The 71,816-nt window shown below is 33.9% G+C and overlaps 7 protein-coding genes across 8 annotated transcripts in view; 5 read left to right on the forward strand and 2 right to left on the reverse strand.

The window, feature by feature from the left end:
* Positions 1-505: 505 nt before the first annotated feature.
* On the reverse strand, positions 506-5,220 carry LOC142631273 (uncharacterized). Its single transcript, XM_075805401.1, has 2 exons — positions 4,693-5,220; positions 506-955 (listed from the first exon to the last, which is right to left on the reverse strand). Exon 1 carries the CDS (start codon positions 5,074-5,076, stop codon positions 4,693-4,695), a length of 384 nt encoding a protein of 127 aa, XP_075661516.1. The 5' UTR covers positions 5,077-5,220; the 3' UTR covers positions 506-955.
* A 5,437-nt stretch (positions 5,221-10,657) lies between these two features.
* On the forward strand, positions 10,658-16,029 carry LOC142630871 (nuclear transport factor 2). 2 transcript variants are annotated; one of them, XM_075804925.1, is made up of 9 exons: positions 10,658-10,876; positions 11,194-11,379; positions 12,467-12,770; positions 12,860-13,107; positions 13,201-13,369; positions 13,590-13,711; positions 13,799-13,861; positions 15,261-15,324; positions 15,437-16,029. In XM_075804925.1, the coding sequence occupies exons 2-9, from the start codon at positions 11,197-11,199 to the stop codon at positions 15,685-15,687; spliced, it is 1,404 nt and encodes a 467-aa protein (XP_075661040.1). In that variant the 5' UTR covers positions 10,658-10,876; positions 11,194-11,196; the 3' UTR covers positions 15,688-16,029. The 2 variants fall into 2 exon arrangements, with proteins under 2 accessions (XP_075661040.1, XP_075661041.1); XM_075804926.1 differs by having other exon boundaries at positions 10,708-10,876; positions 13,802-13,861.
* Positions 16,030-16,169: 140 nt separating this feature from the next.
* Positions 16,170-19,417, reverse strand: LOC142630872 (uncharacterized). Its single transcript, XM_075804927.1, has 2 exons — positions 19,102-19,417; positions 16,170-16,756 (listed from the first exon to the last, which is right to left on the reverse strand). Exons 1-2 carry the CDS (start codon positions 19,273-19,275, stop codon positions 16,331-16,333), a joined length of 600 nt encoding a protein of 199 aa, XP_075661042.1. The 5' UTR covers positions 19,276-19,417; the 3' UTR covers positions 16,170-16,330.
* A 2,483-nt stretch (positions 19,418-21,900) lies between these two features.
* Positions 21,901-24,976, forward strand: LOC142631519 (mitochondrial import receptor subunit TOM5 homolog). Its single transcript, XM_075805685.1, has 2 exons — positions 21,901-22,094; positions 24,600-24,976. The coding sequence occupies exons 1-2, from the start codon at positions 22,008-22,010 to the stop codon at positions 24,675-24,677; spliced, it is 165 nt and encodes a 54-aa protein (XP_075661800.1). The 5' UTR covers positions 21,901-22,007; the 3' UTR covers positions 24,678-24,976.
* Positions 24,977-31,887: 6,911 nt separating this feature from the next.
* LOC142632770 (uncharacterized) lies at positions 31,888-32,538 on the forward strand. The gene has a single exon (XM_075807114.1). The coding sequence runs from the start codon at positions 31,888-31,890 to the stop codon at positions 32,536-32,538; it is 651 nt and encodes a 216-aa protein (XP_075663229.1).
* A 25,205-nt stretch (positions 32,539-57,743) lies between these two features.
* On the forward strand, positions 57,744-63,053 carry LOC142630625 (ninja-family protein AFP3-like). Its single transcript, XM_075804650.1, has 3 exons — positions 57,744-57,864; positions 58,125-58,764; positions 62,440-63,053. Exons 2-3 carry the CDS (start codon positions 58,176-58,178, stop codon positions 62,853-62,855), a joined length of 1,005 nt encoding a protein of 334 aa, XP_075660765.1. The 5' UTR covers positions 57,744-57,864; positions 58,125-58,175; the 3' UTR covers positions 62,856-63,053.
* Positions 63,054-67,394: 4,341 nt separating this feature from the next.
* Positions 67,395-71,816, forward strand: part of LOC142632090 (glycerophosphodiester phosphodiesterase GDPD6) — a 9,392-nt gene continuing 4,970 nt past the window's right edge. The window contains exons 1-4 of the mRNA XM_075806508.1: positions 67,395-67,663; positions 69,240-69,418; positions 69,945-70,128; positions 70,375-70,449. Coding sequence (XP_075662623.1) covers positions 67,648-67,663; positions 69,240-69,418; positions 69,945-70,128; positions 70,375-70,449 — 454 coding nt within the window. The 5' untranslated portion in view covers positions 67,395-67,647. The remainder of the gene's footprint in view (positions 67,664-69,239; positions 69,419-69,944; positions 70,129-70,374; positions 70,450-71,816) is intronic.

A 71,816-nucleotide genomic window follows, 5' to 3' on the forward strand; every position in this document is an offset into this window, starting at 1 on the left:
CAATTGTGCACAAATGCACAATTTTACACCCACATTAATGGGTGTTTTTTTGCTCAAAATGTGTAAAATGAACAGCTTTTTCTATTTTGCAAGACTTTACACATACTGATACTAATGCTTTTAGAATTCAAAATTTCGGATCAATCAAACTTTTTCCCGTTGAGCCCTGTGTTTAGATGGAGTGAGATGGGGGTAGAAGAGATGGAAAGTGGTGGTTTAATAGATTGCACATGAACTACAATAATTAATATATTCTGGACACCCATTCCCCTCTAATCTCCCTCATCTACCTCCATTCCAAACATATACCCTAGGTAGTCAACGTTATGGTACATTGGTACCTCTTCCCAAATATATTCAAGAGATTTCCCTCCAGAATATCATAATGACCACCTGTTTCAAACATTGTCTTTTCCTATTACAAAATTTCTCAATCAGCGAAAAAATATGGATTTGCCATACCTACAGCAGAGTTTGCTATACCAACAAAACAAGAACAGCACCCTACACAAGAAAAGTTGATCATCTTGATTAGGGAGAGGCAAAAACAGAAAGAAAACAAGAAATATGAGACTTGCCCCCTGTCCTTTCCAAATTCTGGCAGGAAATGTTTATTTAGTTGCAGTCGTGAAAAGAAAATGACACTGAAGAGTCTCACTAGATGATCACATGTAAAACAAAACAAAACTAGAAGTTTGAGATTTCATAATCATCTAAGTCATCCAGCACTGAACCTGCAGTTATATTTGGATTTTGTACAAACATCTCAACGCAAGAAGAAAAAGGAAATAAAACCCAATTGCAGGCAAGGCAAACAAATTTATTAATTCAAAGACATATCCTCTTTAATGGACAGTCTATGCAAATCTCTAATCTGGAATAACCTCAGTCATGGAGCAAGACAGGGAGAAACAGACGGAAGACCGGAGCACAACCATTTCCCCACAATCCAAGCCTGTTGACATGCCAAAACATACTTAGAGTCATTCAAAGTGACTGCAGGAAAGAATACATAAAAGAACAGAAATAATTTATTCCCGTTGCAACAGGGAACAGATATAAATACATACTCTGAAAAACCCAGATGAGGCCCTTAAGAACAAGGCAAGAGTAAGGTCATAGGTTCAAGACCCATTGGATGTACATGCAACTTTCCAATAAAAAAGAAAATTTTAAATAAGACAAAAGAAAACAGACAAGATACCCAGATAGTATTCTTGTTATAAAATCTGGGTATCTCAGTCTGTATTCTTGTCATACAATTTGTGTATCTCAGATTGTATAACAAGAATACAAAACCTATGAAACAAACAAGGATGAAGGATAACAGAAAAGCATGGCACATCTGAATTTCCCAAGGAATTTGAACAGCCCCCTTTTGTTTTTAATAGGCTTTGAAGATGTAAATCCAGCCAGAACACAGCCAAACAGCCTTACAGATAATTGAAAGCCATCACCAGAACTGGTAACTGGTAATATAGGGTCAACTTAGGATGTTACTAAATATGGTCATAACTGAAGACCCCCACCCAACCAAATAAAAAACAAAAACAAAACTCAGAGGAACTTTACATCTAAAATACACACTGCAGATTATTTTACTCTCTGTATAACACAATTACAGTCACTGCAGAAAATCATTTTGGCAAAATTCATATCATCCATTGGACCATTGGAGGAAATCCAGATATAAAAGCAAGCTACCACACAGCTTTCCTCAGATTTCCCACCAAGTTTTTTCTCTTTATTGCTATGTTTTTTTACCTTAAATTGGTAGATATATCATTCGTGCTGTAAACCATAAAGATTAAAGTATACAAACTTAAAGAACTTATTGAGATGGAAGATATTTACACCTTAGCCTTGAGGTTATGCCCCACATCACAGGAGGGCAACATGCTCTGCTTCTGTCCCTTTCCTTTCCCAACAATGCTGTTATCTTTAGCCTTTAGAGGTGCTTTTTTAAGTTAAAATTTCATTGCTGAATGCTACACATTCTCTAGGTCCTTATAGAAGACCCAAAAATCTTCCTTCATACTAGGTGACCGTATTATGGCATGATATAAGGGCAATTTTGTCAAAATCGACCACTAATGCATGTTCACATTATCAACTTACATGGGTAAAAGGCAAATAAGCTACTGCTTTATATATATATATATATATATATGGTAAGTTGCACAAGCATCCAATAGGTTTTAGACCCAAGCCTCACCTTCCACCCATTCTTATAAGAGGAGGAAGTGCCATTTAAGCCATAGATTATTTGCCAATGAGCTCTAGCTCAACTGGCACCATCTATAGTTACTGACTTACTGCACAAATTAAGCTATCCAAAAGAGCACTTACTAGAAATTACAATCTAAAAATTAAAAGATAGAAAAAAAAAATTCAAATATGAAAATGATGGATTTTTCCAAAGGCAAACAATTGTTAGATTTAACAAGACAACGACACTTTTTTAAACATTTTTTCTAAAATTATATATACCTACATACATGCATGCATATATTTTTACAATGTGCTTATATAAGCAATTCTCCACTCAAGAGCCAAATTAATGATAGACACTGAATCATAACGTGATTAAATTGGAAGTCTAAAGCACATTGATATTACTAATTAAATACTCATGCACCTAAGGGGATTCGAACTCGTCCTCAACCAGCCCCCATACTTAAGGTGGGTAGAAATGCGATTGGGCCTAAAGTCCATTGGCAGCTTAATAGCAATGAAATAGATTCTGATATAGGAATGTCACAGGTTTTAAGACTTTACATGCATGATCTCTCTATCCAAACTGAAATGTCCACAACCACTTATTGATTACACTCACAGTTTCTCTTTTTATATAAATTTAGTATGACATGCTACATCACTTGCATCAAAACTACCCAAAACAATGCCAACTATTTGCTGTCAAACTCTTTCCCACTTCAGAGGAACAACTGACACAAAAACTAGAGCTACCCATAACATATAACATATAACACAGACATACATGAATTCTTAAAAGATACACTTGAATCTCAAAACACCAACATTACACTCTTCAACCATGAAAATCCCAAAACAGTATATATCCACTACTCTTACACTCAAAATACACATTTTCCCATCTACAACAACTAACCAATTATACATTATGACATCACCACTAACAAAAATAACTCACAAATCAAATACAAGCCTTCCCAAACCCCAAATCAAATACAAGCCCTCCCAACCCGCAAATCCACAACCCCAAACACATATAATCTCGAAACCCATTACTCTACGGCAACAAAACCTTAGTTCCAAAATTTTAAGGCCAGTTATGAAACTTCAACAAACTACCCAAGGTTGGCAACATGAATTCTTTTCTGCCATTCTATTCTATCCAAAGTCACTCTCTGATACTCCCATAATACTACTTCTAAATAATTATTTTTGGTCTTTCTCTAACTTTTTTTTTGTTCCCTCAACTTGAATCAACTCAATCTTTCTCATTAGTGCATAAATTGCTTTCTTTTGAACGTGATCAAACAACCTCAAGCAACTCTCCCTCATCTTTTCATCAATAGGGTTCACCCCTATTTTTAAGCGAAATTTCCTCATTCTAAATCCTATCTTTCCTTATATTTCCACTTATCCAATATAGCATTTTCATTTCAGTTATACTCAATTTATTAATATGCTTTTTTTTATAAGCAATAAGGATTTTACTGAAATCAAAACAGACCCAAGTACTCAGAAAATGTACTATGGGTGCAAAACAATTAAGATCCCATATTACAATGATCAATCAAAATAGGAAGAGAAGAAAAGGAATATGTTTGTAAAACTAAGCTCCACTCGAGCAAAGAATGAAAGAAAGAAAGACTTAATCTTGAGAATAGTGTTCACATACCTCAAAACTTCTAGCATTCCGTTTTCGACTGAATTTATGAATATGCTAGTTCTATCACCTAAATTCAATTCCATAGAGTATAACTGGCCTTATAGTAGTCTAATAAAATTTTCCCTTTTAACTTAAAAAGTTTTCTATGAGCACACAATAGTTACATCCCATACACTGTTTTAGTCCCACTTAACTGAAGGTCTTTATAGTCTAAAGCGTCTTGCCATGTTTTTAATTTGACATTAATTCCATGTTTAATTCCATCCTCTCATTTTTCTTCTCAACCAAAAAAATAAGTTTTCCATCTCTCCACTTTTCCATCCTCCAACCAAACATGAATAAGAGAAAACTAAATCTCTTCTATTCTCCCACTTTTCAATCTCTTCCACATTTTTAATCCTCCCACTTTTCCACATTTTTTATCCTCCCACTTTTCCACCCCTCCAACCAAATGGACGTTGATCAATTTAGTGAGCACATCCGTCACTAGTGCAAAGATATACAGACTAATCCTTGATGCAAACCTATACTGATAGTAGCTCCATTTGTTTTCACACACGCACACACACTAGTTACTACCCATTACTCTAAATCCCAAATACAAAACACCCAAATTACCAAATCCATCCACACCCTAACCCATCATCATATTCATATCAAATCATTCAAAACAATTCACATCCAAAAACGCCAAAACTCAAAAATCATGAAATACCCATTTCTCAAAACCCCAAATCACAAACAACCATGACCACCAAAACCCACAAAACAAAACAAAACAAAAAAGAAGATCACAAACAAAGAGCTCTGACCTATTTCTGGTATCCTCCACCATGAGTATCCAAGTCCTCCACCACCGCAGCAGCGAGATAGGGTCTGGGAAGGTCTTTGACATCGAAGGTGGTCTCCTTCATCAACTTCTCCACATCAGCTTTCTTGAGCACAGTCCGGCGAATCGGAGGGCGGTTGCGACGCTGGTCGCGAGTGTGGTACTTGATGTCGAAGACGGTCTCTGGGTTTGAAGTGGGGATCCATGGCTTGAGCTTGGTGGAGGCAGGGCTCTCCACACGGTACTGGGTGGCGGGGAGAATAGAGAGCCTGAATTCTGGGTGGGATTGTGGGCCAGTGAACTCCCATGGCTTCTTGATGTAGCGCTTCAGGGTGTCGAAGATGGATGAGGCTGGCTTCTTCGCCATTGGAGGAGAGAGAGAGAGAGAGAAAGCAAAGCAGTTGGCTTTGGTTTTGTTTTGTAGTGTCTTTCGGATCAGAAGGAACAGTAATGGAAAAATGGAAACAACACAGGTCGTCGATGTTGTTCTTTCAGTTTGGAATAACACATTTTCGTTGGTTTTTTTTTTTTTATAAATGTTATAAATATAATTAACATCAATTTTATTATATCAATATTACAAATAAATTCCCATCAAAAAATTATATTACAAATAAATTAATATAAAAAAATTTATTAATTGTCACATACATCCATAAGCATAGAGTCATAGACTAGTCTGGGTTTTCTTAAAAATTTATTAATTGTCACGTCTAGAGCCTTTTCTTTAAAAAAAATATTAAATTAAATGCTTGCAAAAAAAAAAAATTTTTTGAGCCTTTTACCTAAAGAAAAAAATTGGTAGTTGCTAAATTTTAAATTATCAGCAATCTAGAAAAAAGCTGTTGTACAATGCTGAATTTCAATACAAAATATATATGATTAAGTCAATCCAAATTCCTATAGACATAAAGCAATACTAGATAAACTGCAACCAATCATATTCATTGGATGCCATTAACTATTGCATATTTGCATCTACAAGTTATATAAACTACTTATTTGACTTCAAGAGCCTAGCTATTAATCTCTCTCATAAAAAAAAAATGTTAACTAAACTAGCCTTTGAGCAGGCGCGCTCTTTTATTTTTTTGGTAAGAGTTAATTTTAAAAGCATTTATTTTAATTTGAGATTACTATATTTTTCAATTACAAAAAAACTTAGGGATGTGATAAATAAGTCATTTCATCCAAAACGTAAAATACTCATCACACCTCTAAGTATTTTTGTGATTGAAAAATGTAGTAATCTCAAATTATAATAAATGTTCTTAAAATTAACCCTTACCAAAAAAATAGAAGAACGTGCCCACTCAAAGGCTAGTAAATACTAAATATAATTAACATCAATTTTATTATATCAATATTACAAATAAATTCACATCAAAAAAATATATTTAGTACCAATTTTATTATATCAATATATTTACTAAATAAAGGGGCCCAAATGGTATATTTAGTACCAATTTTCCATGGAAATTACACTAAAAATCTTAGCATGTGTTTCATAGGAAATTATTTACTTTTCCCACAATTAAAATACAGCAGAGGTAATTTCATTCAATTAGTAATATCTCATTCAAACCAAGTATGATTTTTGCCCATGACCAATCAAATTACACGGAATTTTATGGTTTTAATGTAACATCAAAATTAATATAATCACATGGTTAGATTTAAATTTAAGCTCAATCAAATTTAGTCAATTGCATAAAAATTGATAAAAATCAACAAAGAATGGGGGTTTAACCATTAAAACCATGAAATCCTTTAATTCAGGGCTAAAACTTCCATCAAAATTTAGAACGAGACAAAATACGGTATTGACAAATATCACCAAATGAAAATAGATCCTTCCCATGTAAATCCTCTAATTGGCTCCTGTCATTTATTTTATGAGGTTTAAATGGGTTTTTTTAGGACCATTAAATTATTTAAATATCACTGTCTTACATCTAAATTAAAAGGATTAAAATGGACATAATCAATTCCTGAAAATCCACAAAAAATACTAACCCTTATTTGTTTGGTTTAGAGGAAAGTGAGATGATAAAAAATATATAAAGGAGCAAAAAGTATAATGGATAGAAAACATTTCAATTTTCTCTCATGTGTATTTGGTAGAGAGGAAGATGGAGTGAAAGTTATATATATAAAAATGTGATTTTAATAAATTCACTATTATGCCCTTATCATGTCAAGAGAATATAGAAAGATTGTGATTACAATTAGTAAAATAATAAATTTCGTATAACAAACATTTTCTCCTCCAATTGGTGAGGATGGATTTTTGTGGGTGTGGAAGTAAAACTCCAACCACCCCTTTTTTTGTCCTCCATCATTTTTATCATGCCAAACAAACAAAAAAAACAAAAACTCTTCCTTCATGTATTTTTTGTCCTCTTACTCTTCCATTAAACCAAATCTCACCAAATGAAAGTAGCATATTAGTTATTCTCTAAAAACATTCCCATCTTTTGCTTCAAAAGCAAAAAAATAAAAAATAGGCGAAAAACTCATTTTAGTCCCTACATTTTCAAGCGATTCCCACTTTGGTCCCTAACTTTTTTTTTCCATTGATTTTAGTCCCTATTCTGGAAAACACGTCTTGTTTTTGTCCCTGACATTACATCAGAGACGGAAATTGCACAGCTGGCAAACAGAGTAAATTAAAAATATTAAAATAATACCCACAATCTCCATGTGGCTTTCCACGTCAGCAACAAAATTAAAAAAATTAATTTATTAATTTTAACTAAATAAAAAAAATTAAAAACAGAAATAAAAACCAAAAATCACATGAATTGAGATCTAAGTGTGTCTTGAACAAGAACAACAAGAACACAAATCTAGCAAATTTAAAACCCAAAAAATTAAATTCAAACCCATATTTCAAACCCCCACCACCAAAACATCAAACACAAAAATCAAATCCAAATTTTCGACCCCTAAACTCAAAACCTAAAACCCAAATTTTCTTATACTTTCTAAGAAACCAAACACAGACCTTAGATCCAAACCTTAGAGTTGAAACCAAACCACCTCCAACCTCAGATTCAAAACTATCAAACCCAAACAAAATCAACCTCACCTGACAACAAAACCATCTCCTCTCTTAGCCGCCGCTGCTTTCTTCTTGCTCGTGTTTGCCTGGGATGTGGGTTTGCATGGAGGTGCTTTCATGGTGGAGATCGTGGGTCTTGGGTTTTGGGTCTTTGGTCATGGAAATCATTTTGTAGATCGGTGGGTTTGGGTTTCTTGCTCATTCTCTGTACGAAACTCATCGAAGAAGAAGAATCATAGCGTTGTTGTTATTGTTGTTCTTTGTCTTCGTATTCGTGAAGCTCTCTCTGGCTTTGCTTTCTTTGCCACCTCTCGCACCACGATCGCTTCAAGACCACGAGGAAGAACCAGTCCTCGCTGCTGTTCTCACGAGAAGAAATCGCCGAGAAATTGAATTTCGCCGTGATCAGAACCTTCCTTCACTGGTGGCGACTCGCGCAATCTCCTCCCACTTCGCCTGTACCAGCGGCGAGGTAGACCAAGAACTGGTGTAGTGATATTTTGATTTTATGGGTTTTTGTTTTTGTTCTTGTTCTTCCTTTGGGTTTTGAATTTTCTTACTTTTCTGGGTTTTTATTTTTATTTCAGTTTTTTCCTTTTTTTCATTTAGTTAAAATTTATAAATTAATTTTTTGTTTTTAAAAAATGACGTGGCATTTGTGGGTATTATTTTAATATTTTTAATTTATCCCGTTTGCCAGTTATGCAATTTTCGTCTCTGATGTAACATTAGGGACAAAACGAGACACGTTTTCCAGAATATAGACTAAAATTGGTGGGAAAAAAAGTTAGGGACCAAAGTGAGAATCGTATGAAAATGTAGAGACTAAAATGAGTTTTTTGCCTTAAAAAAATGTAAAATAGATGTCCAAACACATAGAATCACATAAATAAATAAAAACCACCCACATCCAGTAATGTATTTTCACTATTTTGCATTTCTGGTAACAACGTATTATAGTGGACATGTATATTATATTTACATGTCTACTTTAGCTCTTTTTTTTATTATTATTTAGCAATTTCTTTCTCTCTCATCTACTTAAACTTATCTTTTTCTCTTTTCTTTTTTTAGATTATTTTAATATGAGCATTGATAAAGAAAGTATAAGATATAAGGTGTATTGTTAGTAATATAAAAGAGTTATTTCAGGACCACAATTAATTCTACACCTATTTTCACCACTATCTTATGTGGCAAACTAAACTAACCGCTTATCACTTTTAAATGAACCTATAACTTTTGTTCCACCACTCATGAGCCATATCAAATAATTGTAAAAATCAGTGTGAAATTAATTGTGGTCTAATAAATGAAGTAGTTTTACGTAGGAATGGCAACGGGGTGGGTTTGGGACAAGATTCCTATTCCCCGTCCGCCCTACTTCCGCTTTAGGACGAGTTAATTTTTTTTCCTTGCTCTATTCTGGTGGATACCCATGGTTGCCACGGGTACCCCCGCCATACTCAAAAAAATTTTTGTATATAATTTATTATAAGTTTATTTTGAATGCATTAAATTAAAACTCATAAAACATTAAAAAAAATTCTATTTTTCAATACCTTCTCAAAGCATAACAATACAAAAATTCAAGTAATAAGAAATACAGAAACAATTCAAACATAGCAATACAACAATTACAAAATATAAACAACGTAAATAATAAAAACATAAAACTATAAATTCAATAATATTGTAGGAGTCAAAAACACTGAAAAAAGAAGAACTAGTTAGATCTTTTTTATCAACACAACTAATTTATAAAATATGGGAGACAAAATTCCACAATGAGAAGATTAATAAGATGGATGAAAATAAAAACAACTGAATCAAGGCTCTTATATCGGAAAAAAAATGTGTTCTCGAGGTACAAAGAGGGGTTCTAAATGTTGAATACAAAGTGAAGACTCTTCTTGACTCTCTCTCTTGTTCTTCCTTTGGTTTTTTCTGGCTCTCTCTTGTTGCTCTCCTCCCTCTTTTATAGCCATCCTCCCCTCTTCCAGCTATCTTGCTCTTAATTGGATTTAGGATGATATTTGTCTCATGAACACCTTCTTTTATTATTTCTTGATCATCAAGATAGACTTTAGGGAGTGTTTCCACTAATTAGGCCAATCATTCAACATTCAATATTGTTGACATTTAGGTGAGGAAAGCCTTTAATGCAGAAGTGATTGTTACATAGAGCTTTGTGTTTTCCTTAACACTCGAGAAAGTAGGTGAATAAAGGGTGTCCTTGGCTAAGAGAAAGATCGCTTCTCGGTTGGTTTGTGTTTTCTTGGGAAAGATGGGTCTCACAGATTACCTCGGCAGTGAGCTCAAATGGTCTATTCTTAATGGGAGGTCCTTTTATCCCTCATTGGACCTGGGAACGAACCCATTCCACAGATTTCCTCTTAAGGCTAAGGTCTTCAAGCAGTTTTAGGTCCACTCTCTCACAAATATGATATACAAAAAATCATAAATTTAAATTTAAAAAGCTAAATTCAAATATACGTCTTATAAAAAACATTTTAAAAAATTTAATTGTTAAAATATAAGTGGGGGGGATGCGGGGGGAAAACTTTAACCCTCATCCCTACCCAATTTGTCATGCGGACCGGGTAAAACCTGTCTATCAAGTACAAATGAGGCGAGTACCCACTAGTGTGGATTTAAATCGGCATTCCTAATTTTACAGCGATGCAACATTTTTGTTTTTTTGCATTGCCGATGGGAATGCTGAACATGGCTCAATCAACTTGTCTTGATGTTGACACATGTACTCAATTTTCTTTGCCGGCAGCACCTACCGAGCCACAAAATGCTTTGGGCTTATTGACTCTATAAAAGTCTTGGCCCACTTCACCTTCTATAAAGAAAGCAAAAAAAAAAAAACCACAGCAGTAAACGCAGCGTTTAAACGAGCAAACAGCCTTCATTCTCCTATTACAGAGCACCATAAATTCGCAAACTTGTCTGTATTATTCTCCGCGATCCCATTACGTACACCGCAACACCCCCACAACTTCCGGTCAGATCTCCTCCACACGCGCCGCCCCTCTCTCTCTCATCTCTCTCTCGCGCCGTAAAGTCTCCACCGCACCGCCTCCTCGTCATTCCGGTAACAAGCTCAAATAAACCTCTCTCACTTTTCAAGCTCACAAACACACCTCCCACTTTCCCAGAAAAAAATCTCCACCGCGCGTGATTCCCACGCCTCCCGCGGCGGAGTTTCCTTCCCCTACAAAACCCTTTTCCCTCTATCCAATCGGATCTTAGGGTTTCGACTCTTTAGTCTCCGATCTCCCCCCCCCTAACCGATCATACAGCTAAAAATCAAACAAAGTTATTGCAAATTTTTTTTTTTTTTTTTTTTTGAATACTGAATTTTCTATTGTGAACTAATAAAGTTTGTGTTTTTATGGTTGAATTTTGTAGAAGATGGCAATGCAAGAAGAGAGTTCAGGAGCTCCAAGTGCACAATTTGTAGGGAATGCATTTGTGGAACAGTATTATCATATACTGTACAGATCCCCTGGTTTGGTGCACAGGTTTTATCAAGATTCCAGCTTGCTAAGCCGTCCTGATTCTAATGGCACTATGGCCACGGTCACTACCATGCAAGTATGTCATTTGAAGAAACCCCATTTGCTTCATGCCTGTTTTATTCATTGCAACTAAATATGTATGTGTGTTGGTGTGCTTATTCATGTCATTAGGAGAAAACCCGTTTCCGGCGGGCTGTTGATATTCGATTATAAGGAATTGTTAAAATAAAATAGTGACATGGTTTGGTATGTATGTAATTAAGTATGTGTGATTAGGTGGTACTTTGTTAATGTATATTCTAAATGGGGTTACTTATGTAGTTTCATACACATTAGTTTGTTATTGGGCATAAGTTTGTTCTTGTCATGAATAGTCCTTTTTTGTTTTTTTCAAAACAAAAAAACTACAATTAGTGAACAATATTTGGTTTTTTATTCATTGCAATATTGCCTTTATGTATGTATGTAACTAAATAAGAGTGTGTGTTGTTGGTGTACTTATTCATGTCATTAGGAGAAAGCCCATTTCCCGTGGGCTGTTGATATTCGATTAGAAGGGATCATTTAGTATAATAGTGATGTTGTTTGGTATGCATGTGATTAAGTATGTGTAATTAGGTGGTACTTGTTAATGTACATGCTAAATGGGGTTAGTTTGATACACAGTAGTTTGTTATTGGGCATAAATTTGTTCTTGTCATGAATAGTCTTTTTTTTTTTTTGGTTACAACAATGGCTAAGAAGTAACTTGCTTTAGGGTTTCATCAACGCCTAATCTGTCATGGGATAATCTTCAGGTGTTTCTTTAGAGAACTTTGACCTTGGAAATGCTATTTTCATGATTTCAATGCTGGATTGCTTGTTCGTTGTTGAGCATAAATTTGTTCTAGTCATGAGTAGTCCTTTTTTTTTTCTTCCCCTTTTAACACATTGTCAGATGTGTAACTTACTTTATGCTCCATAAACCAGCCCATTAATATGCATAGTTTGTTTTATTTAAGCTCTTTTTTTTTTTCTCCTTTCCAGTTTTCTTGAACAGCAATCTCATACTCATTTGATATACATAACCCATTTAATCTTTTAAATTTAATTTGACAGCATTAGATTATGATTGTAGTTAATATAGGTTGATAAGAATAGTTGCATTTCTCATCTTGGAGCAGGCAATCAATGAGAAGATACTATCCTTCAACCATGAAGACTTTACGGCTGAGATAAAAACTGCAGATGCTCAGGAATCTCATGAGAAAGGGGTGATTGTTCTAGTAACTGGATGTTTAACTGGCAAGGACAATCTGAAAAGGAAATTCACACAAACATTTTTTCTTGCTCCTCAAGACAAAGGCTACTTCGTCTTAAATGATGTCTTTAGGTTTGTTGAGGAAAATGAAGTGTTGCAAACCAATTCTGTCTCAGCCAATGGAATAAATGAAAATGTTGCTACAGCTTCCTTGACACCAGAACCAGGTTGGAATGATTCTTTTTCCTTATGTCTTGTGACTTATGTTGAGATATATGTCAGACTCACATTTTGAAACTGCTATCTCTTTTTCAAGAACCTGATCATGCTCCCGAACCTCCTTCTCTGGACCCTGCTACTTCCTTGGAGGAGGAAGATCTTAATGATGTTGCTGAAGTTTGTGATCCTTCAGATAATGAAGAAGGATCAGTGGTTGAAGATGAGATTATTGAACCCCCAAGTCATTCATTTCCAGATGAAATTCCTATGGTGGCTGATTCTACAGGTGTTGATGTAGCTCCTGCAGCTGAGGAGGATGCTCCAAAAAAGTCTTATGCATCAATTGTAAGTTCATACTCATAGTTTTTCCATGAAATTTTGTACCTTTTGGTGTTGATCCATTGTTTGAAAGTTGTTGACTTTTGGAGTTTCATCTAGTTGAAGGTAATGAAGGGTACAACGCCTAATTCAGTCCATGTTCCCGCCAGAAATGTAAGAGTGGCACCCACAAACACCAGTCAGTGGTCTGCAAAACCTGCTCCTGCACCTGAAGCATTGGCTCCTAATAGTGACAATGCTCCTGAAAGCAGCAATGTTCGTGAGGAAGGTAACTACTAATTTTTATATGAATTGATAGATTGCTAATCCATTTCTGCATGGCCACACTTTTTTGTACCATACCATATGTAATCCCTTTCTTTCCAATTTTGATATAAGAGATTGATTAAATTCATGGTAAATCTCATATTGTCAGAGTTTTGTGTCTGAGTTGTTATATATCTCTAGTTTCAAAATCTGTTAATATTTTTCATTTGTGTCCTTTACAGCTGAAGGTCATTCTATATATATACGGAATTTACCTTACAATGCATCAGAAACGCAACTTGAGGAGGAGTTTAAAAAATTTGGGCTTATCAAGCATAATGGCATCCAAGTTAGAAGTAATAAGGTCTGGTTCTGTTAGTATTTTGTGTGTTTTGACAGCTGAGCATTTCTTGAAGCTGTGTTTAAGTCATGTATTTCTTGTGTCCTGCAGCAGGGATTCACTTTTGGCTTTGTAGAATTTGAAACAATGAGTTCAATGCAGAGTGCTCTTGAGGTACTTCCTTATACATGCAATAAGTAATACCAGCCAAAAAGAAGGAAAAATAATTGCATTGAATAGGCTCAGCTTGTCTCCCATATTTTTTTTTTAATAAATTTTTAATTAAGTAAACTGAAAGCTAAAACTGTAGATCTTATTTCATCCATTATTTATTTATTTATTTTTCTAGTTTCCAAAATACATTATCCCTCTTGCTTCTTGTTGCATATGCAAAATTTCATTCCAGTATTCTTTTCTAGTGACTGTTTGATGTTAAGAGGTATTACTTCAGTTACCTGGTACATGATGCAGCACCAAATTTTTATATTTCTAATCAGGGTTTCTATATGCTAGTCTTAGAAATCAAGGGACTAAAGACAACTATTCTGAATTCAAGTTACTGATTTATTGACAACTATAGTAATATGAAATAAGCACTAAAACCTGAAGAAATGAAATTTAAAGTGTATGTATGCTTTGTCCTTTATCCATGACACCTTGTCCGGGCAACCTATATAAATGCATTGCAACAATATTACATCTTGAATATAATTGGTAAGTTACATGGAAACTTCCGCCAACTTTCAGGTTGGTAAATGTTTTGACGTAGTTTAAACCCTATATTATTTGAGCCCTTGAGCTCTGGCTGGGATGGCTCCTCTTCCCTTATAAGTGCAAGGTGGATGGCGAGGCATTGGGTTCAAAATCATTGGATGCATGTGTAACTTACCAATTAAAAAAAAAACATTATTTGAGTCCTGGGTAAGAATAATAGCACGCAATATATGTAATAGGCAGCTTTACCACTTGGATGGTTGATTTCCCTTACAAATGTGTTTTACCGTTTCATTGCTACAACTGCACTTTTCTGGTTGTCGTTTTTGTTACTTAAGGTTGAACCTTTTCTATTGTACCGATAGGATTATGGGAAACAAGCATAAAATTTGTATCATAATATATCATGTAGCTCGAGTCAAAATTAACTTAAGGTTGGCGGTATAGATTCACTCATAACAACTTTTACTCTTACATAATGTCTTTTCCTTTTCTGGAGGGCCTTTTGCATTCTTGAACTATGATAAGTTCAACTGAGGTTTAAGCTTTGAGCCTCTTGTCTTCAAGGTGCAAGAATGGGTTGATGGCATTGGTTTTGGGCAAAACATATATGATCCTCTGACTACCTCCTCTCTCTCTCTCTCTCCCCATTTATGCAAAATCAAGAAAGCACCTGTACAAATCTTTTTTTTTTATACAAAAATGTAAATTTAATTTGGCTAGGGTAGAGGAAGAGAGCGATCTAGCTGTTGGTTGATGTTAGTTATGTGTAGTATACTGTACCATGGGATGCTTTTTGTGTAGATTTTTTTTAGTCAATATCCATATTCAATGTAGAATTTTGTTGAATTAAATTCAGGCTTCACCTATCACAATTGGGGATCGTGAGGCTGTTATCGAGGAAAAGAGAACTACTACCCGAGGTAAGTTCAAAAGATACCTTATTCTTATACAGCTTGAAGATAACTTGTTTGACAACATGAGTAAATGTTTAATAATTTAATAGAAAACTGAGTATGCTGCTGTTTCTTACAGTTGGCAACAGTGGGAGAGGGAGGTATTCTTCAGGAAGAGGTGGGTTCCGGAGTGACAGTTTCAAGGGCCGTGGGAACTTTGGTGGTGGCCGGGGTTATGGCAGGAATGAATTCAGAAACCAGGGTGAATTTTCAGGGCGACCCAGGGGTTCAGGTGGACGCAATGGAGAGGGTCAACAGCGGGCCTCTCAGAATGGCAGTGGAAGAGGTGGGCGTCAAGGCGGGATGAACCGTGGTGCTGCTTCTGGTTAAACATTGAAAGGTTGACAGATGATTTTTTGACCATCAAATGAGGGGTTTTAAGGCCTTAGATATTCAGGTTTGCTATTTTTAAAATCTCAAATGTTAATGAGAAGATTATTGTAATTTTTCTTACTTGCAGTTTTTCACAAAGCTTATATGACATGAAAAAAAAAGGTGTTTGGGTGTGATTAATGTATCCTGTCATAGAGCATGTTGGTTTTGTAACAGTAATTCTCTCTGTATCTAACCCTTTACACGGAGGAAGACTTCACATCAGTAGCTGATTTCCAGCTCCTTAGATGATGTAGAATTTTGGGTACAATAAAATGGGATTTATTGATGTTTGGGGAATGTTGGCTTTTTACTATCTTGTCGTTTTTGTCTGTGTTCCTCTCTTCTGTATCAAATTGTTTTGTGGGGTGTGCGTGACAATCCCAGCTGCTTTAAGTTGATACTATTTCGGGCGCCCCCTTGCTCTTTTAACGAAATTAAAAAAGAAAAAGAAAAACTAATATTGTGATTTGATGCAATTATGCAAAGGCATATCACTGAATGTTGAAACAGTAATATGGCGATACCTAAGCAATCATATTATGTAACAAAGAACTGATAACCATAGCAAGCATCGGAAACATTGTTGGAATTCCCATATTCAGTTTGCTTTCTGCAAGTTGGATACAAGATTTGATGCAGCAAAAGATGCAGAACCACCAACCACAGAGAGCAAAACAGCCACAGCCTGCAATGCTACCTCCCAGGGGTATTCCTCAGGGACAAGGTAAACACAAGAGGGACCCAAGAGCAGCAGAATTAAGCTGAGACTCAACAAAGCCCCAGGTGTTCCAGGATCTGTAGCTGCTGAAAGGACTCCTAGTTCTTCTGCCTTAGAGAGGAGTCCCAGTTTCTCAATCGTCGATAGAGAGAGCCCAAGCTTCTCTGCCGCTGATAGCAGGCCGGCTTTCTCTGCTTTAGTTAGCAGTTTCAACTGTTCTACCCTTGTTAGTAGCTTTATCGGAGGTGAAGTTGTTAAGGGGCTGCTCCGAGGTCCTTTCTCTCCAAGGGGAAAAACAGTTGAATTCTGCATTGTCACATAAAAGAATATAAAGAACACACAAGTGTATGATAAAATTGTTTAACATGCACTCAAGGAATTTATTAAGGAAATTGTTTCAAGTGTTGTCTAAACCCTGAAGCCAATGTATTCTGCTTGACAACAAATAACATTTTTATTGTATGGAGGAAACAATTTGACAAAGTATGGTAACAATATTCTTTATTAACATATACACTGCAATCAAATTCAAGAAGAAGAATGCGTGGATAGTTGAATGAAGAGTCATATTCTAGGGATTATATGCAAGTTAGACATTGAAAAAGCTTATGATCATGTAAATTGGGAGGCACTCTTGGATATGTTGAGAAGGATGGGCTTTGGTGATCGATGGTGTAGGTGGCTAGATTCGCATTGTATCTCTACAGTTTAGTTTTTTGTTTTGGTAAATGGATCCCCAATTGATTTTTTTGGAAGCTCAACGGGATTGAGGCAAGGTGATCCGCTATCTCTTATGTTGTTTTTTTTATCATGATGGAGGTCTTTAGTAGGATGTTGAAGAGAGTGGAGGGGACTGGTTTAATTAGTAGTTTTAAGGCTAATGGTAGGAGGAGGGGGGGGGGGGGGGATGGAGTTTGTGTTTCACATCTTTTGTTTGTAGATGATACGATCTTGTTTTATGATGTAGATGTGGAGTAAATTCTTCATATACGGATGTTGCTTCTATGTTTTCAAGCTGTCACTGGCTTGAAGGTTAATGTTTGTAAGAGTGAAATGGTCCCAATTGGGTGGTAGATAATGTGCATGCTTTGGCAGGGCTTCTAGCTTATAGGGTTGGGAGTTTACCTATGTCTTATCTTAGTATGCCTCTGGGGGACTCTCATAAATCTTGTTATATTTGGAATCCTATCTTGAAGAAATTTGAGAGAAGATTGGCAGGGTGGAAGAAGTTGTATTTGTGCAAAGGTGGTAGACTGACTTTGATTAAGAGTACATTATCAAGTCTTCTTACTTACTTCTTGTCACTTTTTACCATTCCTACTTGTGTGGCCAATAAGAATGTAAAATTGGTAGGATGAGATATGGGGGGTGACTCTAAGCAACATATGGTAGAATGAGATAAAGTTTGTGTTCCTATGCCTAACGGTGGTTTGGGGATACGGAAATTGACTACCTTTAACATAGCCCTTTTAGGAAAGCAGCTATGGCGGTTTGGGGTTGAGGAGAATCGACTTTGGAGGAGGGTGGTGGCTATGAAGTTTGGGAAAGAGTGGGGGGAATGGACTTTTAATTTGGGCAGGGGTGTTCATGGTTGTGGTTTGTGGAGAGATATTCAGATTTTAGTTATCATACTAGGTTTGAGATTGGGGTGGGGGATAAAGTGAAATTTTGGCATGATTGGTGGTGTGGGGATTAACCTCTTTGAATAAAATTTCCTGTTTTATATAGACTAGCCATTGATAAAAAGGCTTATGTTGTGTTATCCTTGACTAGGCCGAGAGAAGGGGAAAAGAGGACTTGGGATGTGAGGTTCATCTGAGATGTGAATGATTGGGAGGAGGATCCTACAATGGATTTTCTTCATTTTTTGGCAAATATTGGCCCTTTAAATGAAAATGATGATCGATTGAGATGGACTTTGAAATAGAATGGGACCTTTGACATTTTCTCATGCTATAATGCTTTACGAGGTTCCTCCTCTATCACTTCTCCTTGGAAAGGTATTTGAGGAGTGAAGGTCCATAGGCAAGTTTCTTTTTTTGTTTGGATTGTAGTTTGGAATAAGATACTCACAGAGGATAATAAGAAGGACAAGGAGTTTGATTTTGCTCATTGGTGTTGCATGTGCCACTATTGTAGGGAGATTGTGGACCATTTGTTGATACATTGTGAGAAGACTCAATAGTTATGGTGTTTTATCTTTTGATCTTTTGGGGTCTCTTAGGTCATATAAAAAATGGTGTTTGGTCTCTTGTTTGGTTAGAGGAATTGGTTGGGGAAACATTTGTCAGACATTTGAAATTTAGTACCGTTGTAGGAATGTAATCAGTGCACATTTGAAAATGTGGATAATTTCGATGAGCAGTTGCTTGCTTCTTTCAACAGTTTGGTTTAATTATTCTCGGACTTGGGACTCACGACTCAATCCCTTCGTTCATTAGCTCTTTTTTTTTTTTTTTTCCTTTTCTCTTTTTGTACTTCTTGACTACTTTGTGTTATTCATGCATATTGTAGTGTTTTCAATATATCTTTTCTTACTTATCAAAAGAAAAAAGTAAATTTTGAAGAGAGAGGTAAACTCATCCCTTAAAAGAAGTCTGCTGGGAACATTTTTAGTCAAGCAGAAGATAGTGAGGTTGGGATGCACTGACCTTTTTAGAGCCAACAGTTTTGGCAGCTGATGGCAAAGGCTTCTGGGTAGCCATGGATTTAATGAGAAGGGTTGAAGAAGTAGCATAATTCTCTTTTCTTGCATTCTTTCTCCTAGTAGAAGAGTTGATTACAGGGACTCCCCTGCTGCTAAAAGATGGTATAGCCTCCATCATGCTCTCTCTCCTTTGGTGCCTTCACTGTAGAGTTGTGAGCGTGTGGTGGATGAGTTTTGTTCGAATGAGAGTCTCAGAAAGCACCCAGCTGAATGAATGATGGACAAAGAAAGTCATGGATTGGTTTCAGGTTGGGATGTACGCGTGTCAGCATCTAGTTGGTTACTCTAATTGCAAATTTCTCCTTCTCCTTTAGCTTTCAAGGGACCGTTTGGAGTTGTATTTTGGAAAATGATTATTATACTTGAATTACTCATATAGTTAAATATATATGACGATAAAATGCTATATATGTTTAAATTATCATAATAAGTAATAAGGATTCTAAAAAAAAAAAATTATCACAAGTGCCTTTTTTTTTTATAAAGAAAATTGCATATTTCTCTTAAAAAAAGGTTTCATTTATAAATTCCAATTAGCTCAATTGGTAAAATTTTTTATCATCAAACAAGAGATGTGAAGTTCTAACATTGTCCATACCAAAAACTAATTGATATCTTGAGGTAATAATAAAGAGCAATTATCACGGAATGGACATCATATATTAAAATTCTTTTGCATTGAAACGTTAAAAAATTTATAACATTTTACATGTATGTCTAAAAACTTGCTCAATATTCGATAGATCCTTCAAAGAGAATATATATATATATATATATATATATATATATATATATATATATATATAAATTGTGCATCATTTCACATAGGCAAACAAAAATGCATTATAATACACTCTAAAAAAGGACGTCTAACTATGCAAAAGGACATTCCACAATATTCCACTACTAGAAGACCTAAAACTTTCAAGGCACTTCTAGTATTATAAATGTAAGGGCAAGAAAATCTTAAGGCCCACGGCCCACTTTGAACAGTGGCTGAATCAATTTATGTATGGCCTAAAACAAACAATTTGTAAAGAAGGAGCAACACAACAAAATAAATGGCCCAATTTGAGAGTCCGACAAGAAAGAAAAATGCAAGATATGTATGTTAAGTGAACCAATCTCCCTACAAGCCTTCCCGAGGAGGTTAAAGCTCCCATATCAATAGTACTATTCACTCATATTTCTTCCTAATGTTCTTCTCGTTTTTCTCTTCTTTCTTGATATTTTTCTCGGTCCCTTTCTACAGTCCCTCTTTCTCGTATATATATTCCTCCCTTCCTCGCATCTCAATCATCCATTTCTCACCTAACCAATCTCCTCTCATGACATTTGTCTCGTTTTTTGTTTGAAGAAGGTGGTGGAAGGAACCTGCTTAACTGTGACTTGCACAATTTAGGTCACTTCCTCATCAATGCAGCTGATAAAATTGTTGCACACCATTTAATGCGGCCAGGAAGCAGGGCATTCAATGCGGAGGCTATAAGCTACCCTAAGCTAGAAACTTCCCCTTTCTACCTTTGGTCTCCACTTGGTATGCCTCAGAGTATTTTTGACGTACCTTTTCATCCACCCGAGCAACTCTCTTCGTTAGGCCCATGGCCCATGGGCCGTGGAAGTGGCACCACTCACTGCGACTCTTAAACTTCAACCTCGGTCTTTGGCCCCCCACAATACATATGCGATCCTCAGGCCCCCACAATACATACCCGAGGATTGAGTATGTATTGTGGGGGCCCATCAATAACATAGCTTTCTTTCATAGCAAAGTTTAGACAAGAAAAATCTAGAGCTTTCTTTCATAACTTGTGTCATTTTCAACTTATATATGGTATTATTTTTTAAAATCAAATAATATAGTTTTGTTTAAACATTTTGTATTAATTACATTATCATAATTGAGTTTCTGTTTGAATTGAAGCCTTTTTTTAAGTATATGGTTTAATTTGAAATTACTGAAAATATGAGGTTTAATTTAAAATCATCAAGCTTAAAATATTAAATTCTTAATGGAAAAATAAAAAAAGATTTACACAATAATCTTAACTGTTAGAATAAATTTTAATTTCCTCCTTATAGTTTGGGATAATTTAAAAATTTTCTCCCAAAGTTTTAAAATTTGAATCTATATCTCATGTATCATTTTTTTTTTTTTTTGGAGTAAAGCATGTTTCATTTGGATTCAAGTACTTTCATCAATGCTCTATGATGAGGTATCCATTAAATACCACTTAAGCTCAAACAGACGTCTTTTTTTTTTTTTTTTTTTCTTTCCCAAAATTATGTCATTTTGAAGTTTAAACACAATTCAAGCCATGTCAAATATTATTTTAACTAAATTTCAATTTGTCCCCTCAAGTCTTGGTCAATTTCTACAAAAGGACAAATTAATCTTATGAACACCTTGTTGAAACACATTGACAAAATAGCTTGAATCCAAATAATATATACTAATAGGGTTATAGATTCAAAATTTGAAACTTTAAAGAATAAAATTAAAATGACCCTAAATTTTAAGTGGGTAAATTGCACTTAGTTTAAAAATTATATGCAAACTTTAAAAAATAAAATTAAAATTTCACCCTTTTCTCAAATAAATAAATAAAATTTTACCCTAAATTGTAAGTGGGAAAATTGCAATTAGTCTAAAAAATTAGATGTGATTTGACATGACAGTCCTCAGCCAATGACCATACTTGGGTAGGAAGATTACTTCCGTAATTTCGTCCATATATTAACTCAAACCCTTCTCCCTTTTCTCTACCGTCAAAGACAAAACCCTCTCTCTCTCTCTCTCTCTCTCTCTAAACCTAAAACCCTAACCTTTTTCTCTCTCTCTGTTCTTCAATGGCTGACTCAGTGGTTTCAGTGGAGAAGGTCAAAGCTTTCTTGCAATCTCAGTACCAGGACGAGGAAAAGTGGGCCCTCAACATGGTAATCCTTCTCTCTTTCTCTCTCTGAATCTCTATTCTCTTCCAATCTTTGTAATATTTCAATATCAGTTTTTTGAAATTTCCATTCTTGATGCTGATTTATGCTTTTTTTTTTTTTTTTTGCGATAAGGGATTCTTTGTTTGGTTGATGTGAAACGACTGTATAAAATTTCGAATATAAGATTTTTAAATTTTTAGTTTTCTTTTTTTTTTCTTAAGTTTAGATCACTGCAGTTCAAGTCAAAAGTACATGACTTAGTTGAGTTGAACATAGGAATAGCACAAAAGACAAGTACTTTGTTACAACGTGTCCCTTTGTTTTTACATTAATAATTTGAATGGTTTTGTCATCATTTGAGTGAGTGATAGAGGCTTTAATTGACATGTAAAATCTGGCATTTTTCCCCTTGATTTTATGATGGGTATGAGCTTTTTGTTCACTCATTAAAGCCTTAGTCCCAAAATTTTGGGTTCTGTCTATGAGCGAAATATAAGGAACTAAGCACTGACACAAGCAGAGTGTTTGTTCTTTCATGATTGAAAGTTTTATTTTTGTAACTGTTTCAGTAGAGAAGCTTTGGCCTCGTTCACGAGAGTATTGCGATCATGTGCTATTAACATGATGATAATTCTGCTTTACTATACAAGGGAATACATGGACTGAAAGTAGCACCACTATCACACAAGAACAAATTCTGTTAAGCTGTGTTGCATTGATTTACATCCAGCTGCCATGCTTTTGTAAATTTGACATTTAAAATCCTTCAAGATACATAAGCATAGTTTACTTATAAGCTATCGTAGAATTGTATATTTAAACTAATGTGTGTGGTGGAGAGTTTTCTTTGTTGTCATCAAGTATAAATGACGACTAAATGGTGTTGCATAGTTATTTCAACATCTGGGATACCCTTTTTTTGGGGGGAGGGGATTGGTTTGATTGAATGTTAGTTCCTCGTATCTGCTTATATATTTGGGAAAATTTTAAATATGTGGTGAAGAGTGTCACTCCTTGTTAGATCAATGTAGGTTATGCTTTAATGTTGTCCACTTTGAAACGTCAACAAGCAGAAATTTGGCTAATCTAATGGTCGGATCCTTACTTTGGATAATCTAATGCTAAAGGGCCGCCCTTTGGCTAATAGGTGTTGTATGTGTTGCTATGATGGGGAGTCGGTTAACCACCTTCTTCTTCATACTCCTGTTACCCACTCCCTTTGGTCTTCTATGCTTCAGGCCTTTGGTATTCTTTGAGTTATGCCAGGATTGGTGGCGGGTTTGTTATCTTGCTGGCATCAGTGGCTTGGGAAGCACAACTTGGACATTTGGAACTTGGTTCCAGGGTGCTTAATGTGGATTGTGTGATTGGAACAAAATCGTCGATCTTTTGAGGACAAAGGGAAGATGTTGGATGAGTTAAAGCTTTTATGCCATCATAGTCTTTTTGAGTGGTCTCGATGTTGGGGTCTTACTGATTGCTCTTCTCTCTTTGAGTTTTTGTCCTCCCTTAGCTTAGTTTCCTGATTTCCCTCTATTTGTTGTGCTATTTGTCCCTTTTTTTGCTTGTTGTCATCATCATGAACTTCTTGTATTCCTCATTTTTCTATCATTTATAAAAATTTCCTGATTATCTATCCAAAAAAAAAACTTAAGGAGGCTAATTTTTTTGGTTTCTATTTGAGACAAAATGCATTTCTTCCCTTTAAAAGCTGGATTTTTAAGGTGGACATATGGTTTAGGACAGAGGGAGTAATGTTTATATTATGTTGCATCATTAATATGTAGTTAATCAATTACTCTGTTTGGTTGATGAGAACAAAAATTTGGACTTGAAGTCCCACCATCCATATTTATAAATGTTGAGTTTGAATCCTCCATTTAGTTGGGATCTAGACTGGATTGGTTGATCTGAGTAATGGAAATTTGTTGTTTTGGTTTACCACTGCTGGTGAAATTGGAATAGTAATGCAATTGCTTTAGTGAAAATAGAGAGATGAAGTGAAGAGAGGCTATGGTAACGGAAAGATGGTGGATTATTGGAGTTGTAGCAGTGGAGGAAATAGTGGCAGGGGCATAAAGGAACTAACGGAAGGTTGTTATGGTGGTTTCCTTCATTGCCACTATGCTCATAATCCATTGTCACTGGTGTTTTGTTTGTTCAGGATACATTGAGTTATGGCTAAAAGGGTCTTGGATATGTTGGAGTGTTGGGGAGGAGGTTTTGGTAGACATCATACTACTGATATTTGGGGTGAAATTCCTTTGTGTTATTTGCACTATATGGAGAGATTGAAGGAGAGGCGGTCACCTTTGGAGTTCAAATTGTTGTTATTTTGTTCTATAAATGATTGGATGGCTGCCTTAAGTAGTCATTCTTTTTCTAATATGCTGGGGATTTCTGTACTTTTAGATGATTTTATTAGCAACTCTTTTATACTCAATGCGACATCTATTTATTTGATCAGACATTGTTTATTAATTGAAGCTGTTCATTCTTCCTTTGCAGAAATTGCTGCGTGCTGTTGGGCTTTTTGCAGGATCGATTTTGCTGATGCGGAATTATGGTGAAATTATGGCAATATGAGTGTGAATGTAGGGTGTACTGAGTTCACTGCTGAGCTATGACGTTGTAGGCTCTTTATTAGTAGTTATTTTTGAGATGAATGGAGTATATCTGTTTCTTCAATTAGTTAAACAATAAGCTTTCATGTTTTGCTTTCATTTTGGCTGATGGTTATTTGTTCTATTACATACTTCTAGCACATTGTTCAACCTAGTGCTTTGAAGATGATCAGATGATTGAAACCGATTACACTTTCATGGATGACCAATCATGTGCTATATATATGTTTCAGAATGCTCTGTTTTCTTTTTTGTGTTGAATGGTTTTTGTTAGTTTCAAATAGGCTATGTAATAATCATATTCACGGTGACCTTTTTGGAATATAACTAGAGAAAATTGAATTCCCGAAACCTCCAACTGTAAGTCTTTGTCCAGAGAAAATGATTTTCCAAGTCAACTTATTTCCACTTCATTAAATTCATTTTCACAATGTTTCTCTTACAATCTGTTCACAATAAGTGCAATTTGTGAATGGATTGTGGAGGGGAATTTTTTTTATTGGTGTGTGTGTGTGTGAAATTGGTAGTAAATTATGCACTTTCTATTGAAATGCAGCTAGTAACACTATTAACTGGCAGTTGGGGAGTTATTAGCACTAAATGATGGGAGCAAATCGTTTTGTTCTTATTGCTGATTGTGCTTTACTTTCTTCAGCCAAGAACAAAAAAATAGAGTTCATTTCCCTTTCATTGCTAAACATTTAAATTAAGAATGAATGATAATTATGGGTTCTAGCTAGCTCAACTGATAAAGTCTTTGATGGTTGAATAAAACATCTAGGGTTCAATTTTCGTCTACACCAAAAACTAATTGGTATCTTAGTTTGATGATAAAGAGTTATCATCAGGAACAGATGCTATATATTGAAACTCTCTCTTAAAAAAAAAAAAAAAATGTTAATTGCCCTGCACGTTTGGAGCGGAAATAATGACATACTTGATACATTTTTTCTAGAGATAATTGCAGTAAACCCACATGCGAAATGACCCGTTTTTACTTTGCCTACCCGTGGTTCAATCATTTACACTTTGTCTACTTGAACTTCAATCCGTTACTTATCCGTTACCTACCTCTGCTAAAATCAAGGGTAAAAATGTATTTTATCTTTACTTTTATGTCTCTCCTCTAAAAACAAAAAATAACAGAAAAAATTCAAACAAACAAGATCAAAGAGGGGGGGTTTTGTAGCTTGGGTTCAAGAACACACTTGCTCTTGGTATGAACAGTCTTGAGCCAATCAATCAAAATAAAATTTTCATATTCGCACAAATCCTAAAAAACATTTACAAAAATCCTACACTTGAAAGTACTCTACTCTAATTTCACAAAAATCCTTTTAGACACTTTCAGTTATTCACAAAAATCATACATGACTTCACCTTAATTCTCTCTCAAATCTCAAACCAAAACCAAAGTAAACCCCTCTTCAAAATCTAGACCCACCACACCTAGCAACACAAACACAGACCCACTACACCCACAGCAAAGAAAATAAGATAGAAGAGAGAGAGAGGCGGATCAAAGTCACAGTTGGAGCCAAACTCAATGCGAAGGAACCCATGGCCAAAGCTAGAACTTGCACTGCTGCAATATTCGTTTGTCATTGCTCCGTTCACCGCCACCATTGCTCCGTTCACTGCTGCTACATGATCCAATTCATTCGTCTTCCTCAACTAGCTACTCACGCTCACCCAAGCTCTCTATTTGGTCAGCCATCTATGTTCCTTCTTACCAACCCATCTCTCTCCTAGTCACCCTCTCGCCAAGCCATCTTGCCCACAACGCAATCTTCGAACTTGACGAAGAGGAACGAAATTGAAATTGAAATTTTCGCTACAGCCACCAACTACGACGGCGTCGTTTTTGGTTGATGGTGGATTGTGGGTGATGTCGTGAGTGGGTTGGGTTTGAAGAGAGGGAGAAGTTAGAAAGATAGAGATGAAGAGGGAGAAAAAATAATAAATAAACGAAAGAGATGGGTCTGGAAGCTATTGGATTTTTTATTTATTTATATTTGATTTGTATTCCTCCAATTTATTCTCGAAAAAGTTCTTCAGTAATCAAAAACCTTAACTTTTTATTTTTGTTATGTTTGTTTTTTCTTAAAAATTTGTTTTTCTAACGGCAAAGGGAAATATGGGTAACAGAGTTCTAATGGAAGTTACCAAAGGTGGGTAAAGTGTAAATAATTGAACCACGGGTAGGCAAAATAAAAACGGACCATACCACAGGTAGGCTTACTGTAATTATCACGTATTTTTATTAAGCTTTATTCATGCAAGATAAACATTAAAAAGTGCCCAACCATATAATAAGAAATAGTTGACATATATCTAATTGTATTTCTTTTGGCTCAATTAAAATCAATATGGTAGTTTATTTTATTTTTTGAGGTGGTTTATTTGATCTAAATTGTAACTTTGCTTCTCTCATTGTTTCATATAAATGTCATGGACCAATCTCGTATATATTTTTTTTAGGGTCCATTTGAATTGAGGGAGAGTGGGGGGGAATAAAGTAGAATTAGTAAGAAATTAGTCTAATTTTTGGTCAATTCTACTCTATTTCTCTCCACTCTCTCTCCCTATCCCTTCAATCCAATTAGGCCCTTAGGGAAGATATGAGAATTGTGATTTGGAGGGATAAAAGGGCATTTATGCTACCTTACTTGGGCTGAATGAGTAACCTTACAAATATGATTGGAATGCTTGCAATCCCGTGAGAGTTAAGCAGTGCACAAGTTGAGTTACATGGAAAATCTTACTAACATGTTGAATAAAATGGTATTTTCTCATATATCTCATGTCCTTTGAAAATCTTTGAAATGAGCTTGGAGAACTTCAAAAATTATAAAAGATTACTTGTAGTTGTTGGGCATAAGACTACTCTCGCTCCCTAAAAGATATAAACCTGATTTGAACTATTGCTTACTTTCGTGATCTCTCAAATTTAGCAAGTCCAAAAGACATCATTCCTTTTGGAGAAACAAACCAAATCAAGTTAGTTCAACCAAACTACTTTGTTTGGTGCAAGAATAGATTTGATGAATCTCTCAAAAAACCACTGCCACCTGCAAATTTTACTACACAAAGTCCAACCCAGTTGTCACCTGCAAAAGAACCTTAAATAAGGGGAATTTGACTCTCACAAGTTGAAAAGTTTTTAGACCCTAATTGTATTATGCAGAAAATTTTATAAATTAGGTCTAATTATGCCAAAAGTTTGATTGGGGAATTTTTTTTCCCCTTCCCCCCTTAGCGGTTTTTCTCTTAAATAATTTTCCTTGAGTTTTTTACTTCATCATCAGATTGCGTCTCTTATTTACTTTACCAAGTAGATGGATTTTACCTAGACTCTACCAAGTAGATGGACTTGCAATAGAAATGTTTTACAACTTCAGAACCTTTGATTTCTTCAATGATTTGGATGCCTAACACATGACACACTCCTACTTCATGGCCAAAACATTTGACTGACTCTGAAAACCTCTTGAAGATTTGAACTCTACAAAAATGCTAGGATGGTGATTATATATGGCTTCAATTTTTTGATCTCACCAAAGAGAAATTACGTAAAAAAAATATTCTTCTGAACTCACGATACAGAGGATGGAGGCTAAGATTTTCTCTTTAAATACTTCATGACTTATGCCTCTACTAGCTATTTTAAAGTCATGCACATAAGAGTCTTTAATTATATAGTAGACTTCGTAGGGATTCTGTGTTGTATATATAGGTATATACTGTTGTATATATAGGTATATACAAAAATAGGTTGTAATAATGATGTTTGAGTTTGGAGAATATTGTTTCATAAAGTGAAAATTCAAGTTTTGGAATTTTCTAAGTGAAAATTCGAAATACAACATTTTTAATTGATCGAAACTTTGGCTCGATCGATCGAAAATGGTAAGAAAATAATCCTGGAGTTTTTGGATGTCTTGATCGCTGTTTGATTCCTGTTTGACCAATTGAAAATAGCACTCGATTGATCGAAAGTAATTTTCGACCGATCGAAAATCGTGAAGCAAGATTTTCTGCAAAAATTTCTGCTGACTGTTCAGAAAGGTTGAAGAGGTTTTAAGTCTTGTTAACGGTTTTATGAATCATTTTAACTCTCCATACGTACCTTTTGATGAAACATAACTCCACAGAATAGTAAGTTAGAAAGAAATACAAGAAATCCTGTGGTCATTCTCCATAATTGCTATCTGTAGAACCCAATATCTTAGTTGTATACTGGGGACAAATTTGCGATAACTCTTTAGCAACAATATGTTAGGATGTGTGCCCTTAAATCCTATTGTATGATACTATGTATGAAATTATGTATGACTTAATGTTATGATTAATAAAGTTATTTTATTATTATCTAAAATAATGGTAACATGAATATTTTGACATTATCATATAGTCCATGAGATGCATAGTATGTGATTTATGTGAAAAGTCACAGAAGATATAAATCACAAGTTTTTTGTAAACTCAGAATTATAGTTCGTAGTTGGTGATGAAATTAGGCATTTCATTCCCGAAAACTATAACATATCAACTAAGATGATTTATTTTGATCATGGAAGTGGAGACTTCTAGTTGGTATGTTGATATATTTTAAAAGTTAAGACATATTGAAATGGACCGCTGTGAAAATTATTATTCTCCTAACGACTGTCAAATAAATAATAAATCTCACGACTTCTATTTGCATGAACTCTTAATCCTGAGAGAACAATGGACCTGATCATAAGGTGTAGGTTACTTTGATATATCAGGTTTGAGATCTAAAGTAATAGTCAAAATTTCAGTATGTTAGGCAGCCACATTTAGTATTGATGGAACATATATTCTCAAAATGGAATTCATAATCTCGGAGATATAAAATATTCCCTGGAGATATAAAATATTCCCTTGAGATAAGTTTAATGGGTTTGGTTATTCAGAGTGTTAGGCCTAACCACTTTAGTAAGGAAATACTAAAGTATATATTTATGAAATTGGATTTCATAAATATATGATGAATAACTTAAATGATTAAACCGGGTACACAAGGATTAAGATGTAGTAATCTTCAAAGTGGCAGTCTACATTTATGACTTTGTATTATTTCAAATATTTTATGAAGGTGTTGCATGTATAATAAAGTCTTGGGATATAATTTATTAATAAGGCCTAGAGTGCAAATATATTTATATAGTGGTATTAAATATAATTAATGATAACTTTGGACTTGTCAAGAGTTGACAAAAAAGCTCATTGCTCATTGGAGCTAGTGTCTTATTGGTCCCTTTTAGTCCCACTCCAAGCCACACACTAAAGCCTAATTGGAAAGGCCCAATAAGCCAGCCCAATTAGATAATCAGTTAGTTATAAAAGAAGAAACATACAAAAAATTTTATAAGAGAAAAAGAAAAAGAGAGACATCATTGTGAAATGGTGTGTATGTGTGAGTGAAGCCATTCAATAATTCTCCCTTGGAAACTGATTGAGATACCACACTTTTTGGGCATAAAGTGGAATTTGAGTGAAGATTAAAAGTGTTCCCAAGTATTTTTAATATTTTGTTTTGAATTTCTCTACACCAAGGTACGCTATCTTGTTCTTAAATTCTGAAATTTACATAGTGTATCTTATCAATCATGAATGAAATAGATCCATGTTTGTTGCTTCCGCTGTGTGTTTTGTATGAGATACAAAACCAGATTTTCCAACACAATAGTGTGGGGGGCAAATATTGTATAAGAAAAGCGATATAGTGCCTTCAAGTTATCTATTTTCTGTTTGTCTTTTGTGTTAACCTTATTCTTCCATTATTACTTCATGTAATATCTCCAACATTCTGAACTCACAATACTGACTTAATTAAAACACATAAGATATCAAATTTCCCAATTCTCAATCAATCGAGAGGTGTGCTGAGCTTGTCTCAATTGATCACAAAGGGTGTTATGTTTACAAAACCATTCATTCCTAGAGTTGAACTTAAGTTTTCACCTTAAACTTGAATAAGCACACTGCATATCAATAAGACTCATAATTTGTCATGGGTTTGTCAATACTAACCTAACACAAGTTAACCCATCATCATAAGTTATCTCCTTCACTTTAGGGCATAAAAGAGAATGGGGGGTAAAGGGTAGAGTGCAAAGAAAACATGTTCTACTGGGAGAATATGCTCAACACAAAACATTATGTATCAATTGCAAAAAACCAAAGCTAGTGAACTAAAAAAACTCAACATCCACTTCACTTAGAGAAATCCAAACACAAGTTTTCTCTAATTCAGTTGATTAGTAACTCAAAAATAATTCTCCTTCATTTAGTAGCACTCCCCAAGTGCCCTTTCTGTCCCAATCTCACCAATATCCTATTATCTCTCTTATTTAATTAATATATAACAAGGAGTAGCTTGGTTTTTATTAATTTCCTTGTATTTTCCCTTTAGTACACCACTAATGTGACATAAGGCTAAAATCCATTTGTAGCTACTGCCAATTTACACTTGCAAGCATGAATCCTTGGGGCTTGACTTATTGCACATATCTCATGATTGTTTCGACCAAAAGAAAAATATGGCTTGCTTGTGACTAAAATAAGTTTTTATATATCTACTCTATTTATATATTGCTACACATTTTCATATAATGTTGCTTAGTACATTTATTGGCATGATTTTAATGTTGAATCCTAAATATATTAACTTGGAAATTGATTAATATATATTCATTTAATCTCGCTAAATATATTTGTTTAGTTTTGCTAAACATATTTATTTACCTCAATTTCTTATACTTCATAGTGTTTGTGAGAGACCCCCCCCCCCAACCCGTTTTAAAATTGATTGATTTGGGTCAAATCCACGTGAATGGGAGGAGGTGTGTTATTGTCTTTCAAAATGGAGGTTCGATTGATTACATTTTTCCTTTAGATTAAAGGTTTTACAATAGAATCGCCACTTATTTAATTATTGGAATAAATAAGAAAACCATAATTCAAAAATTCATCATTTTATTTATTTGAGAATAAATGCACATTGACAATAGAAAATTACATGACTTTGGTGCGAATTAGATTTAGTGCGATCACGATGGGCTAGGGCTTGGTACTTGTTCGGGGATTTCAATGTTATCCGTTACCCGGCTGAGAGACTTGGCTGCTATTCTTTTAGTCCAACTATGTTTAACTTCTCAGATTTCATTGCAAAACATTCGTTGATTGATTCGCCTTTGATAGGAGGTGAACATACTTGGTTTCGAGACTCTGATAGTCCTTCTATGTCCAGACTTGATAGAGTTTTGATGTCAGCAGATTGGGAAGAGCATTTCCTAGATGTGACTCAAAGGACTCTCCCTAGGGTGGTATCGGATCATTGTCCTTTGTTAGTGGAGGCAGGTGGTATGTCGAGGGGGAAAAGCCCTTTTAGATTTGAAAATATGTGGTTAAAGGTGGAGGGTTTTGTGGATAAGGTTCGTCATTGGTGGAATGATTATCATTTCGTGGGGCCTCCAAGTTACGTTCTAGCTTGTAAGTTGAAAGCCCTCAAAAGGGATTTGAAGCATTGGAACAAGCATGTTTTTGGAGATGTAGCTTTTAGAAAAAAGAGTTTATTGACTGAACTCTTAGACATTGACAGGAGAGAAGAGATGCAGGTGTTAACTCAAGAGGACAGGGCTAGAAGATTGGTGGTTAAATCAGATATAGATTTTCTGGCTTCTTTGGAAGAGATTTCTTGGAGGCAAATGTCCAAGGCTTTTTTTATCAAAGAAGGTGATAACAACACAAGGTTCTTTCATAGAATTGCCAACTCCCATAGGCGAACCAATTAGATTAGGGGAGTGGAGGTGGATGGCATTCTCTTTGAGGAGGAGTCAGATGTTATGGATCAGGTGGTGGATTTTTATAAGAAATTATATCAGGAACGGGAAGCTTGGAGACCTATTGTTGATGGGTTAGATTTCGCTTGTCTAGATGAAACTGAGAGGTCTATGTTGGAGAGAGTTTGAGAAGGAGGAGATTGTTGAGGCTCTTAAGGAGGCAGAAGGTGATAAGGCCCTTGGGCCAGATGGGTTTACTATTGCTTTCTATCAGAAATGCTGGAGTGTTTTAGAAGGGGATGTATTGGTTTTCTTCAAAGATTTTCATAGCTAGTGTGTTTTTGAGAAATCTCTCAATGCCACATTCTTATGTTTGATCCCCAAGAAGACTAATACAGTAAATATCAAAGACTTTCGCCCTATTAGTCTTGTGGGCAGCCTTTATAAACTTTTGGCTAAGGTGTTGGCTCATAGGCTTCGAGGGGTTTTGGATAAATTGATATCTGACTCTCAAAATTCTTTTGTGGGAGGGAGACAAATTCTTGATTCGGTTCTAATTGCCAATGAATGCTTAGACAGTAGGTTGAAGAGTGGTATCCCTGATATTATAATTAAGCTGGACATTGAGAAGGCTTATGATCATGTGAATTGGAATGCACTATGTTACCTTATGAAAAGGATGGGCTTTGGGGCAAGGTGGATTAGGTGGATTAAGGCGTGCATCTCTACAGTTAAATTCTCAGTTCTTTGGTAGCTCTCATGGTCTTCATCTCTACAGTTAAATTCTCCTGCAGGTTTCTTTGGTAGCTCTCATGGTCTTCATCAAGGGGATCCTTTGTCTCCGCTATTTCTTATGGTTATGGAAGTGTTGAGTAGACTGCTGAAGAGGACAGAAAATGGTGGTTTTCTTGGTGGATTTCAAGCGGGGTCTCATAGACATGGGGGTATCCTTATCTCTCACCTTCTTTTTGCTGATGATACTATTTTGTTTTGTGATGCTTCTAGGGAACAGTTATTATATGTGCGAATGGTGCTGATATTCTTTGAAGCTATTACAGGCCTGAAAGTTAATGTAAGCAAAAGAGTGAGATTGTTCCCATTGGCGATGTTGGGGAGTTGAATGGTTTGGCTCGTATCCTTTGCTGCAAGGTGGGCACTCTGCCTATGAGATATTAGGCATGCCTCTCGGAGCACATTATAAGGATTCATCAATTTGGAATCCTATTATAGAAAAGATGGAGAAACGACTGGCTGGATAAAAAAGACTTTATTTGTCGAAAGGAGGTAGGCTTACTTTGTTAAAGAGTACCCTATCGAGTCTTCTCACCTACTTTTTATCGTTGTTTACTATCCCTCAAGTTGTAGCAGCAAGAATTAAAAGGATTCAAAGGAATTTCCTCTGGGGGGCCTCAGAGGATGTTTTTAAGTATTCTTTAGTTGCTTGGGATAAGGTATGCTTGCCAGTTGTATGTGGTGGTTTGGGAATCCGGAATGTTGTGCTGTTTAATAAGGCTTTGCTTGGGAAGTGGTTGTGGCGTTTTGGGAAAGAAAATCATAGATTATGGCGTCAGGTTATAGCAGCCAAATATGGGGAGGCAAGAGGAGGCTGGTGCATTAGAGGGGTAAGAGGTGCTCACAGATGTGGGATGTGGAGGAGTATTAAAGAAGGAACAGAGAAGTTCTTTAGCCAGATTTTGTATAATGTGGGGGAGGGTAGCTGTGTTAGTTTTTGGCATGACCCATGGTGTGGGCCTACTCCTTTGAAGGAACTCTTTCCCTCTATGTATGCTTGCTCAGTTTCTAAAGAGGCATGGGTCTCTGACTTGGTTGTATCAAATTCAGAAGGAGGTAGGAGTTGGAATATATTGTTCCGTCATGGTCCTCAGGACTGGCAAGCAACCACTGTATACTCATTTTTTGAGTTTATTTATTCCTCTATGCCGAGGGGTAAGGGGGAGGATTAGCTGGTCTGGAGTTTTACTACATCTGGTATTTTTGATGTGTGCTCTTTTTATAAGTTATTATCTAGTCTTACCACTGATGCTTTTCCTTGGGAGTGTATATGGCGTGCTAAGGTGCCTAAACGGGTGTCTTTCTTCTTGTGGACAGCAGCAAATGATGGGATACTCACCATTGATAACCTTATTAAGAAATGTCAGTTTTTGGTTAATAGGTGTTACTTGTGTTGCTGCAATGGGGAATCAGTGGACCACATTCTTCTTCATTGTAAGTTCTCTCATGCCTTATGGTGTGAAGTTTTTGCAGCGTTTGGGATTCAATGGGTAATGTCAAGGTCAGTGAACTCTTTTTTCTTTATTTGGAGAAACTGGTTCGGAAAGCATCTTTCAACCATTTGGAACATGGTCCCGGCATGTTTAATGTATTTAGTCTGGCAGGAACGTAATACTCGCATTTTTGAAGACAAGGCGAGAACTTTGGAACAACTAAAATGTTTATTTTTTCGTACTCTGTTTCTTTGGGCTCGTGTTTGGGGGTGTACAAACTGTACTACTGTATCTGATTTTATAGTTTCTATTTCCTTTAGCTCTTGATCTTCTTGTATTTGTTTCATTGTTCAAAGTGTTCACCATCGTGAACATGATGTTCAATTTTTTTCAATAAAAGTCTTATTGCCTATTAAAAAAAAGATAAAATACATGACTTTATTTTCCAGTTACAACTTAGAGATTAAAAATTACATGAATAGCATTTGATCTACTAACCATTGATCTAAGCTCAGAGGTTATGTTACAAGATAGGAAGGTGCTAAGCACCCACCTTGCCTGATAAAACCGGTTTTCTAGACTGTGGCCAACATTTATGTCATATCACCCAACATATTATCAATCAATTGCATGTTCATTACTTTGCGTGAATTTAATGTGTGTGCATGTGATAAACCCTAATTCCATTTCATCATTACATTTGAATTGAAAAATAAATTCTAGTGAATGGTAATATCCTAAATTCAAAGATTTGAGAGAATTATGAAATCAACACATTTTTCATATTTTGGATATGGATTTAAGATCAAAACTAGTGTCATGCATGAACATGTGATAAATAACCAAGAACATATATGAACAACATTCAAGAATATCAAGAACATTCAAGTATATTCAAGGAATTTAAATAATCAACTAGCATGATTTAACCTTAAATTAACAATATAGGAAAATGAAAAACAAGTTAGGAAAATGGATTATACCTGTATATAAGATCCACACGGTAGAGGAGGAGACTTTTGGTGGAGGTCCTAAGGGTGGAGTAAAGAAGCAGAACTAGGAGAGAGAGAGTGAGTCTCACTCAATATTTTGAGCCTCAGGAAGACCAAGATATTGACAATACCAACTCTTCTTTACTAGAACTCAAGAGGGGAGAAGAGACAATGTTTCTGTGTCTTTTGGATTGGAGAAGAGGAGGATTTATATAGTAGTGATGGAAAGAATATGAATGGAAGGGCATTCAATGAGGGTTGACAAAGGATCAAAGAAAATCATGAACATAGACCCAATTTTAGTAGGAGTGACGAGCAAGCAAAATGACTAAAATTTCTGTTTTTCCTATAACTCTTGTAACAGTTTCAGAGCTAACTTTGAAAAATCATAGCTTTCTCAATTCTTATAGGAATTGCCTCATTCTTGTGCTCAAATTACCCCAAATGTCTAGTTTCTAGCAAATTAACCTCACTCACAAATTCAAAATATTTTGAGAGATATAAATGAAATGGTGAGTAGAGGTCATTTGTTGAAAAATAGTTTTAGCATAATTAACATTAATATGCACCAAATTAGTTTCCAATTAACTTTAATAGGCTCCAATTACTTCAATTTCAAAAATAATCATCCCCAAATCATGACCGAATTATCCCAATTAAAAAGATAATTACACCAATTACCCATTGAATAATGTTTGCCCATTTAATTAATCAAGTGTGCGTAACATTACCATAAATTGTATTTCTAACAAATTGAATTATGACATGTCATTAATTTAAAATTGATTATAATTATAACCAATTAGAATTAATTATTCATAATCACATATAATCAGACTTAATTTATGAGAATGCATCTCGGCCATTAAAACTTGATTTGATGATAACTTTTGATTTGATGGTCCGATTAAGGTTTATGACTAGTAAATTTGATTGTTATAACATTGAGATTACTTTGATGAAATAAATTAAGGATCTAATGGCCACAATTAAGATGTTTATCTCTAAGGTGAAATTACTTTTTCACCCTCCAAGTGAGATTAAATGTGGGTTACAAAATGGGGTGTCAACAACCTTAATTAGGGTTGCCCAAGGTTGGTTAGGACCCCCAAGATTTGGACCCACCGTTGACCGATAAGAAAAGTCTGTTCTAGTGGTTTGACCTCCTCAAGTAGCAATCGGAGTTGGGCTGGCTGAAACTAGCCAAATCTGGGCAAAACTCCATAAGATCTTGTTGAAATCTGCTGAATCTCGACAAATCTGACAAAAAAGGCTAGAGAACCACTCGTATCGGTAGAGAACAGCGACATTTCGGTGTATAGACAATCGGGTCAGTTGAAAATCAGGTTTCCATGGGCAGTCCCGCCAACTGACCCACCGGTCTCGGTTGTTGGGGACGGAGACCCGCTACCAACCATCACTAACGTCAGGTAGGCCTAGACGGGTTGGGCGGGCAGGTTAAGTCGCAGTTAAAAAAATATTTTCCTTTAATTTGTTATTTCAATCACTCATTACACCTTTTTTTTTTTGTCCAGGAGAAAGAAAATGGTAGAAGCCAACAAGAAACCCATTGGCATGAATACTGAGCTTGACTACCCCAAAAGGTAAGTGGATTTGCATATCTAACAAAAATGCGTTACCAAATTTAGATGCATAGTTAAGATACAATTTTTAATGTGTCTTTATTATTTTTTTAACTTCAATTAAAAAGGATAATTTTAAAATATAAGTTGTGGAAGATTTTTATAAGAAGTTGAAACTAGTCTATCAAAAGTCTTGTAACTTAACTCATTTTTTTTGGTATTTTTAACAGAGAGTTTCATGATTCAAATCTCCCCTCCACAATCATACCTATCAAATTATTATATATATTGAAACTTTCTTGCACTAATTTTTGGATTCACAACTAGTTATTTTTCATAAAGAACACATTTTAGGTGGATTCAGAATCTTGCTTAAATTCATTTAGATTTTTATAGCTTAGCTAGTATCTTTTGGTATTTCTAAATGAGACATGTAGAGTTCAAATCTCCTCTCTCCCATTATGAATTTATGACTATTGAAATTTTTTTATTAAAAATAGTCATACTTAAATTTCAACCCCTATTCTCTCCTTGAAATTTAATTAATTAATAACAAAACAAATGTTATTTATTTGCACAATTAATATATTTGGACTGAAGTGACAATGCATAAGCAAAATATGCTATGTACTATAATTTGTCTTACCTTCTCTTAAAAATTTGTTATATACATGCTTTAATGTTAAAATCTCATCTCCTCCCTTGACGTGTGTATGTTTGTTTTCACCAAAGAAAAAAAAGTACTGTGCCAAAAAAAAAAAAATTAATGTAGAAAAAAACAGAAATAATAGAAACAAACAAGCTGTGCGTTACAACAAGGGCCCCACGAAGTGATAGCGACTGTAACTTACACTCTTATTAGTTTCTTCTTCTTAATGCAAAAAGACAAACTCCCTCATGAGATACAAACCCCTTTGAACAACGTACGTGTCTTTTTTCGCGAGACCTTTTTTACGTGGCGTTTTCGAAGCACATATCAACCTTATTAATTCAATGTCTTAGCCTCTCTACATGTATTTCAATCTCCTTCCACCATTTCCTCCCCCAAAAACAATTTCCTCTCCTAATTCTTCAATTTCTCAGTCTTCTTTTACTTTCAGGTACGTACAATGTTTCACTCTCAAACACCAATTATTCTCTCTATTCTTTGAAACTATGTCCGCTTCTTATAGTGCTTTCTTCTTTGTTTTTTTTTTCTTTCTATGGATGGTTTTTGCTTGAATATTTCTTGTTTAAACCTTTATATGTATAGCTTAAAAGAGAGAACAAACATAAAAATGAAAAGGGTTTGAAACAATAACGTTAGGGATGCAAGGCTGTTGATTTATTTATTTCTTTCCTATTAACATATGTATGACATTAATGGCTGAAACAAAGTGTTTGAAACGTTGTTCTTGTAATAAAAATGCCTCTAGAAAACATGGAAGATCTCAAAGGAGAGAAGATTGTCACTTGGGGAAAATCAAGCAAAGATGATCGTCGTGAGGTTTCTCCTCCACCGGGTTTCCCTCCATGTACAAAGCCTCGTTTATGCGACCGCAAAGTTTCTCCTCCGCCGGGTTTCCCTCATCGTGCAAAGACCGATCAGAAGACTGATAAAGGGAGAGAGAAAGAGGTGTGGAAAGCTCCGGAAAGTAAAGCTATACCTCTCTCCGCTACAAGAGAGAAAAGCAGCAAGTGTAAGGACTACTACTGTCATTACCTGCATGCATGCCTTGAATTTATTTCCTTACTATGTTAGTGGCTGCAAGCTATATTTTGTTTTCTTTGATCTTATTGCCAAATTTTCATATAATGACAAACTTTTGGTTTAGTTCAATCTCCAATTTGCCCTTCCTAGGATACTTGTATTTTCCCTCAATGTTTATCTCTCTCATTAATATATATTTTTTTCTAGGTTTAAGGCTAAAGCCACAAGTTATACCAATTTGTAGCTCTTAGTCGCGGATTCCAGTTAGCTCAACTCATAAAATTTTTTGTCGTCAAATAAGAGATTTGGAATTCAATCTCCATCTGCACCAAAAAACCAATTGGTGTCTTAATCTAATTATAAAGAACAATTATCAAGAGTGGATATTATAGGAAAAAATTTGTGTTTAGACCCCAAAAGTTATTAATTTTAAGCTAATTACACAATTAAGCTAATTAGCCAATTGATTAATTGCATGAATAAACACAAAAAAAAAAAAAAAAACTTTAAATCTCAATTACTCCCACACACCCAAACACAGCGATGTGTTTAAAAGTGAAAAATCCACAACAAATAAATTAAAAAACACTCTGCGGCTTATAACACCAAATCAATCTACTAGTAAAGATAGTTGCGATATATTACATTTGCAAATCCTCCAAGTCCTAATTAAGAGCAGATGTATCCGAGCTTTGTGCTCCTGTTAGCAACCGATTGGACCAATTATTTCTTCTTACTAGCTTCCGATTCTGCAAGTTGAGACGCCAACTGCAAGTCCAAGTGCTTGGACACTTTAAGGCCATTTGAAGATTTGTAGGGATTGCTCCTATGATTCCCAGCATTAAGCTTCAATCCAAGATCACTGAAGGTATCAAGGCATAAGGCTTGGGTCTCCTCTCAATAGATATAACTATTTGGAGAGGGAGAATTTATGGAGCTACTATGAGTTTTTGCTCTAAGGTAATGTGTAGCTCTCTCACTCTTCACTTTGATAATTAGGGTGTAATTTTATGAGTATCGTGAGATATATATAAGAGGGGTAATTGGATAAGAATTGTAGGGAATGAAAGTAACAACTTTCTCTCAAGTTACAAATTTTGCTCGACTGAAATTCTCATGAGTTTCTCATGAAACTCTTTGTCCAACTGATTTTTAAAAATTGTCTTTTATGCTTAAAATTTTGTTTAACAAGGAGTTTTTGCTCTACCAAAATTCTCATGAGTTTCTCGCAAAACTCTCTATTTAACTAATTTTTAAAAGTTGTCCTTTCTCTTGAAATTTTGCCGGAGTTTTTGCTCAACCAAAATGCAGCTCAAATTTTTAGCATATGATCCTCTAACCTCATGTGCAATACAACTCGATATAAAGAATAATACAAGTAAATAATTGCAAATGCAATGAAATTTGGCATGAAATATGCCAACACTAGCAATTATTAACCCACTAAATTAATTAAAAGACTTTGTAAGTGGACAAGATTCACAAACAAAATATAAGAAATTAGGCATTTTCAAATGCACAAACTTTAATTTCCTACTATGTTTGTTTTAACAAAAAATATGTTTTAGAAAAAAAAACATTTTCTGGTGTTGTAGAATGAAAAACATAAATAATAATAAAAAATTCCCTAATCAACAAAAAATAAACCCGAAGGAGTAGAAAATGTTTTTTACTTTTGAAAAGTGGAAAACATTTTCTAATATGACACATATTCAACAAACCGTTAGAAGTCAATTTTATACATAAATGTTTTCTAACTCAGTTTCAAGATCATAACTAAACATAGAAAAACAAATCAATTTTCCAAAAAATGTTTTTTAAAGAACATTTTCTGTCGAAACAAATGTAGAGCTAGTGCTTCTATACTCTGACATTTTGAGATAATCAATCCTAAATCTGACCAGAACAAACTAACAAAAAAAAATTGATTATATTGGAAATTTAGGAAAGCCAAAAAATAAAACTAAATTTGACAATTTTGGCGTAAGAAAATAAATAATCACTTTTAGGTCTCTATGGAATGCAGATCCAACAGAAAATCAACAAAAGTGCTTATTAAGGTTTTGGTTACCTCAATTTTGCATTCACGACTCCAAGTACTTACTTGAAGATTTGGTTCCAACAATTTGTGAACTCTGGATGTAGCAACTTTAGGATCACCAAGCCCTCAGTTCCCTCAATCTTTATTTCTGGATGATGCTTTCAAAGAGCTTGGTAAACACAACTCTAAATGCAAATGAAAGGCTCTCCAAAAGTCTTTAAGACCATGTCCTCTAGGTTTTCTTTTATAGTCTTCCTTTGATGGCACAAAACTCAAGCAACTTGTCGGTTGAATGGGCTTGAAAACACTGCAATATTTCTTAATCGATCAAACTTACCTAAGTCTCGTAGGTGTCGATATTACAGAAACTTTAGTATTTCTAGAGCAGTACTCTTAGGCATCAGTCTTAACCTCGAAATTGACTTAAAACACACTTACAAGACTAACATTTTATTGCATTTGTTTACGGTTTGCCAACCTCTATCTACAGGCCAAACACTTCCCCTGCTTGAATCGAATCCAACAGCAAATCGACAAAAAGTTCATTAAGGTTTTGGTTTACCTTTCACATACGTGTTAGAAAAGAACTTCCCTTGTCTGAATCGAATCCAACAAAAATCGACAAAAAGTTTATTAAGTTTGGTTACTTCAATTGCTCTACCTATTTTTCTCATTCTATTTTGTAGTCTAATTTTAAAACCAAAAATATATGTGTGCGCGCGCACATTTACCTTTTTATTATTGCCAAATATGTCATTGTTCCATTGATTTTCTACAATTATCCAGCGATTCTTATAGTCATTTTGATTAGTTACCTTTCTTTATTATATTCTCTCTTTTTGAATTCCATTAATTAAAGAAAAGTTCTATAATAGCTAATGGCTGTCAACTAGCCCAACAAATTGTCTTGAATGTTGCTGGAAATTGTTTGTTTAAATTACACTCTCATGTATATTTTTGTATCAGAGACATGTTAAAACAATAGATCACCTCTAAGGTAGTATATATATACTAGGGTTGGCATAAACATATATAGATTGTTGCACGACCTCTTTGAGATCATTCATAAGATAACAAGTTATTCTCAACCTTATTTTGGATCTCATTAAGTTCTCATCCAAGAAAGCTGAAGAACTCTCAACTTGCTAAGCTAATGTAGTCAGTACTCATTAGTGTTGCTAGTACCCTAAATCACCTAATGACTCCACGGAATTGGTTTAGTTAAGAATTGAATTGAGATTATTCATTTAAATTCTGAGCGAAGCTCAAATCTGCTTTGGATCTTGTTAATTTTCAAATTAAAACAGCCTAGACTTGACTCAGCCTTGATCAATAGGCTTGTCAATAGCTCCAACTAATAGTAACATTGACATGTGATAGTTGCTCACTGCTTTTGTCCATCTTCCACTATTTCCTTATAACTTTCACAATTATTTCTTCCTTTTATGGGGAGAAAAAACTTAGGTTAATTTCTAGATAGAATGAGAGCCAGTATCTGCATCTCTAATTATGATTTATAGCTTATAAGAATCCATGTGTCACTATCTCCTTTTTTACATAAAAAAAAAGATATATGATTATATGAAGATCAGTAATAACAGGGAGAATTGTTATTATTTCATGCTAGGAATATTATTCCCTTTTTAATTTGGGATAATTTGATTAAATCTCCCTTGTTCTTTTAATTCTAAAACTGAAAATTACGTGCACCGTTTGGCTCAACTTGCAGATATATTTACTGTGCTTTTCTTCTTCTTCTTTTTTCATTTACCATGCTCTTTGTATGTGGGTATTTCATTCTTATCAATACTATGCTCTAGGTTATATTTTATGTTAGTTCTAAATTTCTACTTGGGTATATTTCATTCTTTTCATCATTCATTTTTTATCTAAATTTTGCTAATATATGATACCATTGCATGCCTTAACTTTTAAACTCTACCTTCGCTACAGGTCCACTCCCTTTAGCACCAAAGCCTGGTGTTAAGACTACAGCAAAGACACAAATACTTACAAACAATAAAAAAGAAGGAGCTCCAATTATGATCCTTTCAAAAGGAAAAGAAAAGTTAGCCCCACTCCAAGCCATTAAACATCTTACTCAGACATATGCAAAACAAACAGTTGATCTTGATATAAACATACCTATTCCTCTTTATACCATATCCAACAAGGTGATTGCTAATGCAACTTCAGGCCCTTCAGCTGAATCAAACATGGTGGAATTCGATAAAATTGTGAATTCCATAGCAAAAGTTTATCATGAGCCGAAGGCAACTTCAATTGCACTGCATGCTCTATTACTTTCCAGCGAGTTTTGTTCTTCCAATCCAAGCCTTGATATGATAATCGCGCGTCAAAACCTTTCATCACTCCTACCCTTGAATTTCCATATGCTGGTTGATCCTTCCAAGTTAAACCAACTTGTAAAACTTTCTAACATGTTACAAAATGACACTACCTTGAGTGCTAATCAACTTGCCATGCTGAAGTTGATCGGGGACATTCCTTCGCTAAGTAAGGACATCATTGAAATAAAGGAGTTAGCTGAGCAAGTGCAAAACTTCTTCGTTGATATAAGATCTAACTGCTTAAAGGCCAGATCTTTGTTGGAAGAACACAAAAAATCCATGGACAAACTCAAAACTCTCCAAGCTGAGGTGAATGAAAATGCTTCTTCTCTACAAGGACTTGGTGATCAAATCATAAACCATAATGCCCGTCACTCTGTCTTGCTTTGCTCATTGGAGATGAAGAAAACTATCATAGTGGAGCTGGAGTCCTCTCTCCAAGAAATCGGAAACCAAATTCGTAAGGTTTTGGATGATATAAAACTTACCAACACAAGGAAAAGAGACTGGGAGGTGAAGAAAAAATTACTGACAGAACGATGCAACAAAGTTCTAGCCAAGTTTACTTTTCTGAAGGGTTTCACAATTTAAGTCATGACAGTTTTAGACTGTGTTGTTGCTCTTTTCAAACAGATCGAACTTCTAGTTCTTTTATCGTTCAGTTTAGACTGCATCTTTCCGTAGACTTTGACTGAGCAATGTGTTGGAGCTTTCTAATTCTCGTAATAATGTATAAGATAATACTTCTTATTATCATTATTGTTACTTTTTTAGGGTATGTTTGGAATGTAAAGAGAGAAAAGTAGAAGAAAAAGTAGCTAGAAATTACTTTCTTCAGTTTCGTGACTGAAAATAAGCCTCAATATATGGTAGAACACAATATGAACTGGCTGAGAATACTTGGCTAATCAATGGCTAGTCATAAGGTAGGAACTAGCTAGGAAGAACATCCTGTCCAATTGCAAGTCTAAGAAAAAGTTGCATGTCTGAGTAGAATGTGTATCTCATGTACAATGGTGTTTTTTTTTTCACCCAACACAGCAAAGCCACTAATTAAATGAATTGTGGTGTAAGTCAGATTTCGTCTTGGGGCATTGAATTTAGGGTGGAGGTTGATTGGAAAAGAGAAACCTAAAATTTGAGAGTGGCTTTTAGGTGGAAAAGATAATATGTTCTCGTTACTGTGAGGGTTGAGAAGAAGTTGATTTTGGAGGATGAGCAATCAGTTGGTGCCATTTGATACTCAGTTATGAGTTTCTATGGTACGCTTCAACATATGATCACCATTATGGAATATTGGAATTCACACTTTTGGCTTTCACATTGATGGCAGTATTACTATTAGCAGCTAATTCTATGGGAAAGTTAATGTGCAATAAAATGAAGAAATTTGAGAATAATATTTTACTACTACTATTATATATCAATTAAAAGAAGCTCGCACTGCAAAAAAATTCAGGTTTTTTACGTTTTTAAAACACTGTCAAAAATCGTAAAAACATTGCTGTATGGACACAAATGATCTATTGCAACATTTTTTATTGCAACGGTTAAAAATGTCGCTACTAGACTGTCACAATAGGCTATTGCGACGCTTTCAACAAATGTTGCCAAATATAATCTCTTTAGAGAGAGAGAAAATAAGGAGATCTGGGGAAGAAATTTTGTCATGTTAGATATATAAGTCACTTCTATAAATTTCTATCTTAATTTTGGTTCAAGTAATTTTTTTTTTGTAACAAGTAATATCATTAAGAAGAAAGAATCTTTTTTTTCCTCTATTAAAAAGGAATTAAATCCTATAATAAATGAAACATGTAAGCCCTATATAAAATAACTAGCCTCTCTGTGCATATTGAGAGACTCTTTTTTCTTCAATGATTTATTTTGAGAATGTGGTTTGTGTTGGCCTTGTAAGGGCTGTTGCCAGGAGTGGAAGTTGATGAGCAATTAATAAAAATTCAATTTTCTTTTTGTGTCCCTTATTTGTCTTTTTTAATTGGTTTTAATGTACCACCGTGCACTCTTGGTGTGGTGGTTACTCCATAAGTATAAATACTTGTGGGGGTGTAGAGGGCAAAGGTCGGGGTTCAAGTCTCTAGGAAGAAGTTTCACACACATATATACTTAGATTAAGCTATAGTAGAAATTGTATCTTATATAAAAAAAAATAAAAAAAAATTGGTTTTAATGTGGATGAGATTTGAATCTCAAATTTCTTATTTGAAGACAATTTTTTTTATCAGTTGAACTAACTAAAACCCATATAAAATAGATATTAAAAAGTAAAAAATTCTATAAAAACCACACTAAACGAAGCCCGCAGAGTGTTAGCCAGTGGGGTACATTTATCTATCATCCTATAAACAGTAATATGGCACACATGCATAGTTATGAAAATTGAGAGCCATACCAAACATTGACCATCAAGGGATTGGTACGTTGGTTTATTGGTTCAACCATTGGTCATTGGTTAAACTATTGCATTAATAATTTATTTATTTTAATTACATATATATATATATATATAAATTAAAGAGTACATAAAAAATTAAGATAAACTCTGAAAAAGAATATGATATTCAATTTAAACATAAATATACTAGTATACCAAATATTGAAATTAATATAGAATAGTATTTGTGGGGGCCCGAAGATCGAGGATGAAGATCAAGGAACGAAGAAGATCTTAGTTAGGATGAGGGCCGAGGACCCGAAGACGTGAGGACGTGGTTGCGTGGAGAAGTACAAAGGGACTGGTGATATATGGTAGAAAGAGTGAAAATATCGGGGTTGAGGGTAGATAGCCTGTGAACTTCGCATTGAATGTTTTGTACCTAGTTTTTTGGCCGCATTAAATGAGGAACAACAACTTTATTAGCTGCATTGATGTGGAGGTGACCTGAACAGTGCAAATCACAGCTAGGCAGCTTCTTTCCACCACCTTCTACAAGCAATCGTACAAGTGTCAACAAAAGAAAATGGTTAGGTAAGAGATTGATAGTTGAGATGACAAGAGCAAAGAATATAAATAGGGATGAAAGAGGCTAGAAGAGGGGGGGATGAACACTGCTCTAAGAATAGAGAGAATATTGATATTTGAATGTAAAGGATTCCTCCTTGGGAAAACCTGAGAATGAGCGTTTCCAATTCCTTGTTACTTTGAGTGGAATCCTCGGGACGCAATCGTCCTTTGTTGTTTTATTCTCTCTCTACAAATTCTTTATTTTGGGCCTTGAACTATTGGATTTCATAGTGGGCTTTAGTCTCATGCGTGATTTTTGGTCCTTACAGTATTGTTCAAAAAAATTATTTAAATATAAAATTTAATTTTTTATATAATTAATCTTATAACAACTGATTTTAAGTTTCAAAGCAAAAGAATTAAAAAGCCATAAATAAAAGTGCAAAATTGAAAGAAAATATGGTACCTTATCAAAATAACTTAACATCAAAAAATATATGAACTGTTTGGATAAAACCATATGTTTGGGTATTTTTCCAAAAAGCATAGTTTTTTATATTTTCTTATAAATGAAGTATCTCTTTTGTACCGATCCAAAATTTTGTATGGTTCATCAATCTAAAGATTCAACCAATAGTGAGATATGAGTATATATTGAGTGATATAAGAAAAAAATATGTTATCTATTTGGGAATTTATTAAAATTCAAATTTAATAAAAATATATTGAGTGGAATTGTAGCCAAGCCTTTTCTTTTCAATTATAATGAAAGTCAAATTTTGTACTTAAAAAACAAATATTAATTTATAATGAAAGTCAAATTTTCTCCTTAAAAAAAATATTAATGAAAGTCAAATTTAAGATCATGGCTGAAAACTTGAAAGTAGTTTGACTTGACATAGTGGTTATAACGGTTTGAATTAAAATAAATAAATAACCATCAGGTCACCTGGTAGACTTTAGTTGGAAAATCTGCGAAGTCATGGTAGCTAATAAATAGTTTTATGTTAATTGGCAATCAGTTGCACTTACCCGAAAAAATATGTGCAAATATTTAAGAATTTAGATTTATTATTGTTAATTTGAGACCCCAGTATTAATTATTTAATTTTTTGGTTTTAACTACAAAGATATTTTAGAACTTCTAAAGTGTAGATACAAGAAGAAAATTTAATGATAAATTTATCAAAATTCACATTAAATAAAAATATATTAAGTGAAGTTGTAACCAACTAGCTATTTAGCAACAACTAAGTTTATAACCAAACATTATCATAGATGTCAAAATATATTTTTTTTTCTTGGTAGATTGTTAAGGTAATCCTTTGGCAAAAACAAAAAATCTTCCTTAAGACACATTTATTTCTATTGTAGATGGTGATGCTATGTATTAATAATAATAAAGTGCTTATATCAGTGATGAATGATGATGGTTGCTTTCTAACAATCCCCATTTGTTGCAAGCTTGTGCTACCAAACACAAGCCTAAGTTACATAGTATGACTAGCTTTCTTCATCTTAAATTCTTTTTGATCTTTAGGTTAAACCCTGAACCACGTGTAATATGCCTTTTATAAGACTTTAGTGCTTACGTACAGTAACTCCTTTTGAAAAGAGCAATATTAGAGAAGAAAATTAATAAAATGGTAGATTTATTTAGTTTTATCATTTTTTTGCTGAAATTTAGTTTTATCATTATTTACATATTAACCTAAACCTTAAATCTCATTGTCAATCAAGTTTTTCAATGACAAAACACACAACATGGATGCGTATAATTCAAAAACTTTCAATGTTGAAAAGAAGCATGTATAAGAAGTCCAAATGTACGTACCTCATGGTTCCCCCTTGGAGGCGCAGTAATCACATCTTCTATCTTTATGTTCTTAAAAAATCTCCTTCAATTTGTTTGGAGTAAATTGGTCATGTTAAATCTACCTCAAATCAGAATCAAATCCAACTATCTAATTTATGAACCAATCATATAGGAAAAACCTGAACTGGGTCCAACCCCAATATGCTTTACTAGGAAATTTTGTAAAGAGAGAGAGAGAGTAATCACTAATTAGTAACATTAATTATTATTACACACGCTGAGTTACACATTGTCGTATACATTTCAGTTGAAATCATGCTTTCAAAACATCATTTCAATTATAATTGTAAAATGATCAAAATATTTCAATTGTCTCATATACACAATGTGTAACTATCACTACTCATTGATTAATAAATGTTAAATCCTAATCAAGTTGATTCTCGGTGCACCTTTTAACCCACAAAAAACAAAGAATTCAAAGATTAAAAGTTTGTGGGCTTGGTCCACTTGGATTTTGGGTTGAAAACTTGCCGACTCTCAGTAGTACTATTATTATAGTTCTGCTTAGCCAGTAGGCAGAGACGATGTTGGTCTTTTGCTAAGCAACATCTAATTGCAATTAGTATATTTCTACTTGTCATATGGTAGACAATATATACATTAATATTAAATCATTGTTTCCACGTTTTGAAAGCAATCACTCTTTGGATTGAATATATCCACTAACCCATATTTTTACTTTCATAAACATGAGGATCCCCATTTTTAGGATTGAAGATCGCGCATAGGGGTGTGCAGAAAACCTACCAACCTGCCAAATCCGACCCAACCCAACCCAACCCGCTGGGTTGGGTTGGATTTTAGGGCTTAGTGGGTTGGGTTGGGTTATAAAAAATAAAAATTTGTAGCGGGTCGGGTTGGGTTTGGGTCATAAAATTACAAACCCACCAAACCCAACCCGACTCACCCATATTTTAATATATATTATATATTTAATAAATATTTTTTTAAGTTAGAACCCAGCTGTAAAGCACTTCATCGATTCCTACAAACATATATAATATAAAATCTTATTACTTTCTTTAATATATATTTAAATATATTATATAATTAATAAAAAAAATATGGGTTCAATTTAATAATAATAATAATAAAAAATTTGTCCAACTCATGGGTTCAACTCAACCCAATCCGACCCATGTGGGTTGGGTTGGACATATGTGATGGGTTGGGTTGGGTCAAAAAATTCCCTCAACCCGACCCAACCTGACCCATGCACACCCCTAATCACGCATGGTTTACACGCTCCTATGAGGCAATCATTTGACCTTAAGCCCCTTAAATTTTTATTTATTTATTTAATGGAATATACAATCATATGACTCTTGAAAAATTCTTTCAACTCACTACATGACAATCAATAAAACTATCAACTTATACTTCTTACATAATCTATTTAATATTTTATGTGACTTGGTTAAATAACATACATGAATGATTTTATGAATCAGTCATCAAATAATAAGTTAGAGGAAATTCTTGCAAGCCGATTTGAAAGAAGACTTTCCTCTCTTTTTTCCCCCTTTGACAGAACTTATTCCTACTACTAATTAAGAGACAAATAGTTTTTGTCACCTAAAATTTTAATATACCCTGCATCAATAATTTATATAAACATATTAGCACATATATCTCCTCACTTTTCAAAACACTTCATTTTCCTATTTTCTTCATAATCCTAATTTGTTCCTCTTCTTCTTCTTTATTGACCACTCAATATTACAAAAGTCTTGTATATGCCAGGTGCATGAGAAACTTACATCTCAGGTGTATGAAATAACATCTCCTCAATACCATATTAAAGCTCGCACATGCCTTTATCTTCGTTAATCAATGTCGACTTGTTGTGCCACCCATTAAGAAAATGACACAAGAAAGAGAGGGTTATAAGGATATAAGTCACAAGCATAATATATGGTCTTTTAACTAATTTGTTTGATTAATATCCAAGACCAATACTGATTTGGTCAGCTTAACCTTTTCTTTTCTTTTTTTTTTTGAATAACAAATATACAAGTGGGTGTTTTATGGGTTGAGCCAAACTCCCTCGCAATTGCAAAAGTGAAATTTTGTGGATAAGCCTTTACCAAAATTCCAAGGCAAGCCTGGTCGATCCTATGTTAAGTATGATAGTTCAGAATGTTTGTTTTGACTATATATATATATTCAAAGAGCACTACGTTCAAGAGCTTTTGAGCTCAACTCCTCCTCTATAAAACAAATCTTCAAATGATAAGTTTTTTTTTTTTTTTTAATAATTCAATAGTTGGAGAAGGATGATTTGAAACTTAAATATTCTTATTAAAAATACTTCAAAGTGTTAACCAATTGAATTACAAAACTCTTAATGAGAAGTTTGTTTTGATTATTAACAATTGAATATAAACAAACCGTCAAAAGTCTTGTAATTTAATTGAAACTTATTAATATTTTCAATAAAGATGCAAACAGCTCAAATCCCCTCTAACCTATTGTATCTATTAAATTATCAAAAAAATAAATAAATAAACTTTTCACGAACTACACCTAAGTTATTAATGGAATTTTTAATTCATTTACAGCATTACTAACATGCATAGGACATCATAATTGTAATTTTTCTCTCATTTATAAAGTTAACATATCAAAATGACAAAACTTAAAAATTTTAAACAAGCTCTAATTAGCTAACCTGATAAAATTTGTTGTCCTCAAATAAAATATCTAGAATTCGAACCCCACCTACATTCATAAGCAATTTGTGTCACATATAATGATTAAAAAAAATCATACTACAATTTGAAATTCTACCTATTTAAAATTTAAAAATAAATAAATAAAAGGGAAGAGGTGGTCCACAAAGTAGTATGAGCGCGTTGGAATATGAGTGTACAACAACATAATAACTGCTAACCGTACGAAAGGAGTGATGTATTGTGTATGTATATTTTTTGTTGTTGAAAGAACAGGTGTGCGCGTGGGAAGGGACATATATGATTGATTTGAGGTAATTGTCAGCTCAGCTCAGCTCGGGTTTTATCTCCCGACACGTAGCTTTCACAACTTGCCAAATGGGCTAACGTTGGACCCCAACACACAAAATCAATCGAGGACCCGCCACGTGCTCTTCTTTAATTGCTTTGTTACACGTGTCAACCATTCTTTAATTTCATTTTCCTTTTTTTTTTTTGGGTCCTTTGGGGTTTCGTTTCGGTGGTGCGAATATGATAACTTTTTTTTTTTTTTCCGTTGAAAAAGTGCAAGTTGAGTTGAGATGAGAGGACTCTCTCAAATGGGTCCCACACTCCTGGCCCTTACAAGTCACATCAAATCAAAGAGGCTGACTGACAGACACACAGACAGGCGTGCCACGTGGCGATTTTTTGGGTAAACTCTCCCCGCTCTTTTGAAACTCCTATGTGCATGTTGGCCACTTGGGGATGTTACGTTCTGTCAATGTAACAATAATAATAATTCTTTTACCAAAAAAAAATAATAATAATAATACATTTTTGGAAGGTTTCTACTTTCTGGTGTGCTCAGGTTCACTCTTCAATATGGATCCAACAAAGGACCCAGTTTAAGAAAATTGATTTAAACAAAAGGAAAATCATTTTTATGAGAAAATGATAAAATAGTTTTTTTTGACAGTTTTTGTTTTATATATTTTTCATAAAATTAATGTCAAAATATTGTTAATATGATTTATTAATAATTGCCTAAAACACTTGTTAACATAACTATTTAATAAATATTTTTTTTTTTTTTTTTGCATTTACAAGTGTTTGGGGCAATGGAAAATATTGGTCAATCATAAATTGTTTTTCAATTGACCATAAAATAAAGGCATTTTATGACAAAATTTGGTTTACGTTTTCATTTTCCATCTCATTCAAAACTTATCAACAGAACCTCCACCCTCTACTCTCCACTCTCTACCAACCAACCACCACCCTACTGTTAGGGACATTATTGATGTAATTATCTAATCTTTTGACAAAACGCATTTTATTTATAATTGGATAGATCTAGGATAGTTTAAGACTTCAAGAAACATATTATTCAAGTCAAGTATTAAAGCCATGCAAGTCTGTTCAAGAAAGAAATGAAAAAGTGTTGTTCATTAAAACTAGACAAATGTCTCGACAAAAGCTTATCTATCGAGATTTAATGTTGAAACTCGACAGAAGTTGTATTCGTTAAGAATTACGAAATTAGAGTTTTCAAATCTGATTACATGCATATTCAAGTGTATTTGTGTAAGGTTTCTTTTCTCACAACCCTAGACATATATAAGGATTATTTTAAGGACCGTTTTTTTGTTGCAAAAAGGTTTTGTTGAATCCCTACATGCATATTGTGACCGGAAACAGAAATTGCCCTAGTTCATCATTCTTGCTGTAGAAGCTATTGCGTCTTTGCGCTAAGGATTTTGCAACCAATGAGCTTCTTGATCTTTATGTTGATGAACTGAAAAACTTTGCAGCCAACATCTTCCTCAATATTGGTGTGTTAGTCACGTACTGAAATTTGTGCATCATTGGTTAGTCACGTACTGGGATTTGTGCATTGAAATGAGAGATTGCCGCTACATTGCAAGTCCAATTGGGTATTGGGGTAAGAGTTCAAATGTAGGTTGGTCTTAGGTATTGGGAGTCCTTTTACTTGCAACCGCTTGTTTTGATAATAGTAGATTCTCGAAAATGGTGACCTTAAATTCACTCGGTGGGATTTTCCCTCGGTAGTTTTCTCCATTCGTAAACTATCATTTGTGTCAAATTTATTTTCCGCTGCATTTAACTTAGTTGGTGATTTGTTTGTGCTACCACACTATTGCATGTTAAATTGACTTAATTAATTAACTTAAATAAATAATTAATTAATTTGTCAATGGGTCAATAAGTTTTTGGCCTATCACCTACAATAGAGTCATTGGTCATTGGTGGCCAACCACTAATCGCCGCCACCACCAATCCTTGATCACGAATTTTTTTATCTAAAATTTTCTTTTTTATTATTATATATGTGCTTGGGAGAAGAGAAAATGTTAGAAAGTGGTAAAAAAAATGATTTTAGTAATATTTTCAAAAACACAACTAAAAAATTGAAAATATTTTACAGTCAGAAAATATTTTTGTTGAATCAAATACAACCAAGTTTATTAATGGGTTTTGTTAATCTCTCTCCATGATTAATTAAATACTTAATGGAAGAAACAAAAAATATGGAATCACCTTCTATGATTCTCCTATTTTGAAGGAGGAAAGGCAATTTTATTTTTTTAAATCAAAGTTACATGCATATTAGCATATAATTAACATCTACAAAAATAGCATTTATAATGAATATGTGTAAAAATAGCATTAACTTTCTTGTAAAAATAAATGTTAAATTTATAGTTTACACTCTTTTTTATGACATATAAAAGATGATGAATCTATTAAATGATCCAAATTATCATTATTTGCATTATAAAAGGGAGGAAGTAGAAGAAAAGGGCGACATTTCTTCAAATTTGATGGGTTCATACCCTTACATTTTAAATAAATATTGAACTAAGGTAGTAATTTAAAGTTTTTAAATCATTAAATAGGTTTAGGCATACTTTTTTTTTTACTCCAATAGATTCCTTTTCGGGAGTAATTCATCACTCCTGAACATGGTATGCATACAACTTTCTGGTATACTGTGCTCTCAATAAAAGATAGTGAAGGTTTAATCATATAATAAATAGCAAATTACAAATATAAGGCTTATTTTATTTTCTAACATTTATTGCTACACATTCTCTAGATTTTTTCCTATCTCAATCCAGGCGTGCTCCACAATCCTAATTATGAGTGAAACAAAAATCATGCGATATGTTGGAAGTGTCATGAATATACTTTCCCAAATGAGCATTGCAAAGTATGAAAAACACCCAAAAACATGCGTTATTCTAAAGGGTTCGGTTAATGAGTCATCCATTTTTAAAAACATTTTATGGGGAATTGAAAAAATTATAAAAAAATTTCAATTCTTGATAAAACTTTTTTTTCAAAAATGGTATATTATTGTGTACTCTTAGGGCACATATTAGTAAAATCATATTCTAAAATATAATCTTTATGAGTGTTGACTTAAGTATTAGAGTAACTTTGACCGGTACCATATCGATGTCAACTTTAAACTCTTTCATGATATTTCTTGTTGGTTCCTCCAAAACCTGAGTGAAATGAATGATCACTAATTGTAGACTTCATCAAATATAATTTTTGGCTTATATATGTAACAATATTCATTATACAAATTCAATTTAAAACTTGGTCATTCTACTTCATTGATTCATGTGAACTTTAAAATATCTCTATCATTTATACAACTATTTAAAGAGTTTCTCTTGTTTGGATTCCTCATTTTCATGGTTCTAAAAAGCCCTTACATTCCTATATTTAAGTAGAGACAAAACTAAAGGATAATCAGGAAAATATACAAGTCTAACTCCTACTAAACATTGCCTAAAAAATAGAGTCACTCTTTGACTTTTCAAATTGCTTTATCCACTTATAAATTAAATTTTCAAAATAAAAATTATATATATAATATAAAAACACATTTTTTTTGCTACAAAAAAGGACCACTAAAAAAGAGTCTCACTTATAAATTAAATTTTCAAAATAAAAATTATATATATAAAATAAAACTACATGTTTTTTTTTTTGTTACAAAATAAGACCACTAAAAAAAAGCCTCATTGCACACACTGTGGGGAGTAAAAGGACCCAAATGGGCATATGGGCCTTTGGACTGTAGCATGAAGGGCCGACCTGCTCCAGAGTTAAACTCTACGAATTGGCCAATACGCCGAGGGTCCAAGGGTGGAGCCGAGGACGAGCTTCTCCTCGGACAAGCCCAAGAGAATTCAAAGCTTCATTATGAAGGTCAAAGCTCAACTCTAGAAAGACTAATGGTTAAAGGGAGAAACCCTGAACCTTCTCGATACACCAGTGTTAAGGAAAATATCTAGAGCAAAGGCTGCCACCTCCGCATTAAAGGCTCTGCACCTACCTCCCTGGCCGCATTAATGGGGAAGCGACCCCTGAACAGTAGGGCAAAAACTTCTAGTCAAGGTCCCAAAAGGCATCTAAAAAAGGGGTATTTAAGGGGGAGGAATGCAAAAGAAAGGGGATCTCTCTCTTTTTCTCTCTCTCGCTTACTCTCTCTCTAAAGAAAAAGAAAAGGAATTAAGGATTGTAACATGTAAGAAAGAAAGAGAAATAATAAAGAAGTAGTCCTCGGCTTGGGTCCGAGGAGATCTATTTGCAATTATCATTCGTTATTTACCTGTATTTGTTTATAAAAGCCTGTTATCAAGCTCCCAGCACTTCTAACCTAGGTTTCGAGCCCACACTCTACGCATTTTATTGTTTAAGGCTCATTGGGCTTGAGCCCATAATCTTCTTTGGGTCCAAGTGCAATTGTGCGCTTACACACACGAAGCGCATGTGATGAGGTTAGTTCTAATTTATACATTTGTGTAAAAGTTTATAATTACAAATGATATAGAAGTATCATACATTTTAAAAAATAAAAATAATGTACTCCCACCAATTTTTGTGAGATGTCATCCTATCATAAAAATTTCCTCCTCATCTCTCAAAATCTAAAATATCTCCCCCTCATCTCTCATTATCTTTAGGAACTTATCTTGCATTGATACGCAATATCTTGTAAATACCTTAATTGAAGTAAGATTAAATGTTAAAATTTTCAAATGATAATACAATAATAATCACATCTTTTATGATATTTCATGCGTGTGGTTCAAACTTAATCTCCAGTTTCACTACTATATATATATATATATATATATATATATATATATATATATATATATATATATATATATATGAAAAAAGAAAAACTAAAATGTTAGAGATATATTGGCTCATTAAAATAGACTCAAGCCTAATTCTACTTTGTGTGCAAGTCAAGTCTCCTAATTGTACTAGAGGTTTATTAATTTAGAGTTTAGTCAACTATATATACTCATCTTATAGTTCATTGTAACACAAATTTTATATTACATTTATATAATAAAGATATAATTCTTAAGAATTTTTCGTAAAACATATTCAACATGAATTATATTATAGCTAATATCTACCACAGAAAAATAAAAATACTATGAGATAATGAACATTGGAATTCCAACCAGCCTACCAAAATTTGAGGTAATGAAATTAAAAGTTTCTCTTTGCGAAGCTTTTTTTTTTTTTTTTTTTTTTTTTTTGCCCCCTCGTTTTGAGGGAGTCATGCATGGCACATACGAACGGTTTCTAGATCCCCATGTACTAAAACTAAAAAACCGTCTCACCGTAGTGAAGCAAAAAACACACACGTCTTAGGGAGTTGACGTTACAAGACTATCATGCAATGGACACGTGTCCCCCCCGCAAAGCCAAACATGCCCAACACACCAACCCACATAATCTGAATCTCACACTCTTCTCCAAACATAGTAACCAACCACTGTATTCGGCGACGCCGCTTCTGTCACTCTCCAAAAGCACTTTTGTTTTGTTCCTTTCCAACTTGCAATTTTAAAACCCCCAAACCTTATATATCACCACCCAACCCTTCCACTCCCTATGTAGTTTATGTTTTTTGGGCAAGTTGTACTACCATTTTCTTTTGCCAAATTACCCTCAATAAATTTGTGAAAAATTTAATACTACAACTTGAAAACATATTCAATTTGTGAATGATGAACATTTTATGTTCAATACTCTGCTTATATAAACTTGCCACCTTTTGTTGACTATTTACTTAGTCGACCATTTCATCAAATTGGAAAAGAATAAATTTAGAGGAATGCACATAATCAATCACACATTTAATTTTGCAGTTTTCTAATTTGTGTGATTATGATTGCAATTTTGATTGTGATTGTGATTGAGAGTGATATTAGTTGTGTTTTGATAGTTTTATTGTATTGGGTGTGAAATTGATCGTGTATTTTAATTCATTAAAGAGAATTGCTCCTTCCACGACAAATTTACACAAAAATCATTGAGTGATAATCTGTTACTAACCGTTCTTATTTAAGCCACGGCTGATATTATTTTTAACTTATTATGGATAATTCGTTACATAAACTATATTGTGTAATTGTTGTATAAATATTGTACATCTTATCTATTACAACTCTTTATTAAATTTGAACAATGAATGAGACAGCCAGAGTGAGAGGAGACACGTACACAGGCTAGTTGTTACATTACAGGTGGTGGGGGCGGTTCTTTGCAGCCTGCAATTTGCAAAGTACACTGAGTTGGAGCTAGAGGTGTAATCGTACAGGGTGTGAAATGTGAGAATATCTCTTTCTTTCTCGCTTTCGCTCTCTCTTTCTAGTATCTTTTCCACTGTTCGCCACGTGGACTATTTGCAAGTGCGTTGTCAATTTGCCACCTGTGAAACCAAGAGCAAAAGCAAGAAACTGTTTTTGTTTTCCTCTATTTATTATATTTCCATTCAACTCATTCCCCCTCTTTTTTGTTCTCACTTTCCCTCTCTGCCAAACAAAAATGACAACTTTGTGTTACTAGTTCAAGTTCTGGACCCTTTTGCTTACACAATCAACCTCAAAACCATGTAAGCTCTTCTGGGTTTAGCACTCTTTCATCAATATTTTTTTTTTTTCTTCTTTTACTTTGTCATGCTGATTATTTTGTTACACTGAGTTTTAGCTTATCTGGGTTTGCATTATGTTCTTAATTTCTCTCATTAATCTAATTTCTTTGCCAAAAAGGGAAACTTTATCGTTTGAGCATGGTGTTATAGTGCTTAATTTGAGTGTTCTATGTCAAATTTATGCTTGTAACGCTTTCTGATTTTATTTTTTGGGATAACAGAAGGACGAGGAAGAATTTAGCTATTCTTCTCTCCCTTTTTTGTGTGTCCAAATGGGTGAGGCAAGCCATGGAATGAGCTTCCAAACAAAACTTTCCAAGCAGCAAAACAATGAAAACCCAAGAAACCTTTTACTGAGATTCTCATCTGAGAAAGAGTCTAACCAAACCCAATTATCCAATTGTGAACCGCAACTAGACCTTAGTCTTAGACTCTCTCTGGGTGGAGTTTACACTGAAAACTTCAAAGAAAAGCCTATAACTCGGTCAGCCTCTTCTGACACTGGAGTGATAGCCAAGAAAATAAGTGCTGGTGAATCCAACTCGTCGTTACCAGGGATCTTTCTTTCATTGACAAGATCTTGCTCATTGCCAGTGGACAATGAACAAGGGCAGGTTAAGTTCAATGAGTATCAGGCAAAGAAGAGAATGGAGGCCCAGAAGAGGTTGGTGGAGAAGCAGAGGAGAAACAGGGCAAGCCCTGAGGAAGAGAAGACTCCAGCTGAGGCGCCCTTGCCACAGTCACCGGCGTCTGAAATGACGTCTTGGGCTGTGGCTTCTGCTGCAAAAAGCCCCGCACTTTGTCGTGCCATTGTCAAGATCAAAACGGAGGGATATGTATCCGGAAAGCGAAAACTTGAGGGTATATTTCTTGCAATTTTTTCTCTCTTATGCTAATTTTGAAGTTGAAATGAATTTTGATTGCTTTAATTATATAACTTACGTTTAGTCGCTTTTTTAGCAGAATTAGTTGACATTCCTGTGATATTTGTTGGCAGAATTATTTTTCATGATGCATTAGATTGAATATGTTTGCACTGTTTGGATTCTACTCTTGAAATTCTATGATTCTCTGGGTTTTAATTGACTTTATCTTATACTAGTATATTTTTTAAGGGTTATTTTTTGGTACTGTTTGGATTGAAAATTGAAATAGTGTCATAGGAAAACACATCCAAAGAGAATTAGAATAGAGAACAGTTATCTTACTGATGATATATGGCAGAAAAACGCAATTGATGCCAGAAGGGCATTTTTTAAACTTTTAGAATTGGTCGGTCTAATTTAAAATGAAAGGGAAATGAAGAACACATAATTTAGAATGGAATTTGCATTCAAATTGTTAGTTTGATAAGATTTCTTCCTCAGAAAGAATTGGAAACAAGTAGAGAAGAAATGGGAGGTGGAAATGACAATAACTGAATAACGTGGCATCCATGCACAAACAACTCCAAAATGATAATAATTGGTAATTAATTGCCTGCGAATACTAAATCTGAAACCAACAAATCTACAATGTACATAGAATATAGGAAGAATATCCAGCAATGTATTGACAAACAGAAAACGACAATACATAAGCCTAGAGTAGATTTGAACCTGACAACTTATCGACAAAAATAAGTCTCTTATGCTCGTAGTCAATCTATAAAAAAATATTGATCTTGACCATGCACCAACAAACTTAAGTAGTTTATTTTTGTAGGCCAAGGACATCCCTCAATACTGAACTTTCACCAGAATAGGAAATTGCACAATTTTTATGTGTTATTCCCATGATGTGGTGTCTAATTGTCCTTCCAACAATGAGTCGTATAAATATTACACAGAAATTGAGACAAAGATGTTTGGAGTAATTATCATTTCAATGCAACTGTTTTTGCTCTAAATTAGATGTCATAAATCTCTTCAAGCTTTAAAATGATGATGATGATGATGATGATAATAATAATAATAATAAAAGAGTGTGTGTGTGTGTGTGTGTGTGTGTTTGTTATACTCTACCAAGTTTAAAAAAGGGTCATTGTCCAGTGTTGGTCCCACTTAAGTGAAGTCCATGTGACCGCTCTCAAGACTCAAATCCATGCACTTGTGCTTAACAACCTAAGACTTTATCATTGCAGTAGACACTGGCGAACAAAACAACTAATTAACAACTCAGAAGAATCTAAAGAAAACAATACGTAAGCTTAGGCAACCTATATATAATATAGGAAAGAATATATGTTTGATGATGTAGCAATGAACAAAGAAAACAATAACACATAATCCTAGAATAGATTTGAACCTGCCCCATGTTTCGACAAAAACAACTGTCTTTTATTCTCATATTCCAGTCCAGAATAGCATATCCGATAATTTGTCGACAAACAAAGAAAGCGCCAATTACAAAAATTAATTCTGACTGCATATCAACAAAAATAAGTAGTTTATCTTTGTTGTTTAATGAGAGCCCCCAATACTGCACTTTCTCTCAAATAGGACACAGTTTTTATGTATCCACAAAATGTGACATGAATATAAATATTGAGCCCCTACGTTGGGCCCTCATGGACGCTCTTGAGGCTAGAACTCACACAATTGCACTTAAGCACCTGAAACTTTACTATTGCACTAGACAATTGCCCGTATACTCTACCAAGTACAATGAAAATCATATTGATATCCATATCTTTGTTTTGGCATGATTTCTGATACTCAAACAATGTTCTGTGTTATATATAGATACCCTATCATATACAAAAATGATTAATTCTTTACTAATATGATTGATTTAAGCTAACATAAGAAATAGCTCTTGTAAATTGAGAAGCTTGATCACTTCTCCTACTTCCTTCTTGCATCAAGAATGCATTCTTCACCTCCAACACGTGCTTCTTTGCAAATGAAACCCTTGTGAATTTGATTTTCAATGTAAATTATCCTTTAGTAGAGTTTCTTTTCTCATAACTATCCACTCCCTATATCTTCTTCTCCCTTTATTATATATTTTAACTATGTTGTATTGTTGTCATATCCTGTCTTAGATTTCTAAGACAATGGAATCATGAGGTTGTTACTGAATTTTGTAAGAAAATGAATGTATCATTTAAAAATCAAATGATTATCTACAGAGAAAGGTTACCTTTCTCTTTAGCTAAGATGTTAATATCTTACCTTTAGAGTTCATTGGTGTAAGTATTTGGGGGTTTCAAAAGTGTAATATATTAAGTATTAGTAACAAAATAAGGCAGAGAGAGAAGCAAGAACATGAGGAAATCATTTAATGTTCCTTGCACTAAAAGGGAAAGCTTTCACTAGGGTGGCATTAAAGTATATAGTTATACTCCTCAAGTCCAATATAATCTCATATTGTAAAGAGGAAGAAATGAAAACCAATGTTCTTAGCCTGACATACAAAGCCTGCAACAGTCTTGTGTTTATAACATTTGTTCAGGTGCCTAGTATTGGTGGTACTCTTTGTTGGTTTTAACTCTAATTATTATTAAAATCCTTTTGCCTTACTTTCTAATTATTTATATTTAGAAAACGTTTCTTTCTCCTTTTGATTTTTTTTTTTTTAAATTGATGATACAGTCCATTAAGTTGAAATGATTAATATCGTTTAAAGGAAATCATCTTTTTAACACACTGAGTTGTCATAGGCAACTCATTCTTTTTTTTTCTTTTTTCTATTTATAGGATGCTTTCCATTCTTGATGGGCAGAGGTTATGTGTGAAAGCATGAGGAATATAATGATTTCTATAGAAAGACTCAAGAGAATCATATCTCACTAACATTTTTTATCTGTGTGTGACTAATCTTACTAGGGAAAAGATAGTAATAGTATTCTTTTTTTTTTCTTCTGTTAGCGTGACTGCAGGATCAAAGCAGGTACCCCCAACCAGTTATATTAAGACTAAAAAGAAGCAATTAAAAATACAGTAAATTATTTGGCATCCTTGAAGGCAAAATAACGTTGTAACAAATTATTGGGCTTATAGCACAGGAGAGCTTTTGTCAAACCATTTCTTAATAACTTCCCAAAAATTGACTTCAAGTATTGGTACATTAAATATAATAATGTACTCATATTTCGCTACGAGTAACACACAAGTAAAGTAGAGTAAGTATCAAATTCTAAAGTCTTAGTACACAAAGGTCTTAGTACTAAGATTAAGTTTAACCATAAGCAGTTCATGATATATCTCATGGTTAACTTCTACAATACTACTTTTGCCTGTCTATTACTCTATTGTGTGTAAAACGCCAACATTTATAACTATATGAAACAACTAGCTTACTTTAGAATGAGTAATTGCAGCAAGTACTACTTCCTTCCAATTTTGCTATGGGGGAAGAAAGTGGAAAATTTTGAGGCTGTTTGCTATTTTTTGTGATAAACACTTTAAGCAAAAAATTTCAGTATAAAATTATTTAAAGATCCCTGCAATGGAAGCCTTGATGAAATTTTTGTTAGCACTGACTTGTATCTTTTTCTTTCAATTTCTCTTTGCTGATTTATTCCTCAAATAATTTTTATTTGAATGGCATTAGCCCATGAAGGACTGGAAGGTGTTACTGCAGAGAAGGGTGCTACCAGTTCTCAGTCATTGCCTAATCCAAAGGACAATGAGCCTGCGGATATCCCTGGAGCAATAACAGATGGAAAATCAATCAAACTTGGTGAGACTAAGCTGGAGAATCAGCCCAAGAAGATTAAAGTTTCTAATGGCCGCTTTCAAGATAATGGGATGGATGTGATGAAACAAATGCCTAGTGTGACTACTACCGGCGATGGCCCCAATGGGAAGAGAATTGAAGGGTTTTTGTACCGGTACACAAAAGGTCAAGTGAGTATAGTATGTGTTTGCCATGGCAGCTTTCTTTCTCCGGCGGAATTTGTCAAGCATGCTGGTGGGAAGGATGTTGAAAATCCAATGAAGCACATTAATGTGTGCACTACCTTTTAGTCCTTTTGAGGAAAATGGTGGTGGCTAATGTCACCCATTTTGAAATGTTAGGAAATGAACAACCTGAATCAGGGTAAAAAACCTGAAATGAGTTAACTTTTTGAAGTTACCATAATAGAAATGAACCTTTTCCTTTCTTTTGATAACCCTTTTATTAAGGGGGGTATAGGATAAAAAGGAAAAATTAGCTTATCTCTATGTTTTACTGTTTTAGTCAAGCTGAGCTGAATTGCTCTTTTAGCTTTTGAATTAATTTGTGAACAACTCTGATAAAGCTATCTAGACCAAAAAAGGAAAATGAAAGATCTCTTTTTCGCTCAATAAAAAGGAAAATGAAAGATGCCATAAGGTGATGTGAACATTTACTGGTCCAGGACCTCTTGGTCCCGAAAAGATTGGTCTAATCAATCTTTGTTATCCTTGCCCAACTTAGATTATCTCGTGCCTAATCTAAGCTATAAAGTTAGTTTCTATTGCTGCATACAAACCACCCCAAAAAAAAATGATAACTTTTACAACTTTCTTATTAATTTATTGAGATTGTAAATTATGATTTCTCATCAATTTGTATAGAATCAATTATAAATTACTAATTTATTGTGTAAGTAGACTTGTTCTAAGTTAGTTCTAATATCAGTGTTTTGGAATTAGAACATAATAGTGTGGCTGGAACAAAGGCCCCAATGAGCCCATAGACATGTCTCAGGATAAGATCAGGTTGGAAAAGGTCAAAAAAGTGGAGGAGGCTTGTTGTGCTTGTGGGCTTGGTGATTAATGATAGACTTGTCCATGTTTGAAAACTTCTCCTTATTGCTTATGGACATCAAATTAGTCGCACCCTAAACAGAATGAAATAAATAAATAAATACGAGTCTCAAAAGCCTAATCCCTATCATGAGTCATGACTGTTAGGTCCATGGTATGTAGGTTGACAAAACGTGAACATAAAGTCTGAGTCTTGAGTAATTTTAGTAGCTCGACGCCTATCAAATGATTGAAACAAGGTTCACACTTATCTTGACAGTTATCAATTAATCGAGAATTGTGTATCTTGATTCTCAATCATACCCATTAAAGTTGTTCAAACTTTAGAATTTTGAGCTTTACTTGCAAGAGTATAGAAAGGACTAATTAGGGACGACCAAAAGAAGTTTTGAAAACTAATGTTTTTGTAGCCTATGGTTTTGTGACCGAGTTCTCATTCACCATCAAAAGAAGATTTGAAAACCGGTTATCAAGCTAATGTTGTTGTAATTAACATAGATGCTCTGCTAAGAGAAGCTTCAAGGCAGTCCTTGAAGTCATGTACAAGTTGTTCGTGTGAATGAAATTCATAATAGAAGAGTCCAACAAAGATAGAATTACATGTGGTCACGTTAAGTATCTACTAAAGGTAGCATTAGAGTTAGGATTAATAATTTAAAAAATAAGTAAATAAATTCTATTAGTGGATTTGTTACTTTAAGAGTTGACGGTAAACTCTCAAGAGTGTTTTTCTAGTTAGGATTTTCACTTCATAACCATATTGTTTATGTTTTTTTTTTTTTTCACACTTATTAACCAAAACTAAATGTGAATATCATAATTGGTTAAATAATCAGCATGGCAAAAAATTGGTTAAAAACTAACAATTGGGGTCTAAAACAAAGATTTTATTGCTTTGGTTGGCTGATTGAAAATGAGCAATTTTTTCAGGGGAGGGTGTACTATACAGACCAACATGACCAGTCTTTACTGTTCCTGTACTTGGATTGGTACAAAAATGTGGTTGTTTCGTGCCACCCCAAATACTAGAGTACTAGCAGATTTTGGCTATTTTGGTGGGTTTTGATTGTTTCGAGTGGAAAAAAAAAAAATGTTTCTTACCACTTTGTTTCAAGCCAAATCATGGACTCAATGATCTTTAGTAGGATCTCAACTTGCAGATCGACACCAAAGCAACTAGAGATTAAAAAAAAAAAATCTATTTTTTTAATTCCCATTATTTTTTTTAGAAGATTAAAAATAGTAAATCTATGTAGAAAATAATAATCTTTATCCTCCTAATCTACTCAACAAAATAAAATGCATTTTCCTCTAACCAAGCACAAATCTAATTGACATTGTACCAAGACGTGTGTGTATGTATATATATATTAGTTTTTTAAATCCAATACTGAACATGAATATTGTTAGGGAATTTTAAATGCTTTTCATTATATTTAGGTTGCATTTGATATTGGCCGAAAAATACAGTTTTTTTTTACCACTTAGCTTATTTTTGCTACTATTTATGAGTCCTATTGTATTTTTTGATACTATTCATAAGTCTCACTATACTATTTCAACTAGTTTTTAGCTTTATTTATAGTATTTTTAGTATAAAAAAAAATCAATTTCAGCTAAATAAACTGTTTCCAAACAAACAATTTTTTTTTCTTTCCAAAGTTTATAAAAGTATTCTCTAAGTCAATGCTTTTAAGTCTTAAGCTATTTATTAACTTTTCTCTTTATTTAATTAGAAATAGAATTTTTTTAGAAAAAATAATATAAGAATTTATGGCAAATATTAAAACACTTCCAACTGCCAAGTCAACCAGAGAACCCTCGGTCTTCACCTCCACCAGCTCACATTTTCTTAATTATGATCCTATCACTATCAGCAATCAATTTATTTTATTTAGTTTAGTCTCCCTTTCCCCACTCCAACGCCAACCAATTATCCAATCACCACTCTACGTGTCACCAATTACCAAAACGTCAATGGTTCTTTTCGTCTGTCATTATAAAATTTTGTCAAAGTACTCGTCAAAAAAAATTAAAGAATTTGTCAGAGTAAAGCTTCATTTAATGTTTATGTTTTTATATGTCTTTTTTTTATAAATCAAATCAAATTATACACAAATATTAAAAGAAAAAGATGCTAGATAATATTTAAAATTTTATTAAATAAACTATGTCACTGGTTACAAAAAGTATATTTGTAGAAAGTTATTTAATATAAAATATAAAATATCTTTAATATTTAGTATCTGATTGAAAGTTTTGATTAAAAATTTTAAAGAAACACGTTGAGAAACCAATTAAAGAAACACGTTGAGAAACCTATATATATCTTTAATATTTACTTAAAATGAAATACACACAAATATAATCAATTCTAAATCAATTCAGATAAAACTCGTTAAAGACCATTGACTTATATTATCACTACTTTCAACACACCTACTTTGTACGTGCAATAAAACTTTTTTATTTATTAATTTTAGTTTAGGGTTTAGTGTTATAGTCTTTAAAAATAAGGTAGAGACAGTATCGTAATTCTTATGATCTTTCTCTTCGTTTGATTGTTTTAGAGGTGCTACCTTCAGAACATTTTTATAATATTTTCACAATAAATCATAGACGGTTAGTTGTTATTGGTTCAAAAATGAACCTAACACTAATATTACTTTTTTGGCCCAACAATAACAACCAGTAACAACCTACCACTTAAGATTTGTTGTAAAAATGTTATGAAAATATTGTGGACATATCGTTTTTTTTTTTCTAATTAGTTATTTGTATGTGAGAAAGGAAAATGCCTAAGGGTCCGTTTGGTTGGAGGAGTGAAAAAGTAGGAGGATAGAAAATAATGGGAGGGTGGAAAAGTGGGTGAATAGAAAATATTTTATTTTCTCTCCTTTTTGTTTAGTTGAGAGTGGAAAAGTGGAATGATGGAAAAAATGAGTTTGCATAAATTTACTCATATACCCTTGTTGAAGAATGATACTTAATTAAAACAAAAAAAAAAGTGACAAATAACTACAAAAAATAGCAATCATCCATTTTTATTAAAAAATAAAAATAATATCCTAAAAAAAGAAAAGGCAATGTTACTGCCAAAAAAAAAAAAAAAGACAACTTGTGTGCATATAGGTATTTTTGTCAATTAAAAAAAAATTTATTCTCACTTAGTTTTCTCTCAATTTTAGAGAGAAAACTTTTTGGTGGACCCGAAGAGAAAACACATGGGCCCACTATTTATTTTTCTTCCTCCCCACCTAGCCCAACACACTTAAAAAAGTTTTCCTTCCTATTTTCTCTCCAAAGTTTCCATCCTCCCTATTTCACCTCTAAAGAAATACACCCTAAAACTTAACGACTTTTTTAAAAATAGTAAATTATCTTTTCAACCAGTTTGTGTTTTTAAATTTAAAATTACAATTTAACTAAAAGATATAGGTATTTTAAAGAGTTTAAAAATTTATGTGGAAATATTTTAATATGCAAAATGATGAATCCAAACTGGAAATTCTATTATTAGTAGTGTAGATTATTATTAGATAAATAATGTGACTAAAAGTCTAAAACTACACCCGAATGATTTTATCAATCAATGCATGAAAAGTTGGAGAAATTTTTCTCCAATGAAAAAATAAGTATATACTTGAAATGTATTGTTATTGATAATGAAATATTTATTATTATAGTGGCTTAGACTAATTAACGGGAAAAAGGCGAATATAATTAAAGAATATTCTTAGATTATGTATAGTAGTAGGCACATTCCAGTTCTCCAAGACAAAGAACCTAAGATAGGATTCTACTCAAAAAAACAAGAACCTAATATAAAGCCTCTCTGCTACACGTGAAGCTTATTGCAACGTTTTTTTTTTTTGTTGAACAGCCACCTTCTTTGACATAGACATTGACACAAGCCCATTACTATTATTCGAAGTCCCATATGAACTGAGAAACACAACCCCAAAACAAAAAACAAAGTCAAGCAACACAGCACAAAGAGAGATAAGAGAGAAGCAGGGTCAGTGCCATGGCTCTCTCACCCTGTAAGTTTCATATGATCATTATTGTGTATGATTAATTACTGGGTTTTGTAGATTTTTATCTTCTTTTATGTGATTTTGATGTTTTTGGGTGGTTGGATATGGTTCTGATATTGGTTTTCTTGTTCTTGTTCTTGTTTAATGGTTGCATTTTTAATCTCCTAGTTTTGGTTTTAATTACTTCTTTTGGTATTGACGTTTGACTTTCTGTTTGAACTATTTTTGGACAAATGTTATTGCATATGATTAGATTTTTTTTTTTTGGGGGGGGCCAATGAAAGTGTGCTAATTCACTGCTTGGTAGATATTGGTTCTGGGCTTCTCTGGAATGATATTTATGGACTCTCAGAGTTTAGTATAACATGCCATACCATGATTGTTATATGATCACAAAAGGGGGATCATTGCAGAGAATGTGTGCCTTTTGCTTCTTTAGGAGATGGGTTCTGAGTTGGAAGACTACTGCAGTTCTTTTTCTATATAGGCAAATGATGACTGATCCAAATGAAAATAAAAAAATAAAAATAAAAATTTGATGACCAGGGTCTAATTTTAGATGCCTATTTTGAAGCTAGTTTGAATGGGACAGCTGGTTTTCTGATACTCATGTATGGGAAATACTTCAACACATTGTTTTGGCATAGATATGCATTTGTGTTGCTATAAGTAGTCCTCCATGCTTAAATGTTCTGTTTGTTACAGCTATCAAGTAATTCACTAATTTGGGTCCTTAATGATGTCCTTTAATAAGACAATTAGGCCCAAGATAGAGCAGATTGGGAGAAAAGCTTCATATGCCCAACCAATTCACCTTCCTTTTTGTTTTCGACTTTCATTCAAAAATCTTGGTTAAGGTTAAGAATTATACCTTTAGACTGACCTCCATTTTCAAGCCCCCTTTTTCATTATTCTAGGATATCTTTTCAAGACTGAATTCTGATGTAAAAGAATACCAAAGAATTTTTATGGATTACATACAGGCACACACGCACACAACTAGGAGTACCCAACGATTTGGAGTTAAGACACACCTGAGTTTAGTATTTTTTTTTTTTTTTTTTTCAACTCAATATTATTTGTCTAACTGTCATAGATCTCAGTAGGAATGATGATTTATCTCTACCTTAAAGATTATTGCTGTAATTGAACAATCATTTTATTAATTTCTAGTATGTGTATGTGTTTTAGCCTTTTTGGCTGTAAATTGCCATCAAGATATGCTATTTATGTGGTTATAGTGCTGTCTCATTTATTTCATTGATGAAATTTTGAGGCATGGCCCATTTCAAATCCTGGCTGACAATAGAAAGCTGACCATATGCAGACTATGTGTGGATCAATGCTCATTTCTAGAATTTATTAACTATTTTGAAATAATGTATTGCTATTTGATGGTGACTTTATCAGATCAATCTTTTTTATACAATATAAATATTTAAATCTGATAATTGTTTACATTCTTTATTTTTTTTCTAATGTGTGGAAATATGAAACAGTTTGTGTCAGTTGTATCATAGTTTCTATCTGATTCTTAGGTAACATATTTGATACTTAAATTTTGGTATTTTCCACCTGGCAGGCTTTTCCCCTTTGGTATTTCTCTTTCTCATTGTTGGGTGTGTTGCACGGCCTTTCTATCCACTCCCTAGTAAAGTAGCTGAGGGCACTAGAAAGCCCCTACAAACTTCTCGTCCATATAACATAGCACATCGAGGTTCAAATGGAGAGATTCCTGAAGAAACTGCTCCTGCATACCAGGTAAGTGGCCATGCCCATCAAAGAAATTCATATATTCTTTCAACCATTCTATTCATATGTCTCATCTTGAGATTGCGTAGTTCATGATGAATGGCAGATTAAAATCACTGAGCTCAAAAATTCCAATTTCACATTTCTTTTAACGATCCTATTCATATTGGTTGGTTACGCAGTATTTCAGTCCACACCAATTAGAGTTGAGCATGTATCTAAAAATGTGAGATTTTTGGGGGGCATGGCCAATATAGAGATTTTGGCTTCATGTCTGTGTTTGTCATTTGTGTGTGTGTGTGTGTGTGTGAAAATATCATGTATATTTTTACCCAAATAAAAATGTATACTTTGCCGAATTGGTGTAGAATCATGCTCAATTTCAATGTTTTCTCCAAATATGTAAATTTAATATGAGGTGCCGCTGCTGGATGTGAAAGTATGGCCATTGGAAGTATTTTTCTCAATTAACTTGATGAGCCTATTCTCTGTTCTCAAATTACATTTACACCATAAAAATTACTGTTTATTGCAGAGAGCTATTGAAGAGGGTGCAGACTTCATTGAAACCGATATCCTATCTTCCAAAGATGGCGTTCTTATATCCTTCCATGATGTAACACTTGATGATACCACTGATATTCTTCAACACAAGGAGTTTGCCAATCGTAAAAGGACCTATGAAGTCCAAGGAACCAATACCACTGGATTTTTTACTGGTATGGAAGTCATTCAGCTTTCAACTTTGTTTTGTCATAGTTTCCAAATATTGATCATATAGTATTGATGGGGACAAGGTTCAAGCTTAATGCATGAATATCCAACCAACTTGAAGCTTGCATTCTGTGTTTGTGCTTATTAGTATCATTAATGTCTTTATTGCATTTTTCTCCTCCTGTAATTTTGTCCTGTTACAAGATTTGATCAAGTGTGAAAGTACTGAAAATTATTTGCATTATGTGCAGTTGATTTCACCATAAAAGAACTAAAGTCATTGCGGGTGAAGCAGAGGTATCCATTTCGGGATCAACAATATAATGGTTAGTTCCTGTTTGTCGTAAATATTTTGAACCAATTCAAATTCCCATTTTTTACTTCACTTGATTATGTGAAGATTATTTACTGCTCTATGTCATTTTTGTTCATGATTTGCTAAATATCATGCAAAATTTTGGAAGAGGTTAACAATGGCTACAACCAGTAATTAATATGTTTTCGGTCTGTAGTTATAATTGGATTTTGTGCCTGGTAAGAACCATACTGTAAATCCAGAATTTATTGTCTTTTTCTCAGCTATGGTTAGCAGGATTAGAGTAGATTTCTTAGAGTAAAAAATGCATTCCTAAAATCATATCCATCCATTTTAAAATGGGTGGATTGGACTTTGTGACATCATGATAATTTAAATAAAATACTTGAATGGTGATAGCGCTTGTTTAAATGTTGATGGAGTGGTAAAATATCATCCACCTATTTTAAAATAATTACTAGGATTTTTGGAACTCTTTTTTTCTTTTATAAGTAATAAAAATATATTGAAAGAAGGGGGGTGTCACCTGAGTATACAAGAAGTATACATCAAGGACAAAAACAAATCAAGTGCATAAAGTACAAAAGTTCATGAAACCATGGACAGAAGAAAAAGAACGAAAGCCAAACACTGTAACCCAATCCAAAAAAGACTTAAGGAAGAAGAGTTTAAGATCTGAAACAGATCTCTCTAAATCCTCAAAATGCCGGCTATTCCTCTCCCTCCAAATGCTCCACATCAAACAATGGGGCACAGCCATCCAAATAGCAGAGTTCCGATGCCTCCCAAACTTTCCTTGCCAACAAGCCAACAGCTCCACCACTGTTTTTGGCATAACCCAAAGAATGCCAAACAGAGTAAACACCATAGACCATAAATCAAAAGCAATAGAGCAATAGATGAGAAGGTGGTCAACTGATTCCCCATTTCTTTTACACATACAAGACCAGTCCAAAATCAAAATCTGCCGCTTCCTAAGATTACCAGTCCAACTGATTCCCCATTTTTGGAACTCTACGGTGGAGTTACCCTAAGAACTCTGAAGGATCCTAACACTTGGTTGCCTTTGCCTTGGTCAAGCTGAAATGACAGCTAATTCTAGAGCTTAGTAAGCTGAAAAGGCAAGTTGGAGATGTGAATTGCCCAAATGAATTAATATCCCATATTATGCTCTCACCCCACTGAACCCACTATGCTAATCTCCATGAAAAAGTAGATATGGTCTCATTTTTTTTAATTGATTAGATTTGAACATAGATTTTTTGGATTTTTTTTTTCCTGAACAACTACTCGTCGATGCACAATGTTTACTTTGCACAAAGTACTATTAACTAACCATTTTACATATAAATTCTTTGCATTACTTATTTTAACTGT

This window comes from Castanea sativa, chromosome 4, assembly GCF_040712315.1.
Source record: "Castanea sativa cultivar Marrone di Chiusa Pesio chromosome 4, ASM4071231v1".
NCBI lineage: Eukaryota > Viridiplantae > Streptophyta > Magnoliopsida > Fagales > Fagaceae > Castanea > Castanea sativa.

What these genes read in the sequence shown, in the direction of transcription:
- LOC142631273 (XM_075805401.1), bottom strand. Translation starts at nt 5,076, where the DNA reads ATGGCGAAGAAGCCAGCCTCATCCATCTTCGACACCCTGAAGCGCTAC.
- LOC142630871 (XM_075804925.1), top strand. Translation starts at nt 11,197, where the DNA reads ATGGCAATGCAAGAAGAGAGTTCAGGAGCTCCAAGTGCACAATTTGTA. An exon ending in CCACGGTCACTACCATGCAA is followed by an intron (nt 11,380 to 12,466) that starts GTATGTCATTTG and finishes ATCTTGGAGCAG; the next exon opens with GCAATCAATGAGAAGATACT. An exon ending in AAAAGTCTTATGCATCAATT is followed by an intron (nt 13,108 to 13,200) that starts GTAAGTTCATAC and finishes AGTTTCATCTAG; the next exon opens with TTGAAGGTAATGAAGGGTAC.
- LOC142630872 (XM_075804927.1), bottom strand. Translation starts at nt 19,275, where the DNA reads ATGATGGAGGCTATACCATCTTTTAGCAGCAGGGGAGTCCCTGTAATC. An exon ending in AAACTGTTGGCTCTAAAAAG is followed by an intron (nt 16,757 to 19,101) that starts GTCAGTGCATCC and finishes GTGACAATGCAG; the next exon opens with AATTCAACTGTTTTTCCCCT.
- LOC142631519 (XM_075805685.1), top strand. Translation starts at nt 22,008, where the DNA reads ATGGCTGACTCAGTGGTTTCAGTGGAGAAGGTCAAAGCTTTCTTGCAA. An exon ending in AAAAGTGGGCCCTCAACATG is followed by an intron (nt 22,095 to 24,599) that starts GTAATCCTTCTC and finishes CTTCCTTTGCAG; the next exon opens with AAATTGCTGCGTGCTGTTGG.
- LOC142632770 (XM_075807114.1), top strand. Translation starts at nt 31,888, where the DNA reads ATGTTTAACTTCTCAGATTTCATTGCAAAACATTCGTTGATTGATTCG.
- LOC142630625 (XM_075804650.1), top strand. Translation starts at nt 58,176, where the DNA reads ATGGGTGAGGCAAGCCATGGAATGAGCTTCCAAACAAAACTTTCCAAG. An exon ending in CGGAAAGCGAAAACTTGAGG is followed by an intron (nt 58,765 to 62,439) that starts GTATATTTCTTG and finishes GAATGGCATTAG; the next exon opens with CCCATGAAGGACTGGAAGGT.